The sequence below is a fragment of the Heloderma suspectum genome, chromosome 3 (assembly GCF_057233095.1).
Source record: "Heloderma suspectum isolate Gila_16-S chromosome 3, 16-S_ref, whole genome shotgun sequence".
Lineage (NCBI taxonomy): Eukaryota > Metazoa > Chordata > Lepidosauria > Squamata > Helodermatidae > Heloderma > Heloderma suspectum.
In genome coordinates, this window is record NC_139460.1 from 40116430 (window position 1) to 40188518 (window position 72089).

Sequence of the window (72089 nt, forward strand, 5' to 3'; positions counted from 1 at the left end):
ATCATCCCAGAGTGCAGGACACGGAATAATGGGCTCAAGTTACAGGAAGCCAGATTCCGACTGAACATCAGGAAAAACTTCCTGAGTGTCAGAGCAATACGGCAATGGAACCAATTACCTGGGGAGGTGGTGGGCTCTCCCACACTGGAGGCCTTCAAGACGAGGCTGGACAGCCATTTGTCAGGGATGCTCTGACTTGGATTCCTGCATTGAGCAGGGGGTTGGACTCGATGGCCTTGTAGGCCCCTTCCAACCCTACTATTCTATGATTCTATGATTCTACATGGTGCCATTTTGCCTACATAACCTGAACATTGGAAATAAAGGGAAGCCATTCAACATCACCTTGAAGTTGGCAACTACTCCGCCAGTGCAGTGGGTGGGACCAGGTGTGCTAATGCCAGAGCAAGAGAACCAGCTATCCCCTTGAGCAGGGGTGTGGAACCTCTTTCAGCCCAAGGGCCAAATTCAATTTAGGAGACGCTCTCGAGGGGGGTGGGGGTGGAGAGGCATTCAAGTGGTGGGCAGGGCCAAAGACAAAAGAATGGGGCCAAAATACAGAAATACCAGCACATTTTAGCTTAAAGCTCTTACTGCCAGGAACTAAGCCTTAGGAGAGGCATTTCCACATTTTGGAATGGGGAACAAACTGCACAAAAGCTGGGAAATCTCCAAATGATCCAGGGGGTGGGGGAAAGGCAGGAACCATGTCATGACATGGAGACTGATGGGATGATTTAGTAATGACGCCTCCTGTTAGAAAGGCAGTTTGCAGAGTAAAAAACAAAAGGCAAAACAGAATGAACTTTACCAGTCCCACATGCACACAGGCTATCTTAGAATCGTACAAGGAGACCGCACCCTTCTTCAGTGAAGAAAACAGTTTTACTCGAAAATATTATTGCCTATAAAATGCATGTACTGCGTAGAGTTCCAAAAGAAGTTTGTTCAGTCCTCTTTGTGTTCCGTTACACAGGCAGGAGTGAGAAAACAAGTGTGCCCCCAGCAGTGGTGGAAGTTGGGGGGGCCGAAGGGGAGGAACAAAAGGAACAAAACACAGGAAACCACACTGTAGGCTATAGAGATCCTAAGGCTAGCTGTGGTTAAAATTCCCATGAACTAACCAACTGCAACACTGCCCCCTTCCAGTAACTTGCAGATAAGGTTGCAATATTCCCAGCAGAGACATGGGGAAGAGGGTTGGCTGTTTGGGGACTGGATTTGACTTCCAGTCCTGAGGTTCAACACCACTGCTCTTGAGTCATCACTGGGATGGGATCATAGCACCAATTCTTATGTTCTGTTGCTGTTGCGCAGCAGAATGTAGGATTAGGTTGTTAATATATTCAATCTTGGCCTTATGCAGGGTTTGAAGTTCAAACATAGTCTTTCCCCTTCTGGAAAATTGTTTTAAATCCATTCTGTTTGTTTTTTAGTTTGAATATTTGCATAGCATATGAACAAACAATATAAATTAAATATGTGAAATAGCTTATGTATCACTGTTCCACTGCTGATTTCTTTTTTTAAAAAAACACCCTTGAAAGCATGATGTCCTGCTGTTTTTAAACTTAAAAGCAAATCTGTAAGCTCAAAAAAATTGCATATTATTGCATTTCAGTTTCAAAGGTAGGTTCCCTGTTCCATTTGAAGCGAAGTCGCATTTGCTTTTAATTTTAGTATAAGGAGGAGTGAGCCCACAAACTGTAATAGTGGTGAAGAAAACTCCAGAACATGAAAGAAAAGCAAACTTTTCTCAAACTGTTGTTGCGCTTGAAATGAAACTTTGGTTTGAAAAGGACTCTGTCATGAAGAGGGCTCTCGAAAGGACCCTTAGAAATTCAAAACCTTCTATATGTCAGATGATCCAACAAAAATGTCATCACTTTGCCAGGGAAAAATAAGAAGTTAGAGACATGAAAAGCCAGTGTTAGAGACCCTGCTAAACTAATTAATATGCAGCCAGAAGAGAATATTTAATACAACGATGACTGCGTGGCTATGAATCCCTGCATCTGGAGGGCTGCCTTACAAAATGTATACCTTAATGCAAAGCACACAGATTTCACAAAATGTGTGGTGATTAGAATCAATAAATGCCCATTCATCTTCACCAAATGCACAATATGAATGAAATTGTGCAAATGCATGCATTCCATGAGCCAGTTGGATCCCCCCGGTCCCCAATCCCTGGTCTGCACTTGGCATGCTGCAGAGGCAGGGAGAGAAGAAAGTGTTAACCCCATCAGGCCAGGGAGTGCACTAGTGACCCATGGGGTGAAGGTCTCAATATTTTGCCATCGCACGCAGGACATCTGCTTCCTTGCAGCCTGTCAGGCATGTCTGTCTCCTAGCTTTCAGTCAGGTACCCATCAGAAATACCACCTCCTCTAAGCAAGCACTCACACTTTGGCTACCACCTCTACTCAGTGCCTCTTGAAACCATAGGCAACAATGCAAAGCTCAGAAAGCAGACCATGCCTGAAGACTGCTAGGTAGTAAATAGTGGTGTATGACGCATTTACCTTGGTTCTCTTCCTTGGCCCAAAATGTGGTCCACAGAGACTGGTCCACAGAATGGCTGCCCCTGTAGCAGAAGTAGGCAACCTTTGGGGGCTGTGGACACATTTCAGCAATTTGAGAAACTGTCCTGGGCACCACCACAAAATGGATGCTTTGGGAGGCATGGCAAAGGACAAAAAACATGCCCCAAAGGCTGAGTACAAGGCAGAAGTCGGGTCTGAGCTGCAACACACTTAAACACCAAGTACAAGCAGAGTTGGGGTCTGAGCCCCAACATGCCCCTTTGAACCCCCAGTTTTCAGCATGAATAGAAACCTATTTCACAGCAACCCCAGTTGCTGGTAAGAAAATGTGTTGATTAAAAAAAAGTGGGAGGGAAGGGATATGATTCCTCGGTGGATGCTAAGAAAAGTGTCCAGGGTTGCACTGGTGCCAATGGGCACTACATTTCCTACCCCTGCCAGGTTTGAGGGGGCTGTAGGCAAGGTGCCCTTTGGACCTGCCAACACCACCCTGGTGAGCCTTCCCTTTCTAGGTGGGGGCAGCCTTCGGCAATGGCACCCAAGCTGGTGCTGAGAAGCACCAGGTGAAGTGGTTGCAGTTGCCATCTTCATTTCCCCAGTATGCTTCTGGGTCCTGATGCAGCAGGGCCCAGAGGCATTCTGGGGAAATGAAGATGGTGCCTGCCACCTCACCCAGTGCTTCTCTTCAAGTGCTGGATTGAGCACCGCCACCCTAAAAATGTAAGAAAAGGGGATGCCAACAACTGACATCAGCTGTGCCTCCTCTGTGGCCTCTGTGCCCTGGCATTTGCCCCACCATGCCAGGTGCTGATGCCGGGCCAGAACTTGAGTAGAAGCCTCTTTATTTCCAAGCCACCCAGCTGCCAACTGTTATTGCTGTTACTACTTCGCCCTTCTGTGCTCCCTAGAACCTCATTTCTAGCTTTTAGTCTCCTTTCCAGGGCTCAGATGCCCACTTGCCAGTGGAGGCTAGTGGTTCTGATTTCAGTGGGGCTGTGAATCCACTCTGGGATTCAGTCAGAATGAGCCAGAACTCTAAAAAGGAGCTATTGAACCCTATTATGGGGGTAGGATTCAGCGCCTTGGATAGCTCTTTTAGAGTTCTGACTGGTTCTGACTGAAGCCCGGAGTGGATTCACAGCCCCACTGAAATCAGAGCCACCAGCTTCCATTGCCACTTGCCTGCGTTTCTCACCTATGCCTACCAGTACCTCCTTAGGAATGCAGGAAGCTGCCTTATACCAAGCCCAGAGTTGTCAGTGCTGACTGGAAAGGACTCTCCAGGATTTCTTGCAGCAAGATTTCTAGCCCGACCTGGAGATGCCGGGGATTGAACCTGGGACCTTCTGCAAGCAAAGCAGGTGCAGTACCCTGAGCCACGGCCCCTCCCCCCCCTTAGTCCCTCACCAATTTCACTCCAGCCTTGAGTCCTTACCAGGGCACCGCTTTCACCCCCCCACCCCATTGCAACCATGCAGCACTGCAGCTTCGAATTAGCTTCTGCTGCGATTTCCTGCACGCTTCCCTAACAGACTCCACCATGCCTTTTTTTTGCCACTATACTTTAATGTGCAGCTGTGCAGTCACGTGAGCGTGGGGGTGCAACACTTCAGTGGCAGTTTTGTATTTTAGGGGTTCTGTTGTGTCTTTCCGTCCTTTGTTAGGTAAAAAGAGGGTGTTCTGTGTCCCTTCATTTCCACAACATCTGTTTGTCAGTTCCCCAGCCTGAGACTCTCGCGATGGTTCGTGGTAAGTGGTATGTGCCTACCCACCACTCCAAAATGGTGGCCAGAGCGAAGTTGGTCCTCCCCCAAGACCCCCGGCCCTTGGGCACTGAGTCCAAAACAACCATTGCAAAGATATGAAGCTGCAAAAAGGTGCGAAAGTGTGATTAAATAAATGAACATGCCTCTCTGTGCCTCTGTAACTGCGCAGCTGTGAAGGGACGCGGGAGTAAAGGGGCGTCACAGAGTGATGCAAGCACCATGCATGCCCACAACATGCCCACTGCAAAAAGCAAAGTCAGTTTGGGGAAGGGACTGATGGCTTGCAACTGCGGGGAAACTTGCAGCAAATGAAAAACATCCCAGCAAAACGCCTCCTTGGAAATCCGCATTTTCCGGGAGAAAACCACGGATGGCTGCGAAGCGGCGACTATGTGGTCTGTCCCAAGGGACCTTGACCCGCAGCCACCCCGGAGTAAAAGGCTCATGTAGAAGGGGCCAAGGTCTCATGTGCTTGGACACAGTCCTCTCTTCCTTACAGGCAAACCTGCATTCCCCATTTGGCAACATCTTGAATTTGATCCTCCAGCTTGAATTTCAGACGCTGCTGCTGCTGCTTCCCTCTGGCCTTGTCGTTTGATTCACTTTGCTCCTTTCTCCAATTTGACCCCCTTGGCCAAACATACAGTCTTGTTAACAGTACACCCTCCCAGCTATTTGCCTCATGCACTCTATATGGCTCCTTTGCATATCTGTTTAACCCCAGCCTCTGTGCTTTGCCTTAGTTTTGTAAGCAAGCAACGGTGGGTGCTAACTCCTTGGCACAGTTAAACAGTAGGTGCTGCCTTCCTTGGCCAGAAGTTTGGAGCGTGATATATTAAAATATGGGTCTGCCTCATGCAGTCAGTGTTGCTCCTTTTTACTGTCACATTTCATCAGGGTGACATCCACCCATCAACGCTCTAACCACCTGTCAGTTTATAAGGGTCTATTTTCTCTTGCAATTAGTGGTCTAGCCCCTGGTATGCACATAGGAATTGCACTTGCAGCCATACAGCCATCACGGGGAAGAGAACAATAATTCTAAACCTGAGTGACAGCTGACAGAGACCAAACCATCAAGGAAGGCCCATTTTACTACACTAATATTTGCTCAACCAAATCCCTAAAGAAAAGTGCGGATGCCTTTACAATGAAACTTGCAGATGTACTTGCAGAGGAACCAATTGTGAGTACACAGTTGGTACCCTTGAGATAACAATCTGCTGATATTATTTGTCTGTAATACTTGTATTCTATCTTTTCTCAAATGAGCCATGTCATAACCCTGAAAAAAGAGACAGTGGCAGCAAACTTCGTATCAGGGCAGGATTTACTTGGGTTTGCAAGCTCTACACTCTAGCCTCAGTACTACAGCGTTTCAGGCTCAATTTTCAGCTCAGAAGTGCATAATTGCATTCATAATGCAATTATGACCTGCATATTTGCATGTTAACCATACCTGTGCCAACTGCATTTATTCCTTCTTTTGAAAATTGCCTTTATTAGTTCTCATGTCCTGCTGAATGTAGCAAGTGAAATATTGGTGTGCAGAATTGTAAGAGAACTACAAGGACTTCTATCAACCCTGAAGTGATTTTGGTTAACTAATCACCAGCCTTTTGTAACTTATTAAAATCAATGTAAATATGTTTGCATATTACCACCTCCTAGCCCCCAATATATAGGTCCCTTTTAGATACACTGAAGGATAGGATATCCAGATGCAAAAGAAGACCTTTAACAAGCTACACCTGGTACATAAGAATGTAAGAAGAGCTGGATCAGATCAAGGGTCTATGTAGAGGCCAACCAGCTGCCCATGGGAAACCCACAAGCAGGATGTGAGTGCAATAGCACCCTCCTGCCCATGTTCCCCATCAACTGGTGTACATAGGCATACTGCCTCTGATACTGGAGGTAGCATTTAGACATCAGGACTAGTAGCCATTGATAGCCTTTTCCTGCATTAATTTGTCCAATCCCCTTTTAAAGCCATCCAAATTGGTGGCCATCACTACATCCTATAGTAGTGAATTCCATAGTTTAACTATGTGCTGTGTGAAGAAGTTCTTCCTTTTATCTGTCTGAATCTCCCACCGATCAGCTTCATGGGATGACCCTGGGTTCTAATATTCTGAGAGAGGTAGAAAAATGTCTCCCTATCCACATTCTCCACACCATGCATAATTTTGTACACTTCTGTCATGTCTCCCCTTACTCGCCTATCCTCCAAGCTAAACAATCCCAGCTGTTGTAACTTTTCTTCATAGGGGAGTTGATCAAGATCATTTTAGTTGCCCTTTTCTTCACTTCTTCCAACTCGACAATATCTTTTTTTAGAAGTGGTGACCAGAATTGTACACAGTATTCCAAATGTAGTTGCACCATAGATTTGTACAAAGGCAGTATGATACTGGCAGTTTTATTCTCAATTCCTTTCCTAACATTTGTTGTTATTTATTCGCTCAGTCGCTTCTGACTCTTCGTGACTTCATAGACCAGCCCACGCCAGAGCTTCCTGTCAACCGTCGCCACCCTCAGCTCCCCCAAGGTCGAGTCCGTCACCTCCAGAATATCATCCATCCATCTTGCCCTTGGTCGGCCCCTCTTCCTTTTGCCTTCCACTTTCCCTAGCATCAGCATCTTCTCCAGGGTATCCTGTCTTCTCATTATGTGGCCAAAGTACTTCAGTTTTGCCTGTAATATCCTTCCCTCAAGTGAGCAGTCTGGCTTTATTTCCTGGAGTATGGACTGGTTTGATCTTCTTGCAGTCCAAGGCACTCTCAGAATTTTTCTCCAGCACCACAGTTCAAAAGCATCTATCTTCCTTCGCTCAGCCTTCCTTATGGTCCAGCTCTCGCAGCCATAGGTTACTATGGGGAATACCATTGCTTTAACTGTGCGGACCTTTGTTGTCAGTGTGATGTCTCTGCTCTTAACTATTTTATCAAGGTTTATCATTGCTCTCCTCCCAAGAAGTAAACGTCTTCTGATTTCCTGGCTGCAGTCAGCGTCTGCAGTAATCTTTGCGCCTAGAAAGACAAAGTTTGTCACTGCCTCCACGTTTTCTCCCTCTATTTGCCAGTTCTCAATCAAGCTGGTTGCCATAATCTTGGTTTTTTTGAGGTTTAACGGCAACCCAGCTTTTGCACTTTCTTCTTTCACCTTCATCATAAGGTTCCTCAGCTCCTCCTCACTTTCAGCCATCAAAGTGGTATCATCTGCATATCTGAGATTGTTAATGTTTCTCCCAGCGATTTTAACTCCAGCGTTGGCTTCATCAAGCCCAGCACGTCGCATGATGTGTTCTGTGTACAGGTTGAATAGGTAGGGTGAGAGTATACAACCCTGCTGTACTCCTTTCCCAATCTTAAACCAGTCCGTTGTTCCGTGGTCTGTTTTGCCTTTTTCACAGCAGCTGCAGACTGGGTTGATATTTTCATCGAGCTGTCCTCCACAACCACCAGATTTCTTTCTTGGTCAGTCACCACTAGCTCAGATCCCATCAGGTTATACTTGCAGTTGGGATTTTTTGCCCCAGCGTACATCACTTTACACACTGGACTGCATTTGCCATTTTGATGCCTCTTCTCTCAGTCTGGAGAGATCCTTTTGGAGCTCTTCACAATCCCTTTTTGTTTTAATGTAAATAATTTGGTGTTATCAGCAAACCTGAGCACTTTACTACTCACTCCTAATTCCACATAATTTAGAAATAAGTTGAAAAGCATTGGTCCCAATACAGATCCCTGATGGACATCACTATTTACATCCCTCCAGACTCCCTTCCTGAAAACATCAGTTCAGGCACAGGTATCTGTCCTGTATCTTCTGCAGATGAAAACAATTCATTCAGCTTTTCCACAATCTCCTTATCCTCCTTTAGTATTCCTTTAACTCCATTGTCATCCAGTGGGCCAACTGCCTCCCTAGCTGGTGTCCTGCTTCTGATATATTTAAAGAATTATTTATTGATGGCCTTGATGTTCTTGGTGATATGCTCCTCAAAATGCTTTTTTGCACCTCTTATTGTCTGCTTGCATTTCCTTTGTGCAAGCTTATGCTCCCTTTGTTTTCCTCATTTGTGCAAGACTTACATTTTTTTGAAGGAAGCCTTCTTTTCTCTAACAGCTTCCTTGACACTGCTTATTAACCATGCCAGTGGCCTCTTGGATTTGGTGCTACAAGTCCCTCTTCTGTGCTACACAGTTATTAAAGGTGCAGGAGCCCTGTCCTCTTTTGCATCTGGCCTTCCTAAGAAGGAAATGCAAACATACAACCAGTTAACCAAATAAACAGGGCGCTGTAAAAGCCGGAATGGAGCAGGACATGTTTTGAGAATGTCAGCTATTGCCCAGAACCAGTATCCAAACGTGGTTTCTGTAGAAATTTTGTGGTTTATTGCATCCCTCCCATACAGTCATGTGTGACTAGTGAATTTGGTTGATTTGGCTCACTTGGAAGTGATTGTTTTGGGCCACTCTGTTCTGTTCCAGATGTGTTCTGAGCATTTATTTATTTATTGCATTTATATCCTGCCTTTTTTTTCCTCTTGCAAGGAACCCAAGGCTGCTTACATTATCCTCCTCCTCTCCATTTTATCTTCACAGCAACAACAGCCCTGTGAAGTAGGTTGGGCTAAGAGTCTGTGACTGGCCCAAAGTCACCCAGTGAGCTTCCATGACTGAGTGGGGACTAGAACCCGGATCTCCCGGCTCCCAGTCTAACACTCTTGCCACACTGGCTCTCTAAGGGGTTAAAAATAATTTTTCAAGGGTTTCTGTCTTAAAAATAATTTTTCAAGGGTTTCTGGCCTAAAATATTGTCTTCGGGTGCCTCTAACACATGCCATAGTGTTTAGCATGTTTGTTTGTTTTTAATAAAGGGGCCATTCCATTCTGTTGCGGCTTTTACACTGTCCCAGGTTTGCCTTTGTCTGTCAAAATGGACTCCACAATTAAACATTAATTAAACGTTTAAACAATTTAGGGTGCAATACTTTGTATGTTTAGACAGAAAAGGTCCTACAACTCCCAGCATGCTGGGAGTTTTAGGACTTTTTTTTCCTATCTAAACATGCATAGGAGTGAGCTCTAAGGCAGCAATCCTATCCATGCTTACCTGGAAGTAAGTCTCATTAAGGTCAATGGGGCTTTTTTTTTTTAATAGACACACATAGGATTGCACTGCAAGGCTACAATCCCTATGAAACTTTACATGGGAATAAGTGAACTTATGAGGAGCTTATTTTTGAGTAAACATGCATAGGATCGTGGTGTAAAGCTTATCCTATAAATGTAAATCCCATTAATGGAGTTTATTCCTAGGTTAGTTGGTATAGGATCTCAGTCCTAAAAGCAAGATAAAATACTGATTAATCTGATTAAAGCTTGCAGTCCTCATTATTACTATGTTGCCGCCTCCTACCAGGAAAGTGTTCCTGGTTCTGTAACCCTACAAGTACAAGTGTCGTCGAGACACTACATCGCAGAAGCACCCAAACCAGCATCGCCCCCATCTGTATGAGACACAGGCAAAGTTGTCATTATGGTTGCTTGCCATTCCTCCGACCCGACGGCGTTTTTTTTTAAAATTTTGTTTTATCCCAAGACGGCCACCGTAAGAGACGAAGGCGGGGCCGACGGTGACGCGAACTGGCGGAAGGGAGGGAGCTGGCGAGCTAAAGCTAAAACCCAAACGGAAGAGCGAGCGCGCGGGCGCGCATGCGCGCGGTCGGTTACGCGAACTCCTGGGCGGGAGTTCCGGAGCCGGCGCGCGCGCGCTTTCCTCCCTTGGGTTCTTTCTTTCGGCTCCGGGAGTCGGAACGCGGCCATGAGCCTGTGGGTGGATAAATACCGGCCGAGCTCGCTCAGCAAAGTGGATTACCACCGCGATCAGGCGGCGCAGCTGCGCAACTTGGTGAGAGGCGGCAGTGGCTCTGTGGAGGGAGGGAGCAATAATCTTTCCCCCTGCATTCTGCACATGCTCAGGTGCACTCTCGCTGTTGTTACTTCACGATCCCAGGACTCAGCCCTCGCTGTGAAAACCACGGTGGCTTATCACTGTTCCTGCACTGTTTCCCGGGCGTTTGAGAGTGTTTTACTTCCCGGTATCTCTTTTCCTTCCCTGTTTTAGCGGCAGGCTCGGTGCAGCCGGAGTGCAGTCCCGGAGTCTCGTTTCCAAAGCCAGGACTGAGTCTTGGAATACGTAAAGTTATAAGAAGATGAAGTGCATCTGAGCATGTGCAGGGTGTGTGAGTAAACACCCTCGCTAATGGAGGATGCTCTCCATGCGGCTGAAGAAGCGGGCTCATCTCTTTAAGGTGCCTGCTTACGAAACTAAGGGCGCAGTCCAGTCCGATGTAGGTTTAGACAGAAAAAAGCCCTACAGCTCCCAGCATTTCCCAGCTAGCTGTCTGGGAAATACTGGGAGCTTTAGGAGTTTTTTTTTCTGTCTAAACCTGCCTAGGATTGTGCCCTAAGGTGAAGCACCGAAGCTGGAGTTAAGTAGATACCAGAAGGAACCATACAGAGTGCATGAAGCCATAACTGGGAGAATGTACTGTGCACAAGACTATGTTTGGCCAAGGGGGTCAAACCAAAGAAGCAAAGGAGACAGTCCTATGCCTGTCTAGCTGCTGGTTCCTCCCTCTGGCTTGTCCCATGATTCACTCTGGGTGCAATTGTATAGTATAGGACTTTTTTTTTTGCCAAAACAACTGCTGCTTTGTCTAAACAATTCCCAGCATTCCCCAGCCAGCAGTGTTGGCTGGGGCATGCTGAGAGTTGTAGGACCTTTTTCTGTCTAAACGTGCATAGGATTGCACCCAAAGTGAATCAAGGGACAAGGCCAGGGGAAGGAAGCAGCAGTGTCTGAAGTTCAACGTGGATAAATGCGTATTTGCTCTTGGATAGAGTTGGGAGGGGATAAACTGAGATGGAGGAAACATGTTCTGTACATGCTCAGGTGTACTTTCTTCTGTTACTGCTTCACCTATTCCAGGACTCAACCCTGGCTTTGAAAATAATTGTAGCTCTCCTGCTGCCCTCTATGACGCTATTCAAGAGCAACCACGAAACAAATAGTTATGTCCCTAAGGGTGCAATCCTATGCATGTTTAGACAAAAAAGGTCCTACAACTGTCTGCCTAAACATGCATAGGATTGTGCCCTTATTAGAGTAAGGGATGTGTTGTGACATAAAGTTTTGTAGACCAACTCAATTTATGCAGTGCGTGAGGGCATTCTCAGTTGGCAGGCATATTTATACACCCAAGTGAATAATAATTATCAGATGCATGACGATTATCCTTAGTTGGCGGACACATATATGCATGCACATTATTTTTATGTACACACAAATATAAATAGTGGGGCAGAAAAGCCATGAAACACAGGTTGAAACGTTTCTAATGCAATGTTCTAAATGGTGTACAAGATAAGCATCTCCAGGTTGTGCTGGGAAATGCTCCTGGTAGAAATCCTGGAGAGCTGCTTCCTGTCAGTGTAACCAGGGATGGGGGCCGTGTGGCCCTGTAGATGTTGTTGGACTGCATCTCCCATCAGCCGTAGTCAACTTAGCTAATGGTGAAGAATTATGGCAGCTGCAGTCCAACAACATCTGGAGGACCACACGGTCCTCATCTCTGGTCTAGACAGAATAGGATGGGCTGATGCTCTTACTCGGTAGAAGGCAGCTTCCATGTTCACAACAGCAGTAATTGGTAATACCACTTTGCTTTCAGTGTGTATCATGGCTACTGGGTAAGTGTGCAAAATCCAGTGCAAAGCTAAGTACACCTCCTATCCCAGTAGAGTTTAAACGCTGCTAACTCTGGGTGAACTGTGACCTAAATTAGTAGATAAAGAATTATGTGTAGGAATTATCTTCACTACTGTGGTCCATATTTCCAAAATCCTATAAAGCAAACATCACAATTCCAGAGTGTCTGGATTTTGAAGCGTTTGTCTTTGGTGGCTTAATTTGAGCTAAAGCTCCGTATATGAAATACTTTCTTTAAAAGTGGCATTTCTGAGCATTTGCAGTTATATTCCTTATCAACAGTAACTGTCAATCAGAGATTCAAGATTAGGGCTTCTAGGTTGGAAGATATGCCTTTTAGGCAGGCTTAAGCCGTAGCATCTCTTGTTGTAGAGTAGGCATTAATTACTGGTGATTTCAGTTTCTTTCTTCCAGGCCTTACTCTCTCTCTCTAGATGATTTTGCTCAGGTTGAGGGCTTGTTTATGGAAAACTTATTTATCCCAGGATAACTGTCTGTTTACACCCGACTTAGTGTCACTATTTGTCAGGCCTAAAATGAAATGGCAATACCTTGAGTACTTCTACCATGCAACTGCTCTGTTGCGAATTTAGCTATGAAGTGAGGTTGCTTTGGGTTAAAGTAATTCATCTGATACAGATATCAAGCTTTGGCTTCTGTGATCCAATACAGACCTAGTTCTGGAACGCAAGATCTAGTAACCCTAGATTAAACTCAGCAGGATAAAGGAGCCCAAGTGTGAGAGATGTACATAATCTGGCAGGATGGATCAGAGAACCCCAAAGTACCTCTAGTTGGCTATCCATGAGATTGGCATCTGCATCTGACAGATACAAATCAGATCAAGAATAGTGCCTCTCGAAGACTAGTTGGTTGGTTGAGGCCAAGGTATGAGTTTTACAGCCTGACCCTAATAATTTCACTCTGATGTAAATCTCGTCAGGAACATAGGAAGCTGCTGTACGCTGAATCAGACCGCTGTTTCATCTAGCTTAGTATTGTTGACTCAGCAGCTTTTCACGGTTCCGGTCTTTCCCAGCCCTACCTGGCTGGAGAGGCCAAAGGAGAACCCGGAAGCTTTTGCATGCAAAACTTGTGCTCTGCTACTGAGCTACAGCCCTTCAGTAGGGCTTACATCCAGTTAAGGGTATCTAGGCTTGCAGCCAAATGCGTGAGTTCAAGGTATTGATGTTCCAATGAAGGTATCGCTATACTGTGCTCTTCAAAGTTTTCTTTAACTTTCCCTTATAGTGCTTGTTGATTATTGGTCTCATGCCAGTATTTAACCTTAGATAGAATTTACTGTCTGCTTTGGGCTGTGTTCCCAAACTAGCCAATTCCAAGAAACCTGGTCCTGGTACACTGGTGGCCTCTCAGCCTTGCACCATACATTTGTTGTTGTTGTTCAGTCGTTCAGTCGTGTCCGACTCTTCGTGACCCCATGGACCATAGCACGCCAGGCCTTCCTGTCCTGCGCTCTCTCCCGGAGCGTGCTCAAGTTCATATTCATTGCATTGGTGATGCTATCTAGCCATCTCATCCTCTGCCGTCCCCTTCTCCTTTTGCCTTCAGTCTTTCCCAGCATCAGGGTCTTTTCCAGGGAGTTGTCTCTTCGCATTAGGTGGCCAAAATATTGGAGCTTCAGCTTCAGTATCTGTCCTTCCAATGAGCACTCAGGGTTGATTTCCTTTAGAATGGACTGATTTGACCTCCTTGCAGTCCAGGGGACTCGTAAGAGTCTTCTCCAGCACCACAGTTCGAAAGCATCAATTCTTCGGCGCTCAGCCTTCCTTATAGTCCAGCTCTCACAGCCATACATTACTACTGGGAAAACCATAGCTTTGATTAGACGGACCTTTGTCGGCAAGGTGATGTCTCTGCTTCTTACTATGCTGTCTAGGTTTGCCATAGCTTTCCTCCCAAGGAGCAAGCGTCTTTTAATTTCATGGCTACAGTCACCGTCTGCGGTGATCTTGGAGCCCAAGAAAGTAAAATCTGTCACTGCTTCCATTTCTTCCCCTTCTATATGCCAGGAAGTGATGGGGCCAGATGCCATGATCTTCGTTTTTTTAATGTTGAGTTTCAAACCAGCTTTTGCACTCTCCTCTTTCACCCTCAACAAGAGGCTCTTGAGATCCTCTTCGCTTTCTGCCATTAGGGTGGTATCGTCTGCATATCGGAGGTTGTTGATAATCCTCCCAGCAATCTTAATTCCGACCTCTGATTCATCCAACCCGGCATTTCTCATGATGTACTCTGCATATAAGTTAAATAAGCAGGGTGACAATATGCAGCCTTGTCGTACTCCTTTCCCAATTTTGAACCAATCGGTTGTTCCATGTCTGGTTCTTACTGTTGCTTCTTGACCCTCGTACAGGTTTCTCAGGAGACAGGTAAGGTGGTCTGGTACTCCCATCACTTTAAGAATTTGCCACAGTTTGTTGTGATCCACACAATCAAAGGCTTTAGCGTAGCCAATGAAGCAGAAATAGACGTTTTTCTGGAATTCTCTTGCTTTCTCCATGATGCAGCGAATGTTGGCGATTTGATCTCTAGTTCCTCTGCCTCTTCGAAACCCAGCTTGTACTTCCGGTAGTTCTCGGTTCGCAAACTGCTGAAGCCTAGCTTGTAGGATTTTGAGCATCACCTTGCTGGCATGTGAAATGAGCGCAATGGTGCGGTAGTTTGAACACTCTTTGGCGTTGCCCTTCTTTGGAATTGGAATGTAAACTGACCTTTTCCAGTCTTGTGGCCACTGTTGAGTGTTCCAGATTTGTTGGCATATTGAATGCAGCACTTTAACAGCATCATCTTTTAGGATTTTAAATAGCTCGGCTGGAATACTGTCATCTCCGCTAGCTTTGTTGTTACTAATGCTTCCTAAGGCCCACTTGACTTCACTCTCTAGGATGTCCGGCTCAAGTTCAGTGACCGCACTATCATGGCTATCAGGGACATTCACATCTTTCCTGTATAGTTCTTCTGTGTATTCTTTCCACCTCTTCTTAATCTCATCTGCTTCTGTTAGGTCCCTGCCTTCTTTGTCCTTTATCATGCCCGTCTTTGCACAAAACGTTCCCTTGAGATCTCCAATTTTCTTGAAGAGATCTCTAGTCTTTCCCATTCTGTTGTTTTCCTCGATTTCTTTGCATTGTTCATTTAAGAAGGCCTTCTTGTCTCTCCTTGCTATTCTCTGGAACTCTGCATTCAGTTGGATATATCTTCCCCTTTCTCCCTTGCTTTTCGCTTCCCTTCTTTCCTCAGCTACTTGTAAAGCCTCATCAGAGGCTTTTTCTTGCATTTCTTTTTCTTTGGGATGGATTTCATTGCTGCCTCCTGAACAATGTTACGGACCTCCGTCCATAGTTCCTCAGGCACTCTGTCTATCAGGTCTAATCCCTGCAATCTATTCCTCACCTCCACTGTATATTCATAAGGGATATGATTTAGGTCATACCTGAACGGTTTAGTGGTTTTCCCTACGTTCTTCAATTTAAGCTGAAATTTTGCAAGAAGCAGCTCATGATCTGAGCCACAGTCAGCTCCAGGTCTTGTTTTAACTGACTGTATGGAGCTTCTCCATCTTTGGCTGCAAAGTACATAATCAATCTGATTTCGATATTGACCATCTGGTGATGTCCATGTGTAGAGTCGCCTCTTGTGCTGTTGGAAAAGAGTGTTTGCTATGATCAGCGTGTTCTCCTGGCAAAACTCTATTAGCTTTTGTCCTGCTTCATTTTGTACACCAAGGCCATGCCTGCCTGTTATCCCGGTGATTTCTTGACTTCCTACTTTAGCATTCCAATCCCCTATGATGAAGAGGACATCTTTTTTTGGTGTTAGTTCTAGAAGGTGTTGTAGGTCTTCATAGAACCGATCAACCTCAGCTTCTTCGGCCTCAGTGGTTGGGGCATAGACTTGAATTACTGTGATGTTGAATGGTTTGCCTTGGATTCGTACTGAGATCATTCTATCATTTTTAAGATTGTACCCCAGTACTGCTTTTCCCACCCTTTTGTTGACTATGAGTGCTACTCCATTTCTTCTAAGGGATTCTTGCCCACAATAGTAGATATGATGGTCACCTGAAGTAAATTCGCCCATGCCTGTCCATTTGAGTTCGCTGATTCCCAAGATGTCGATGTTCAATCTTGCCATCTCATGTTTGACCACCTCCAGCTTACCTTGATTCATTGATCTGACATTCCAGGTTCCTAAACAATATTGTTCTTTACAGCATCGGATTTTCTTTTCACCACCAGACACATCCACAGCTGTGTGTCCTTTCGGGTTTGGCCCAGACGCTTCACTCTTTCTGGCGCTACTTGGAAATACCCTCTGCTCTTCCCCAGTAGCATATTGGACACCTTCCGACCTGAGGGGCTCATCTTCCGGCGTCATATCTTTTAGCCTTGTGATACGTTCCATGGTGTTTTCTTGGCAAGAATACTGGAGTGGGTTGCCATTTCCTTCTCCAGTGGACCACATTTTGTCAGAACTCTCTGCCATGACCTGTCCGTCTTGGGTGGCCCTGCACGGCATAGCTTATGGCTTCACTGAGTTACGCAAGCCCCTTCGCCACAACAAGGCAGTGATCCATGAAGGGGACACCATACATGGGCACCTCTTAACAGTATCACATTCCTTTGAACTTTCTCTTTCTCTCTTTGTGTACTCTTAATGAAATATAAATACCAGTGGCCTTGAAAAGGAAACCAGAACAACATGAAGGGCTGTAAAACTATATACCGAGAACTGTATTGTTACCAAGTTTTCTGTAGCTTACAATGGAGCCTTTTCTATACCTGGAACCATTACTATAACTATGACTGTAACTGGGACCATTGGTTCTTTTATAAATACTCTAAAGCAGCCTTCCCCAACCTGGTGCCCTCTAGGAGTTTTGGACTTCAATTCTCATCAGCCTGAGCCAACCTTGCCAGTGGTCACGATTACTAGAATTAAATTTTGGTGTATTCTGTTTTGACAGGTTCAATGTGGTGACTTTCCTCACCTTTTAGTGTATGGCCCATCAGGAGCTGGAAAGAAGACCAGAATAATGTGTCTGCTGAGAGAGCTGTATGGCTCTGGAGTAGAGAAGCTGCGGATTGAACATCAGAGTATAACAGTAAGAATCTCTCATGAACATAACTTTATATTTTAAAAATAAGATTCAGAAGCCGAGTGTGCCTTTTAAAGGTCTATCCAGCTGAGCACTGTCTGCTCCTATATTATTGGATGATTTTCATTTTGTTTGGCCTGAGGATGTGGATTAGGTGCTTGGTAGGATTTGGCCAACCACGTGTTCGCTCGATCCTTGCCCTTCATGGCAGGCCACATCTGGCAAGGAGGGCAAAAAAGGGAATGGGCCTGGCCTCCTTAAAGTAGGCAATAGTGCCACCTTTCCTGAAGAAACCTCCTTCTTGGGGTTAAACATATCCATCCCTTTCACCTGTTCTTCATAAGACCTGGTCTTCAGACCCCTCACCATCCCAGTCACCTTCCTATGGACATGCTCCAGTTCGTCAGTGTCTTTAAAATATGATGCCCAAAAGTGGAAACGGTACTCCAGATGCTGCCTGACCAGTGTAGAATAGAATGGAACTAGTACCTGTCATAATGTGGTTGCTATGCTTCAGTTAATGCAACCTAAAATTTTATTAACCAATGGCTTTTTTGCTCCTCTCAAATATTGGTACTTGATTAGGTTGCAGGGTTTCTGCACTACAGGCTCTCTTGGCAAATCGGTACCAAGGATATGCCGCTTGGGTGATACTGGAAATAATTTAATCTAGCGTTTAGCTTACATTTCCTGTTGTCTCAAACTGAAGCCAGCAGTTAGTGTCAAGAAACTAGATTTAACTTTATTGTGGGCCTTGCTTACGAATTACTACTACTTATTCACATAGCCTTCATAACTTGATAAGGGGTATTTCTGGAGTGATGTTTTCAGAATGGACTCTTTGCATAGTTAGCCACTTGGGGAGTAAAACAGCCACTGGAAAATCTATTATTAAAGCCCTTCTGATCAATTCAATTCAAAATTCCCTTTTGGAAAGTCTTGCGTTTTAATCAGCAAATTGCAAAAAACACTTCAGTGCTTAGTTATTGGCAGAGTTCTTGGAGAACGCTACTTGAGCCTTCCAAAGCATTGTGCAACCCCCCACTTTTTTTCCCCACTCCTCAATAACCGAAGGTTTTCATTGCAATTTCTTAACTTTTCATGTGTGAGTTAACCTTTAAACTTAAGTAATAAGCCATTATGAGAACTTGCGGTGCCTGCTGATCTTTATCAAATAAAGTTGCATAGGATTTGATGGAAACTGGTCTTAATGTTGAGGAGTGCTACCAACAGTTTGAAGTGGAACTTCTCATCCTTTGAAGTACTGGCTGTTGTACTTGCCAGCCGCTTCTACAGCACGGGTGGGGAACCTCTTTCAGCCTGAGGGCCAAATTCAGTTTCAGGAGACTCTCTTGGGGGCCGTATTCTCCAGCACTTCAAAAAAGCCCAACTAAAATAAGGCAGAGCAAGATGATGGATAATTTCGTATTGTTATAAAACAGCTTAATGAGTGATTTGAAGTGGATGAGATCTGTAATCATCATTGTAAGAAGAGGTATACTTGAAAGTCTTGCTGTACCTGTGAAGAATATTTTTAGAATAATGTGTAGCGTTCTAATTATTAGTTTCTATAATTAGGAATGACATGAGAAATCTATTTTCTTGCAGAGAAGCTGGAAGAATTATATTGCAGTCCCTGCTTACAACTTGCTTTCAGTTTGCTGCTGCTCTTTCTTTTTTTGGCCCTTGCATTTGCTATACCTTCATTTATTCCCCTATGTTTGGCCACAGGCCTTGAGGATAAGACCATGGACTATTAACTACTGTATGATACACTAGCTTAGGGTGGCCATGTGTCTTACTTTAGAGGGGGCAATCCTCTATTTAAAGAGCAGCATGGTTTAAAGAACCCTAAGAAGGGAGAGCAGCTACGGCCTTGAAGTTGCTCATCACCAGTTAGCCACTGGATAGCAGACTGAGCAGGTCACCTAGTCATAGTCTCCCCCCCCCCCCCCCCCGGTCAGATGCACTGTATTTCTATTTAAATTATAGTAATCACTTTCAAATATATCTATACATATACATTAGCACATGCACATTTTATGTGAATCTATGTCCTCTTTAAGTGACACATTTCCGCTTTGTTGGCAGTGCATAAGTGGCCACCCTACTATTGCTTCCCTTTCATGTAGTTTAGAATGCAGTTACATTTGGGAGTTCTGAACTATGATATCTTTTTCCTGTTTTGTGGTCCACTTGCTGTCCATTCATGCTGCATCTGTTTAGCCGTTCCCTGGTGTATTATGGCCTGGGTGTCATTAAGTCCTCAGTGGTGCAATCCTATGCATATTTGGAGAAAAAAAGTCCTACAACTCCCAATATGTCCCAGCCAGCATAGCAGGCTGGGGAATAATGGGAGTTGTAGGATTTTTTTCTTCTAAACATACATAGGATTGCCCCCTAAATGACTTCAGATCATTTCATACTGGGCAGGTAGCAGTGTGTAGTTTCTGAAATCTATGTTCTGCCTGTAGGAATATTCAGTTACGTTAGTTCAGTCTGTCCAGCATTAATCACCTAAAATTCATTTCGTTTAGTTTTCTTTTTTTTCAGGCACCTTCTAAAAAGAAAATTGAAATTAGCAGTATTGCAAGCAACTATCATCTTGAAGTTAACCCAAGGTAGGTTTGCAGTCAGCTCACAATATCTAGTAACAGACTCCAGGCATTATGCAGTTTTATAAGTATTTCCAGTTCTTAAGTTGTTAAGAAACCAAAATAGATCTTCAGGGAATCTTTCCTTAGAAAACAAAAGCCTTTTCAAAAGTATAATTTTTTGCATTAATGTGGTGCCTTTGTAACAAGATTTTGCAGACTATATTTGAAAAAGTGATTGTTTTGGTTTCTGGTGTGATTAAAAAATCAGGGTCTTTAATCATTGGTCTGTACATGCTGTATTACAGCTTACCATCTAGCTGTCATATTCTGATTTTGGAGATATGCATACCCCCAGGTTAGCAAATGTACAGGGCAATTCTATGCATGGCAATACAAAGGTTCAATGGGACGTAATCCCTGGTAAGTGTATATATGATTGTAACCTTAGAAATAAAAAGCCAAGCCCCTATTAGTCAAGCCATCTGGCCTGAGTTCCTATTTTTTTAAAAGTCTGGACCTGGAGCCAGCTAAGGCTTCTCCCCTGTTCTTTTCACTGGGAAACCATTTTCTGACTTAGGATAGATGGGGCTTGCTATGGTGGTCCTCTCCCTCACTGCTGGCAGGTTTTTCCTCCATAGATCTGAACCTGGGCGGGCTAAGTCAGTAGTGGCTTTGTGTATTTATTTTTGTATGTATTTATATCCTGCCTTGTTTCCTGCAAGGAACCCAAGGTGGCTTACATAATTCTCCTCTGCTCCATTTTATTCTCACAACAACCCTGTGAGGTAGGTTAGGCTGAGACTCATTGACTGGCACAAAGTCACCCAGTAAGCTTCATGGCTGAGTGGGGACTAGAACCCGGGTCTTCCAGGTCCCAGTCTAACACTCTAAGCATTATGCCACACTAGCTCTCTATATGTGGTCTAATAAGTTACTACTACTAAATACTGCCAAGTATTACATGATTATATTATAATGTTAGAATGTCCTAATTTGGTGATATGCAAACTTATAGAGTCAGCAAATTGAGATATTGGACAATTTAACCACGCATTTCTGTTCTTTATTAAATGTGTCAAATGAACAAAATTGAGGTTTTAAGATTACGTTCTTCTTTATTCTGAGTAAACACCTGTAAACACCTATCTGTATAAATAAATACAAATGAGAAACTATTTGTATTTCATCTGTGGTATCATATTTGATTCTGAGATCTGGTTCTCGAAAATTGTCTAATTTGAAGAGCTAGTCTGGTGCTATGAAGGGAGCAATCCTATGTCCCCTAGACAGCGTCTAGGGGTTTCCTGGTTCTGCGCTTGAAGACAGGGCTCCTAGCTCAGAGCCAGGAAACCACGTTCCCTTCCCCTTTGTAGCCAGTGCAGAGAGAACCATGCCAGCTGCCTCTCCATGCTTGGTAACCGGAGCATGGAAATGGAGGAAAGGAGGTGTTCCTGGGGGAGGAGAGAGGAGGAGACCAGCAAGGCTGGCTTACACCTTTTCCTATTGCCATCTCAGCCTCCTTCCCTTCCCTTTCCTGAAGACTCCACTAGACATTGCCCGTCAAGCTAAAATGCAACATGGTAGGTGCAAGGCATAGGATAATCGTAAGCCACCAAGTTGTGGGGCTTATGAATACCCTGGGCGCAAGCCCATAGGATTGCATCCTAAGAGCGCAGTCCTGTGGGGATTGACGGTCGCCTCCGAACCTGGGGGTAACCACTGCAGGGCGGGAGGAGTGGTGAGGAGGTCATCTCCTCTGTGCTCCTGCCACCCTGCTTTTGTGGCTAGACAGCTGATTTCGGCTGTCTAGCCATGGGACCTTGGGGGTGGGGAGGCTGGATGACACATAGGAAGTGTTGTACCGGCACTTCTGACTGCCCTGCCCCCAGGAACGCCCCATTTCCCCTGCTGCACGCTGCTCTTCCGAGTGTGGAGCGTGGGGCAGATCTGTGCAGCTACGAGGCGGAGCGGGAAGGGGTGCAGATCGGTTCTCCAAGAACCAACCTTGGAGCGGGGCTCTGAGGTTGGTTCCCAGAAACTGACCAATCCTATGGCCGACTAGCGGCCATACGATTGCGCCTTGAGTCATTTTATTCTTACCCTAGACACAGAAATTCAAAACTCATAACTTAAGGGACATAATATGGGCAAGGACAGCCTTAAAACATCTGTAAAGTGTGCTTCAAGTACTCTTGTCTTCCGTATTTATAAATAGTTTTTTGCATAGGTGTTTAACTATGAAACTGCTTGGCAGGACCAGCATCAAAGTTTGGGCACTTGCCAAGGGCCCACACCCCAGCAGGGGCCCACTGAGAAGTGCCCCCTGGACGTGCTCCTCCCCTTCACCATTGCCCCTGCCTCTTGCTCTGGCCCAGACAACAGTGGTGGCAACAAGGAGGAGCAGTCTATGCTTCTGCCTGCTTGCGCACTGTCGCTCTGCCTATCAAGCAAGCACCATTTATGAGAAAGAGGTGACAGTGGCGGTGAGAAGGTAGACTCACAGAGGGAGGGGCTCCATTGAGGGTGTCACTCAAAAACTTGGGGTTGGCCCTGCTGCTTGGTGAAGTAGATACTGTTCTCCATTCCAGTGCTCCTTGCAGTTAAAGGAGATTAGATGTGCATGGCTTGCCCTCGTGAACATGGGTATTCCCTTTGCAACTCAGTGTTGCTACCGGCTCTACACACGTCCCCACTGTGCACGAAACGTTCCTCTGCGTTGAAGTCAATAACGAGCCCATGCTTGGTTGGGAGCTCCAGATATGCATTGGTTCCCCTGTGGAACTGGGATAGTTTTGCACCAGAACTCATAAATAAAGGGTTCACTCCTATGCACAATTTCATAGAAGTAAGACCCACTGATTCCCCGGCACTTGCTTCTGACATTGTGCATAGAAGCAGATAATAATAGTAACAGTAACAACAATATATCATCTTGTAATAGGAAAAAAAATCTCAACTTTTTTCAGTGATGCTGGAAACAGTGACCGGGTGGTAATTCAGGAATTACTGAAGACAGTAGCACAGTCACAACAACTTGAAACAAGCACTCAGCGAGATTTTAAAGGTCTGTAAATGAGCTATAAATCTTGGAGGAAAATATGTCTTAATACTTTGCTCAAGATCAAACATGTATTTTGAATGTAGTCAATTCCTTGTTTCACATTTATTTTCTCAAACTCATTTTGTGTTCTATCCTATTTAGAGAGGTAACATTTCCAGAAATGTTGTAGTCATGGAAAATCTCCTTTTATGTCTCATTTTTTCCCCAAGCAGAAATGTTTGGAAAAATTGAACTACATGTGATACATATATTTTTTAAAATAACCATATAGTTCAAGTGTATTTTTGTAATACAAATAATTACCTGAAAGTTCCAGAGCTGTTTGTTTTCCAAATTTTCCCTCTGAGCATGGTATACAGGAAATGGAAGGTTTGTATGAATTAAACAAGAGTCTCTACTCTGCTCGCATGTTTTGTATATATATTCTCAAGCATTCAGCAGCGCTTTTCACTTGACCCAGAAGATGGGGGGAGTCTGAGGCAAGTGTAATCATAGAGTGTGTTGTATAAAGGCTTTGCCACCATATTGCAGGAGCGATATTCTTAGCAGACTTTCATGCTGACCACAAAAAATGGAAAGTATCCACTGAAATGTCCACCCAGAAGAGAGACCACATTCCAAGATGATTATGACATTCTGAAGAATGTGAACTTCATTAACTCAAGTGCTTTCTTCAGGGGCTAGATGTATCCAGAGGTATTCAAAATACTTGCAGAGATCTCTGAAGAATGTGAACTTCATTAACTCAAGCGCAGCAACAAAATCACTGATAAGCTAGTCCAATAAGCACTTCAGTGTAGTTGCAGAATTTTAGCATCCAAGGGTAGCCTGCAATCAGCACATCCCAAATCTGCCACCCGTATAGGTTTATGTTTACTCACTAACTGTCCAATAACTGATAGTGTTTGTACAGTGGTGGCATAAATGGAATTTGTCCTTGTGGTGTAAATATAAGTGTCCTTGTCAGCTCATCCTTTTGCAGCTTTACATCCATAGTCAAGGCTCTGATGCCCAAGGCAGTCTGTACCAACCTCTTATCTGCCACCTTCTGTTTTCATTGCTGCAGTTGAATTAATGAAATTCACATTCTTCAGAGATCACTGCAAGTATTTTGAATAATAACTTCCAATACATCTAGCCCCTGAAGAAACCCTTTTAGGCTTATAGTAAATAACATATCATCAGCCTCTTGGGATGTGGTCTGTCTTTTGGTGGTCGAATTCCATGTTGCACTCTGGCATCGAATTCCATGTTGCACTCTGGCAACATGTACCTGAGGTACTCTGTATTTTGCAACATTTTGGAACTTTTTCCATTAACAAGCCCTGGAGTAAGCCTATTGAGTAATCCAGTCAAATGCAATGTTTATTTGCTGTTAATAAATGAATACTGTAATTGTATCATTGCTATGATTACTAACTTTGAATCTTGGGTGTAAGAGATTTGCAGCACTGTGAGTTGGCTGTGCAATTATATTATTTTAAATATTTGGCGTCATCTCATTTGAGCCACCAGTTCTGTGTGGCTCTTCCTTTGGCTTAATTGAGCTGCGCTTTTTAAATTATTCTTGGTGGGAAGGAAGGCTAACGTGTGATTTTTAATTTTAGGAAAGTAATGCTAGCTCTTCCTTCCTCTTCATCTGTAACATGCATGCATGCAGAGTGTGTGGAAGCCATTTCCCATACTGCAAGGGAGAACACATAAATATATCCTGGCCCCATGGATGAGGCAAAATGCACAGGTTTTTCCCTACCTTCTGTTCTGGCAGGGTGCCTCTGTCGTTCTAAAGGCCAGCGTGGTTGGTTGTACCCATATGGTTAGAATATTTACACCAGGGGTGTTGAGCCTCTTTCAGCCCTAGGGCCAAATTCAATTTCAGAGAAGCTTTTGGGGGCTGCATTCCAGAGTTGGGCAGAGCTGATGGCCAAATGGGGCAGAGACAAATGAGTGGGGCCAAAGTACTAGCAATATATGCATATCTGAACTTAAAGCTTTTACTGCCAGTAAATAAGCCTTAGGCGAGGCATTTCAGCCTTTTAGAAAACCATGCAGAAGTCAAGATCACTACCACATGATCAAAGAAAAGGAGACATGGCAATCTGGGGAACCTCAGAGGGCCAGATTTGGCCTGCGGACCTGAGGTTCAACACCCCTGATTTATATGAACTGCCATTACCCATCACGTTCCTTCGTCCTCCCTCTTCGCAATCAACACACTCCAGGAAACAAGGCTTCAGGTTCACTACTTTATTAGTTAATGACTCGCTTCTTTAGAAATACAGAATCTAGGAAACTCTCAGATGGCAATGAAACAGCTAATCTAGGCATCTACAAATATCAATAGAGGAGCCAAAGTGGATGTTGGAGAAGTTGCCGGCAGTCTGGGCAAGAACTTCTCAGCCAGACTAGTTTTGCAGGGATGCCCCTCCCTTAGGGTGGCTCCCTCCTACGTTGGCTTCCGCAAGTGGCCAACCTGGCACAGCGTCTGAGCTCCACCTCTAATTTTTCCCGCTTCGCTCTGCAACGCACACTAGCATCCCTCAAGTTACGCCCCTCGCTTTCCTTTTCCTCCGAAACCTGGGTTCTCATGGTGCAGGAAAGTGGGGGCCATTCAGGTTGGGCCATCTGTGTGTCAAGGTCTTGGAAAGCCTTGCTGTATCTGAACTCACTAGGAAGGGGGCCTCCCGCTGTTCTGGCTGTTGCCATTCTGAATCCGAGCTGCTAGACATCTCCGTTTGCTAAGATTCATTCCTGGCATCACTGTAGGATTGCACCATGGAGAAACAGCCCCCAGACCTCTGGCTGCATGTAGGGAGGAGATCTCTGTGGAAGAGTCACAAGTAGGAAGGTTTTCACTCATTCTGGCCCACTGCATTTGCCTGAAACTAAAAGCCAAGTTAAGATTTACTTGGAGAGTGTGATTGAGTGACCTTTTGTTTGTGTATTTATTTGTTTCTAGTGGTGCTGTTGACCGAGGTGGACAAACTTACAAAAGATGCCCAGCATGCACTGCGGCGAACCATGGAGAAGTATATGGCCACCTGCAGATTAATTCTTTGTTGCAATTCTACATCGAAAGTCATTGCACCTATCAGAAGTAGGTGCCTCGCAGTGCGAGTGCCTGCGCCCAGCATTGGTGATGTAGGTTCGAGAAAAGGCAAACAATTGCCCAGTGCACGGTTCTTAAGCGGTTTTGTTTTACTCTGTGTAATGTTGCCTGTAACAATACTTGACTTAGGATTCCCTGGCTTAATGCCTCTTCAGGTAGTCACTGGGCCAGTTTGCACAATTGAACAGCCCACCATGGCTTATTCAACCCTCGCATAGCCCTTGGTCCGTGGGTTTGGATGACACGACAAGCTGTGGCCACGGCTTGAGTATTCAAAATGGCTGCTGGCACACACCACAGCCCGCCGTGGCTTAAAGAAGCCCCAGTGGGCTGTTCGATTGTGCAAACTGGCCCAGTGACTACCTGAAGAGGCATTTATAGAATCATAGAATAATAGGGTTGGAAGGGGCCTGCAAGACCATCAAGTCCAACTCCCTGCTCAATGCAGGAATCCAAGTCAGAGCATCCCTGACAAGCAAATGTCCAGCTTCATCTTGAATGCCTCCACTGTGGGAGAGCCCACCACCTCCCTAGGTCATTGGTTCCATTGTCGTATTGCTGTAACAGTCAGGAAGTTCTTCCTGATGTTCAGCTGGAATCTGGCTTCCTGTCACTTGAGTCCATCATTCCATGTCTTGCACTCTGGGATGATCGAGAAGAGATCCTGGCCTTCCTCTCTGTGACAACCTTTCAAGTACTTGAAGAGTGCTATCATATCTCCCCTCAGTCTTCTCTTCTCAAGGCTAAACATGCCCAGTTCTTTCAGTCTCTCCTCACAGGGCTTTGTTTCCTGTCCCCTGATCATCTTCTTTGCTCTCTGAACCCTCTCCAGTTTGTCTGCATCCTTCTTAAAGTATGGTGCCCAGAACTGGACACAGTACTCCTGATGAGTCCTAACCAGTGCTGAGTGGAGGGGAACTAGTACTTCACGTGATTTGAAAGCTATACTTCTATTAATGCAGCCCAAAATAGCATTGGTCTTTTTTGCAGCCATGTCACATTGTTGGCTCCTATTCAGCTTGTGATCTACAACGATTCCAAGATCCTTCTCGCTTGTAGTATTGTTGAGCCAACTATCCCCTATCTTGTAACTGTGCATTTGGTTTCTTTTTCCTAGGTGCAGGACTTGGCATTTATCCTTATTAAATTAAAGTCAGGCAAGCCGTGGTGGGCAGCAATGATTGTGCAAGCTGGGTCACTGTGTTCAGTGCGTGTTCTCTGTGCATGCACACAATTCTTCCAAATTTGGTTGGCATTTACTTTGTTTCTTCAAAGATGTGGGTTATAAAGAATTTGATATTTATTTAGCACGGTTTGGAATGGATGGGAAGGATTGGGGACCATGAAATTAGCTGGCCACAAGTGTCAGGAAATAATAATTGTAGGGAAGATGTAAGGACCTTTGAAACTCCATCCTTTGCCACTGGCGGTTCTTTTCAAGCCTAGTCCATGCTTGTCCAAGTTTATCTCTTAAAGTAAGAGGGTCAGAATATCTACAACTTAGAATCTGTTCAGGAGATGCTGAATCCACTTCAGTATGTATTTGTACTTCTTACAATCCTATAAGGTAGTCTAGTAGTATGTCTTAATTACAGCAGAGTTATTTGTCAGATATCACCCAGTGAATTCATATCCAGAGTAAGATTTGAACCCAGGGCTTGGGGATAATAGCATGAACTGCTCTGTGGGCTGGTTCACACAAAATAAGCCATCACAGCTTATTTAAATTGCAACACATGGGGGGCAGAGTTTGAATAAACATCACCTGAGTACAGCTTACGTCATCTGTACCTGGGGCATGGCTTGTTGTAGAGTTATTGGAGAGTTGTTTTCCTCTCCAACAGCCTATGGGTTGTCCATGCGGTGATTATGGAAATCATACCCTGCATGTGCCCAGCATGTGTTGTGATTTAAATAAGCCAACGTGGTTAATTTTGATCCTGCGAACCAGGTCTGTGATACGCTAACTGTTCGTTCCTTCTAGTGAAACTAACTCTTTCTTCCATGTGTAAAAACTACGCTCCTTGGGATGTTAAATTCTGTGCCAGAGTGTGCAGTGACCCCTGAATAGGTCCTGTATCTAGCGCTTACTGGCTTTGAAAGGGTCAGTTGATGGTGGCAAATAAGAATTGCCCCAGGACTGATAGATCCAGAAATGCGGAGCATTGCCATGCTGGTTGCATGTGAAGTTCTGCCTCTGTTCTTTTTTAAAGGATTGGGGAACAAGCACAGATGCTGTTTGTCTCTGATCCAGGAGGCAGTAGGAAGGAATGGATTCCTGTGTGGAAAAAATGCACATAGGAAGTGATCATATTGCTGCGATCTGTTTACCAGGGCTGCTGGTACAAGGCATTTGGGGCTCGTGGCAGCCAGAGGGGAGGGGACAGGTGACTGGAGCTGAAGGTGGGTACTGGGCACCTGCAACCATCGCTTTTCAATCTGACCCTTGTGTGCCTCCAAATTTACATCCTTTTCTAATAGGGACCTCCTGCATTGCTAACTCCTGCAACCATTCTGATTAGTTCAGAGATGCCTAAGTCATTGAAAAGTGAGCTGTAATGCATATCCATGACCTGTCCTATTGAATTTTCAGATCTGCCATGTATTGTCCAGTGTTTGCAAGAAGGAGGGTCTGTCTCTTCCTCAAGAACTGGCTCAGAGGATTGCAGAGAAGTCTGGCAGGAATCTCCGAAAGGCGCTTCTGATGTGTGAGGCATGCAGAGTACAACAGTAAGTCAAGAAGGCTGAATGGCTCCAGTGGATGCTGGTGGTTCCAATGTCAGTGGGGCAGTGAATCTGCTCCCGTTTTCAGTCAGAACCAGTCAGAACTCTAAAGGAGATATCCAAGGTGCGCCCTGGATATTCCTTTAGAATTCTGACTGAAACCTGGAGTGGATTTACTGCCCCACTGACATCGGAGCCACCAGCCTCTGCTGGATGGATTGAGGTGGCTGTTTCACAAGTTGTTTTTAGCAACTCTTTTACTGCTTGTCTTTCAGGCTTCCCTTCACCCCTGATCAAGACATTTCTGAAACTGACTGGGAGGTATATGTTAGAGAGACAGCAAATGCCATTGTTAGCCAGCAGACCCCCCAGAGGTAAGTGAACATGCTGGGCTGCAACTGGTCAGCATCGTGATTTAAAATATATAGCACTTACATGTTTTCTGACATTAAAAAAGCATGTCAGCATTTTAATACCGAGTGTCTTAAAATAGCATTTCTAGGCACTGGATTTAGTCTGTAGGTGGGGATTGACAGGGCCAGCCTTCTCATTGTGCAAAGCGAGGCAAATGATTTGGGCGGTGCCTTGTGGAAGGGCGGAGGATTGTGGCCAGCGCCGCCCCCCCATCCTTCTTTCGCTGTCTCCCTCGCTGCTTCAGCTTGTGTCGGCATGGTGCCACCGCTGCCTCTTTCTTGCCTTTGTTTTGTGTCAGGTCGAGGGCCTCTGCTTGCTGCCTTTCCACCATCACACAATTTGCCATGAGGCAAGGTGAGCCCCAAAGCTCAGGCAGTGGATTGGGGGAAGGAGAGAACAGAACGGGCATTGGAATTGTTGTTGCTCACAAGCTGAATATGAGCCAACAACGTGATGTGGCTGCAAAAAAGGCCAACGCTATTTTGGGTTGCATTAATAGAAGCATAGCTTCCAAATCCCGGGAAGTACTAGTTCCCCTCTACTCAGCACTGGTTAGGCCTCATCTGGAGTACTGTGTCCAGTTCTGGGCACCACACTTTAGGAAGGATGCAGACAAGCTGGAGAGGGTTCAGAGGAGGGCAACAAAGATGATCAGGGGACTGGAAACAAAGCCCTATGAGGAGAGACTTAAAGAACTGGGCATGTCTAGCCTTGAGAAGAGAAGACAGAGGGGAGATATGATAGCGCTCTTCAAGTACTTGAAAGGTTGTCACTAGGGGTGAACGAAAGTCACTTACCTTTTCTCGCAGCTTTTTCGCGGTGGGGGGGAGCGCTTCGCTGCTCCCCCCACGAAGTTCAGGCCAGGGGGGGAGGCTTCCCGCCTCGTCTGGCCGAAATTCAGGCCGGGGAGGAGGCTTCCCGCCTCGCCCGGCCGCGAACACGAAAGTAAAAAAAAAAAAAAAAAAGTCCCCTGATAGGCTACGTGACGATTCACGTAGCCTATCACGGCTAGATCTGGAAAGTCAGCCGTGATAGGCTACGTGAATCGTCACGTAGCCTATCACGGGTGACTTTAAAAAAAAAAAAAAAAAAGCGCGTACGCGAATGGCGGCCCCCATAGGGAGCCGCCATTCGCGTTCCTTATTTAGTTGCTGTAGTCTACGTCAATGTTTACGAAGACTACGGCGAAAATAAGGGCAACGCAAATAGCGTTGCCCTTATTTTTGCCGTAGTCTATGTAAACGTTGACGTAGACTACAGCGACCAAATAAGGAACGGGAATGGCGGCTCCCCATGGGGGCCGCCATTATCCGTACACACTTTTTTTTTTTTTAAGTCACCCGTGATAGGCTACGTGACGATTCACGTAGCCTATCACGGCTGACTTTGCAAATCTTGCCGTGATAGGCTACGTGAATCGTCACGTAGCCTATCAGGGGACGTTTTTTTTTTTTTTCTTTCATTGCAATGGCGGGGGCGGCAGCCGGTCGAAAGACCGGCTGCCGCTCCTGCCCCGCTCGAACACCGGACGAACCGCCAGCCGGACCCGCCGCCGGGAGGGACATTCAGGGAAGGTAAGTCCCGTCCCGGGGGGTGCGGGGGGCGGGGGGGGCGGAGGATTTCTCCCCGAAACTTGTTCGGGGGGCCGAACCCGTTGGCGCTCGGCCCCCCGAAGTTTCGGGGAGAAATTCTCCGCCATCCCTAGTTGTCACAGAGAGGAAGGCTAGGATCTCTTCTTGATCATCCCAGAGTGCAGGACACGGAATAATGGGCTCAAGTGACAGGAAGCCAGATTCCAGCTGAACATCAGGAAAAACTTCCTGACTGTTAGAGCAATACGACAATGGAACCAATTACCCAGGGAGGTGGTGGACTCTCCCAGACTGGAGGCGTTCAAGACGAGGCTGGACAGCCATCTGTCAGGGATGCTCTGACTTGGATACCTGCATTGAGCAGGGGGTTGGACTCGATGGCCTTGTAGACCCCTTCCAACCCTACTATTCTATGATCCCCTGCCCATGGCAGCTGCTTCAATGCAAGAGGACAGAAAAGCCACCTGCTTTGCCAGCCTGGGTGAGAGTTGCTGAATTGCCTCAGGAAGAGTAGAGGGGGAGGTGGGGGGAGCAAAAGCTGCCCCTTGCTAGCCAGGCTCGTTTGTTTCTCTCCAGTGCCCATCACCCAGCAGAGGGGAGGTGGAGTAGAAGGTGGAGGCAGCGCATAGGAGTTCCCATGAAGCTTCTCCCGCTCTTAGGGCACAATCCAGTGCATGTTTAGACAGAAGAAAGGCCTCCGACTCGCAGCATGCCCTGGCCAGCCAGAATCCCATGGTTTTGATCAAGTCTGCTTCCGGGGGTATACAGCTGCTTGTACGTTCAAAATGGAGCAACTCTACCTGTGTGGGGAGCAGGTGTCTATAGTTTACAGTTTTGTGATGTAGTGCATCCCCCCCCCCCTTTTGTTTTTATTTATTTGTGAGGGTGCGGTGAAATTCATTTTACCAGATAGCTGAGCTAAGTAGAGCCCTGCTATTTTTCAACAAGGAGGTTGTGATGGGATATAGCGGATGAAACAACTTGCTGGGATATTAACAGTTCTTATCTCCAATATTCCCAGAACTGCTGAATTGACTCGAGCTATTGTAAAACAAACTTGCTTGCTCAGGGCGATGCAGCATTTCCAGCTGGAAGTGATGAGGGCAGCTTTTTTTGTTTGTTTGTGCTATAAAACTTTCCCCCCTTTTGGCTATGGAGTGCAGTGGCATTGCCACCAATTCATTGCTGTCCTCATGTCGTTGCAGCTGCCAAACGTCTGTGGCTGTAGATACATTGCATTGGCAGACATAGAATGACAGCCTGTTGTGGCACATTTGGAGCATTTAATCTTTACTGCTCTGGATGGATGACATTGTTAGTCACATCTTTTGCTGTTGATCGCATTAAAACTTTGTAACAGCTTTCACTATTTTCCAGTATGGTTGCCATTATAAATGTCCTGCTCTAGAGGTATGCAACATGGGACTAAGGGCGCAATCCTATCAGGATAGGTGTCCTCCTCTGAACTTGGAGGCGACTGCCTATCCAATGCAGGGCAGGAGCAGTGTGGAGGGCATCATCCCCTCCACGCTTCAGCCACCCTGCATTCATGAAGTCAGAGCAGGGGGTGGGGGCGGACGCTGGATGACTTATAGGAAGCATCGGAACAGCACTTATGCCCACCCTGTCCTGCCCCCAGGAACGCCCCATTTTTGCTGCTTTGTGCTCTTATGAGTGCAGAGTGTAGGGCCGATCCTCGCTGCCTACGAGGCAGTGTGGGGGGTGGTGGTGAAGGTTGGTTCTCAGGGAACCGACCTCAGCGTGCGGGCTCTGAGGTCGGTTTCCGGGAACTGACCTATCCTATGGCTGTTTAGCCACTGACTAGCGGCCATAGGAATGCGCCCTAAGTTTCAAACATGCATTTTCTTCTGTGTGATCCTGTTAAATGTGAACTGTTTTTGTGTATGTACCTTTAGGTACAGGAAAAATAGGTGACTGTCTAGGAATTCATGGGTTGTATCTGATGGGGCAATTCTGTCCGCAGAAGGGAATCACTACCAGAATGGATTTCCCCTTCCCCTTGCATGCCCCGAAATCTGGTTCCGAGGGTTGGGGGACACTCTGGAGCAGATTTGGGGCGCACACAGGGGAGCTGCATGGGGAAGAGAGGGATGGGGAAGTCTAGTCACATGAGGGTTGGATCCAACCCATAAACTGCTCTTAATAAAAATGTTTTTTAAAGGTACAGAGTTTTTTCAATGAAGTGTGGGTTCTTTTTTGGTTCAGATTTTGTATGTTATATGCTGAGATGGAGGAACATTGCCTTGGAGACAAAGGGCTGTATCCACCTGTGTCCAACTCCCAACAGTGCAAGGGTGGGCAACTTGTGGCCCTCCAGATGTTTTGGCCTATAACTCCCATCATTCCTAGCCAATATAGTCAGTGGTGAGGGATGATGGGAACTGTAGATCAAAACACCTGTAGGACTACAGGATGCCCATCCCGTTCTACTGCTTGCAAACCCCACTTTCATCTTTGCATAAGTGTCAAGTTCAAAACATTGATTCTACAAGTAGTTTTGCAACTTGGATGCAACCCCAAGTGTAAGCAGCTACTGGAGCTGAACAGTTTTAAAATATTAGCAACATATTTTCATGTTCCGGTTACATCCAGGGCTAGGAAAAATGTTTTTATTTCCAAGGCACTTATATTTACGTCATTAAAATTTAGACTGCTCTTCAAAAAATAGCTATCAGGACAGTATAAAAAGGAGATCACAATAGTCATACATGATAAATTGCAAAAATAAAAATACAATCCTAATTTTTCTTTTTTAAACCAGTAACATACAGGCCAAACTAACCATGCCCGCACAAGCAGTATTTTTACCTGACACCAAAGATGAGCTGATGCCAGTCACACTTCTATGGGGAAGGCGTTCCACAATTGAGGCGCCACAACAGAGAAGGCTCTTTTCTTCGTTCACATATAAAATGGAGTGGGCGCTATGCGCAGAGGTTCCTCAGCAGATCTTAAAACGCAGGCAGGCTGATAAAGGGAGAGATTCTCCTTTGGGCCTCGGGTCCCAAGCTGTTTGGGGCATTAAAGGTTGAAAGCAGCACCTTTAGTTGGGTCCAGAAGCACGTAGGCAACGAGTGCTGTTCTTTAAACAAAGGCATCGTCATGTCCTGATAGGCAGGTTGGTGAAGCAAAACTTAGGAAAGATACACTGTGTAAAAGAGTGGGTTCCACGTGCAACATCAGTAGTGTTCCTCAGAGCTCTGTGCCAATATTAACTGTGTTTGGGCTGCAATCCTCCACCAAATTACCTGGGACTATTTATTTACTTATTTCATTTCTATACTGCCCAATAGCTGAAGCTCACTGGGCAGTTCACAAAAATTAAAACCAAATGGCACACAATAAAACAATTTAAAATGTTGTTGTTGTTCAGTCGTTAAATCGTGTCTGACTCTTCGTGACCCCGTGGACCATTGCATGCCAGGCCTTCCTGTCCTCCGCTCTTTCCTGGAGTGTGCTCAAATTCATATTCATTGCATCGATTATGCTATCTAGCCATCTCATCCTCTGCCGTCTCCTTCTCCTTTTGCCTTCAATCTTTCCCAGCATCAGGGTCTTTCCCAGGGAGTTTTCTCTTCGCATTACGTGGCCAAAATATTTGAGCTTCAGCTTCAGTATCTGTCCTTCCAATGAGCAGTCAGGGTTGATTTCCTTTAGGATTGATTGATTTGACCTCCTTGCAGTCCAGGGGACTCATAGGAGTCTTCTCCAGCACCATAGTTCGAAGGCATCAATTCTTCGGCACTCAGCCTTCCTTATAGTCCAGCTCTCACAGCCATACGTTGCTACTGGGAAAACCATAGCTTTGATTATATGAACCTTTGTCGGCAAGGTGATGTCTCTACTGTCTAGGTTTGCCATAGCTTTCCTCCCAAGGAGCAAGCGTCTTTTAATTTCATGGCTACAGTCACCGTCTGCGGTGATCTTGGAGCCCAAGAAAATAAAATCTGTCACTGCTTCCATTTCTTCCCCTTCTATATGCCAGGAAGTGATGGAGCCATATGCCATGATCTTAGTATGTTTAATGTTGAGTTTCAAACCAGCTTTTGCACTCTCCACTTTCACCCTCAACAAGAGGCTCTTTAGATCCTCTTCACTTTCTGCCATCAGGGTGGTATCGTCTGCGTATCGGAGGTAGGGATGGACGAAAGGGACTTACCTTGTCCCGCAGCTTGCTTCGCGGTGGGGGGGAGGTGCTTCCGTTCTCCCCCCGAAGTTCAGGCGAGGGGGGAGGCGCCCCGCCTTGCCCAGCCGAAATTCAGGCCGGGGGGGGGAGGCGCCCCATCCCTCACCGGCGAAATTCAGGCCGGGGAGGAGCGCCCCGTCTCCCCGGCCGCGAAAACAAAAGTAAACAAAAACAAAAAACCACACACCCGTGATAGGCTACGTAACGATTTGCGTAGTCTATCATGGCTAGATTTCCAAAGTCAGCCGTGATAGGCTACGTAAATCGTCACGTAGCCTATCACGGGTGACTTTGGGGAAAAAAAAAAAAGTGCGTATGCAAATAGCGGCGCCCCATGGGCGCCGCCATTTGCGTTCCTTATTTTGGCACGTCTAGTCTACGTAAAGATTTACGTAGACTATGGCGAAAATAAGGGCAACGCAAACAGCGTTCCCTTATTTTCGCCGTAGTCTACGTAAATCTTTACGTAGACTGCCCCTGTCCAAATAAGGGACACATATGGCGGCGCCCCATTTGCGTACGCGTTTTTTTTCCCAAAGTCACCCGTGATAGGCTACGTGACGATTTACGTAGCCTATCACGGCTGACTTTGGAAATCTAGCCGTGATAGGCTACGTAAATCGTCACGTAGCCTATCACAGGTGTGTGTTGTTTTTTTTTACTGTACTTTTTTATTTTGTAGCGGCGGCGGCAGCCGGTCGAGAGACCGGCCCCCACCCCCGCCGGAACGCCGCCGGAACCCGCCGCCGAGAGGGACATTCCCATCCCGGGGGGGGGGGCGGGGGGCAGGCGGAGAATTTCCCCAACACTTTCGGGGGGCCGAATGCGTCGGCACTCGGCCTCCCGAAGATTCGTGGAGAAATTCTCCGCCATCCCTAATCGGAGGTTGTTGATAATTCTCCTGGCAATCTTAATTCCGACCTGTGATTCATCCAACCCGGCATTTCTCATGATGTACTCTGCATATAAATTAAATAAGCAGGGCGACAATATACAGCCTTGTCGTACTCCTTTCCCAATTTTGAACCAATTGGTTGTTCCATGTCCGGTTCTTACTGTTGCTTCTTGACCCTCGTACAGGTTTCTCAGGAGACAGGTAAGGTGGTCTGGTACTCCCATCTCTTTCAGAATTTGCCACAGTTTGTTGTGATCCACATAATCAAAGGCTTTAGCATAGTCAATGAAGCAGAAATAGACATTTTTCTGGAATTCTCTTGCTTTCTCCATGATGCAGCGAATGTTGGCGATTTGATCTCTAGTTCCCCTGCCTCTTCGAAACCCCGCTTGTAATTCCGGTAGTTCTCGGTTCACATGCTGCTGAAGCCTAGCTTGTAGGATTTTGAGCATCACCTTGCTGGCATGTGAAATGAGTGCAATTGTACGGTGGTTTGAATACTCTTTGGCATTGCCCTTCTTTGGGATTGGAATGTAAACTGACCTTTTCCAGTCTTGTGGCCACTGTTGAGTGTTCCAAATGTGTTGGCATATTGAGTGCAGCACTTTAACAGCATCATCTTTTAGGATTTTAAATAGCTCAGCTGGAAGACTGTCATCTCCGCTAGCTTTGTTGTTACTAACGCTTCCTAAGGCCCACTTGACTTCACTCTCTAGGATGTCCGGCTCAAGTTCAGTGCCCGCACTATCATGTCTATCAGGGACATTAAGATCTTTCTTGTATAGTTCTTCTGTGTATTCTTTCCACCTCTTCTTAATCTCATCTGCTTCTGTGAGGTCCCTGCCTTCTTTGTCCTTTATCATGCCCGTCTTTGCACAAAACGTTCCCTTGAGATCTCCGATTGTCTTGAAGAGATCTCTAGTCTTTCCCATTCTGTTGTTTTCCTCGATTTCTTTGCATTGTTCATTTAAGAAGGCTTTCTTGTCTCTCCTTGCTATTCTCTGGAACTCTGCATTCAGTTGGATATATCTTCCCCTTTCTCCCTTGCTTTTCGCTTCCCTTCTTTCCTCAGCTACTTGTAAAGCCTCATCAGACAGCCACTTGGCTTTCTTGCATTTCTTTTTCTTTGGGATGGATTTCGTTGCTGCCTCCTGAACAATGTTACGGACCTCCGCCCATAGTTCCTCAGGCACTCTGTCTATCAGGTCTAATCCCTGCAATCTATTCCTCGCCTCCACTGTATATTCATCAGGGATATGATTTAGGTCATACCTGAATGGTTTAGTGGTTTTCCCTACGTTCTTCAATTTAAGCCGGAATTTTGCAAGAAGCAGCTCATGATCTGAGCCACAGTCAGCTCCAGGTCTTGTTTTAACTGACTGTATGGAGCTTCTCCATCTTTGGCTGCAAAGTACATAATCAATCTGATTTCGATATTGACCATCTGGTGATGTCCATGTGTAGAGTCGCCTCTTGTGCTGTTGGAAAAGAGTGTTTGCTATGATCAGCGTGTTCTCTTGGCAGAACTCTAGTAGCCTTTGTCCTGCTTCATTTTGTACACCAAGGCCATGCTTGCCTGTTATCTTGGTGATTTCTTGACTTCCTGCTTTAGCATTCCAATCCCCTATGATGAAGAGGACATCTTTTTTTGGTGTTAGTTCTAGAAGGTGTTGTAGGTCTTCATAGAACCGATCAACCTCAGCTCCTTCGGCCTCAGTGATTGGGGCATAGACTTGAATTACTGTGATGTTGAATGGTTTGCCTTGGATTCGTACTGAGATCATTCTGTTGTTTTTGAGATTGTACCCCAGTACTGCTTTTCCCACCCTTTTGTTGACTATGAGTGCTACTCCATTTCTTCTAAGGGATTCTTGCCCACAGTAGTAGATATAATGGTCACCTGAATTAAATTCACCCATGCTTGTCCATTTTAGTTCGCTGATTCCCAAGATGTCGATGTTCAATCTTGCCATCTCATGTTTGACCACCTCCAGCTTACCTTGATTCATTGATCTGACATTCCAGGTTCCTAAACAATATTGTTCTTTACAGCATCGGATTTTCTTTTCACCACCAGACACATCCACAGCTGAGTGTCCTTTCGGCTTTGGCCCAGCCGCTTCACTCTTTCTGGCGCTACTTGGAAATTCCCTCTGCTCTTCCCCAGTAGTATATTGGACACCTTCCGACCTGAGGGTCTCATCTTCCGGCATCATATCTTTTAGCCTTGTGATACGTTCCATGGGCAATGTATTCTTCTTGGTAAGAATACTGGAGTGGGTTGCCATTTCCTTCTCCAGTGGATTACATTTTGTCAGAACTCTCTGCCATGACCTGTCCGTCTTGGGTGGCTCTGCACGGCATAGCTTATGGCTTCACTGAATTACACAGGCCCCTTTGCCACAACAAGGCAATGATCCATGAAGGGGAATTTAAAATATATAGAACATTAAAACCACAATATAACAATACAACCACAATAAAACCTAGCAGCAGTGCAGGAATTTAAAATACAGATTTAAAACAGCAAAGCTAAAAGTCTAGAAAGCTAAAACGCTAAAATGCCTGGGAAAATAAAAAGGTCTTCACTTGGCACCGAAAGAAATACAATGTAGGTGCCAGGCGAACCTCACTAGGGAGCTCATTCCACAGCCGGGGTGCCACAGCAGAAAAAGACTAAACCCCACTGAACTCAGCAGGACTTATTTCTCAGTTCATAGGACTTCGCTGTGGCTCTCTTCTAGCTGGTTGGTAACATCTAGCTTGGATCCCAAGGCGCTTTTAGTGTGAACAGAAGAGGGGGGCAGTTTTCATCAATTCCTGCTGCTCTCCACACCTCATGCCATTATGTTCTGGAGGGTCCTCCGATACTGTGGGGGTGGGGGCACAGGTGGCTGCTGGAGAAGAGGAGTTCCCCATTTCAGAGTTTAGGTTTTTTTAGATTTTATGGCTGTTTGAATATGTCTTATTCCGTGTCAGCTGTTTTGTTCTGTATTTTGTTTTTTTGTTCTTTATTCTTTAAGCTTTTGCAAACTGCCCAGATAGTGGTTGTTGTTGGGCAGATCAAAAACCTCGTCCCCTCCAGATGCTTTGGACTTCAACTCCCATCATCCTTAGCATGGTCAATGCTCAGGAATGCTGGGAGTTGCAGTCCAAAACATCTGGAGGGCACCACGTTGGGGAAGGCTGACATAAGTGTTCTTTGCCTTACCCTGAAGTTCAGTCAGTCGCTGAAGCAACCTACTTTTCACCACAGTATTGTCTTCCAATGTGAATGAATTATGCATATTGAGAGCCAGTGTGGTGTAGTGGCAAGAGTGTTGGACTGGGAGCTGGGAAAACTGGGTTCTAGTCCCCGCTCGGCCATGGAAACTCACTGGGTGACTTTGGGCCAGTCACAGACTCTCAGCCCAACCTACCTCACAGGGCTGTTGTGAGGATAAAATGGAGGATAATGTAAGCCACCTTGAGTTCCTTGCAAGAGGAAAAAAGGCAGGATAGAAATACAATAAATAAATAAATATTTAGAGGAAATCATAAGATAAGGTTACACGAACAGAGGAACAACATAGAATTCAAGCCATAGTGTAGACAAAAATATACTACATATAAGCCACTTCAGATAAGAAAGGGCAATTGAGATGTTAAGAGTGAATATATTTATCAGTGATGTTTCTGCTGCAAATGTCTAAAAGTGCATATGAAAATGATAGAAAGATGCAGGACATCGTAAGTCATTTCTGTAGCCATGAAAATTTTCTGGAAGTTGTCATATTTGACAAAAGGTTTAAAAACAACGGGGGAATAAGCATCTACAACTGGAGCTTAGTATTCCGAAAACTGAAATGTTCTGACTTGGTAATTTAACTGGCATTATCAGAGCTGTTGCTTTTTTTTTATTAATACCTATTTAAGTAGAGTGCAAGTAAAAGAAATACTTTTAAAAGGCTGTTACAAAAAATTAACTTCCAGTGACTAGAGTTAAAACTTTGTAATTAAAAGATATTTTAAATGTGGCCTACTTGTGCTGTAATGTTTTAATGATTTTCTTCTAATAGGCTTCTTGAAGTTCGTGGGCGACTTTATGAGCTCTTAACCCATTGCATTCCTCCAGAGATTATAATAAAGGTAACAGATGTAATGGTTCTTAATTTGTTTAGTAACTGAGGCTAGGGTTAAAGGGAACTGTGGGTGGTGATATAGGTGGAGAAGAGTTAATACCCTTTTTAAAAATTTATTTTACCATTCATGGCACTCTGCATGGTGGTGACCCCATTCATAATTACTTGGTGGGGGTGGGTGGGGAAGAATTCTAGGTAATATTGACTATCTCTTTAAATATAACAACTATTTTTTTATGTGCCAATATGCTCCTCCTCTGAAATCGGAAATCGTAGTTTGAATTACCAAATCCTCATGAAGTGTTTTTTTATAGATTGTTGAGAGTCTATATTACTTATAACAGGGATGTTGAACCTCTTTCAGCCTGAGGTTTCAGTTCACTTTCAGAGAAGGGGAACATGTTCTAGTAGTGGGCAAGGCTGGGGTAGATTAAAGACACAGGTAGGTCAAAAATACCAGCATATTTTAGCATAAAGCTCTTACTGCTAGTAACTAAGCTTTAGGAGAGGCGTTTTAACCATTTAGACAGGGAAAAACACACAAGCTGGGAAACTACCAAGCAACCAGCAGTTGGGGGGAAGGAGGTGGGCCAGTGGAAGGGGGGTGGCAATCTGGAGAACTCCAGAGGGCTGGATTGACCCAGGTCAGGGGTGCAGAACCTCAGGACTGGGGCCAAATTTGGCCCTCAGGGATGCCCCAGAAGGCCCTCCCCCTTCCCCTCCCCCGGCATCGGCCCCTCCCCCGGCATCGGCCCCTCCCCCGGCATCGGCCCCTCCCCTGGCATCGGCCCCTCCCCCTCCCCTCCCCCGGCATCGCCCCCTCCCCCTCCCCTCCCCTCCCCTCCCCTCCCCCGGCATCGCCCCCTCCCCCTCCCCTCGCCTCCCCTTCCCTGGCATCGCCCCCTCCCCCTCCCCTCCCCTCCCCCGGCATCGCCCCCTCCCCTTCCCCTCCCCTCCCCTCCCCTCCCCTCCCCTCCCCCCCCCCTCCCCCGGCATCGCCCCCTTTCCCTCAATCACTGATCATTTGGTGGTTTTCTAGTTTTTGTACAGTCTTTCCCCCATTCTAAAAGGTTAAAATGCTTTTCTTAAAGCTTAGTTACTCGCAGTAAGAGCTTTACGCTACAGTATGGCGGCCTTCTGGGAGGTTTGGCCCTTTCCCTTTAGCGTTTGGCACTGCTCAGCCCCAGAATGCAGCCCCAGAGGGCTTCTCTGAAATGGTATTCAACCCTTGGGCTGGAAGCGTTTCTGCACCCCTGTCCCAGGTGGACCGGATTTGGTTTGCAGTCCCAACGTTCAGTGCCCAGACCTTGGCTGCAGCTTGCAGAAGAACATAATTCTCTGATGGTTAAATATTGTTGCATGTTGCTTACTTTAGGGCCTTCTGTCCGAACTTCTGAACAACTGCGATGGGCAGCTGAAAGGAGAGGTTGTGGAGATGGCAGCTTTCTATGAGCACCGACTGCAGCTGGGCAACAAAGCCATTTATCACCTGGAAGCGTTTGTGGCTAAGTTCATGGCCCTCTACAAGAAGTTTATGGAAGATGGACTGGAAGCTATGGTGTTCTGATGTGTAGCTTTGAGCATCCAAATGGTTTGTGATGCTGCACAAGCAGCAGCCCACCAGTGTATCACTGCATTTGACAATAAAATAGTGAATGTCGAGTTTCAATTATTCTGAAACCATCATGTGTGACGCGCAAAGCCATTTCTAGGAAACAAGAACTTGCGTTTATTTTGGAAATGCTATCTTGGCATTCGGGCAGGATCCAGGTATGTCTTTTGGGAAATAGTCCATGTGGTTATTTCCAGTGTCTCATGCGGTGCTCCCATTTAGCTTGAATCTGAAACACGACTGTAAGGTTGAATCTCTGAAGTTCCCAAATGTGCTCTGTTGAATAAGTTTCACAGTGCGGGGAAGACTGGTGTCTCACTTAGGCTGAGCTGAAGCATGTTTACTTAGAAGTAATTCCTTAATTTCAGTAGCACTTATTTCCTCAAAAGTCTGAGTCATAAGTGCGCATAATAGGGAGTAAGTCATACTAAGCACTGCAAAACTTACTTCTGAGTAAACAGAAGGGTTGTGCCATTTGTCATCTTTTTGAATTTAATGTGATATCTAAAAATTAGTTTAACTCTTCTGCAGTTTCCAGTGGACCATGGAAGGCTTGCTGCGGTGTCTCTACATCTCTTACAAGCAAAATCCAAAGGCTCTTGAAAATAAATAGTTGTGTGATGACTTGTGTGAGGAGAAAATGGCTTGACTTTGATGTTCACAACTGAAGGAGCTGACATGAGGATCTGATTTGAAAATGGATGTGAACAATTTCAAGTGCTTGCAGAAAAACTTTAAGAATATCTTGTAAGTTCTACTTTCATGTAGACTGTATTGAACTGGTCATCAATCTGTACATCATACAGATCTTGTTTATCGTTAGACCAGGCATCTTTAACCTAACCTTATTGTCTGTTCAGCAACTATAGTGCTCTCTTGGAGATCATGTCCGTAAGAGGGCAACCCAGATAATGAGGGGTCTGGAAACCAAGTCCTATAAAGAATGGTTGAAAGAGCTGGTATGTTTAATCTGGGGAAGAGAAAATTAAGGGGAGATATGATAACAGTCTTAAAATATCTAAAGGGCTCTCATACAGAAGATGGAGCAGACGTTCTCTCTTGCTTCAGAGGGCGGGACTAGAATGAATAGATAGAAATTTCAAGAAGCAAATTTCAGCTCATTATTGGGAGAAACCTCCTAATCCTAAGAACATAAGAAGAGCTGTACTGGATCAGACCAAGGGTCCATCTAGTCCAGCATTCTGTTCACACAGTGGCCAACAAGCAGGACGTGAGTGCAACAGCACCCTTGTGCCCATGTTCCCCAGCAACTGGTGTACATAGGTATACTGCCTCTGATATTAGAAGTAGCATATAGCCATCAGGACTAGTAGCTCTTGATACATGGCTTTCTCTTCCACAAATTTGTCTAACCCCTTTTTAAAGCCATCCAAATCGGTGGCTATCACTGTATCTTGTGGAAGTGAATTCCATAGTTCAACTATGCGCTGTGTGAAGAAGTACTTCCTTTTATCTATCCTGAATCTCCCACCAATCAGCTTCATGGGATGACCCCGGGTTCTATTATGAGAGAGAGAGAGAGAGAGAGAGAGAAATGTTTCCCTATTCACATTTTATTTTTATTTTATTTATTTATTAAATGTATTAATCGCCCATCTGGCTGGTCACCCAGCCATTCTGGGCGATGTACAGCATATAATAAAACAGTTTAAAACAATAAAATTCTACAATAAAAACATTTTCTAAAATACCCTAACCCACCCCAAATGCCTGCCTGAACAACCATGTTTTTATTGCATGGTGGAAGCTCATTAAAGAGGGGGCATGACAGAGTTCCTTAGGGAGGGAGTTCCACAGAGTGGGGGCCACATTCTCCGCACCATGCTTAATTTTGTAGACCTCTATTATCTCTTCCCCTTCCCCTCCTTTTTTCCAAGCAAAGCAATCCCAACTGTTGTAAGCTTCCCTCACTGGGGAGTTGCTCCATCCCCTCGGTCATTTCATTTGCCCTTTTCTGCACTTCTTCCAGCTCTACAATATCTCTTTTTAAGTGTGGTGACCAGAACTGTACACAGTATTCCAAGTGTAGATGCACCATAGATTTGTATAAGATAGTTTTATTCTCAGTTCCTTTCCTAATGATGCCTAAAGTGGAGTTTGCCTTTTTTCACAGCAGCTGCTGGGAACAGTTGTTTGGCAACAGTTGTTTGTTGATGGGACAGACTGCCGTGAGAGGTAGTGGGCTCTCCTTTGCTGAGAGCACTATTCTGCTTGCGCCTTGTTTTCTTGCAAAATTGCAAGAACTGCTGCAGCAGCATACTTGGCAATTTGGGCAATGGCAATGTTGGTAGTGAGGTTGGTGGGTTCCCTAATGTGGCCCCCCCAATCTCCGCAAGTAGAACACCCTTGCACTAAGGCATGGTAAGCCATTTGGAAGTCTGGCCTTGTCTTTTTTTTTTTTCTTGGTTTCAGGCCTATATGTAGCTTAAAATACTGGGTATGTAGTACAGAACCTGAGATCGCAGGCTACAATGACATATTTTCATGCTGCAATGAAAGTATATTTTGTGTTTGCAGGTTTTTTTAACAGGAAAAAGCCATAAGAGATGCTATTTACGGATTGTTGACATTTCTGTGTGATTAAAGGGTTATCTGAGCAACATTCTAGCTTAAGGTTCAATAGTTAAACCTTACATTCAAGTTTAGACCCTCTCTGATCTCTGGCACGAGGGGGTGGAATTAGCCCTGTAATACATATATATTTTAAATTCCCTAAAGGCAAAATGAGTCACTTCTAAAAAATGGAATTTGATGTAAGTCTGTTGCTGTTTGTTCAATTGATACGCCTTATGCAACCTGCTGCACAGCATGTTTATTCAGAAGGATGTACCACTATCAATGGTACTTACTCCCAGGTGCTTAGGATTACAGCCTTAATTTCATAAAGCAATTCTAAAATGTACAATTGGTAGATGATAGGTAGGAAGACAACACAATAGTGAGATGGTTGTGCTTATGATGCCCTCTGAGCAAGATTTTATTTAACTTCTTGTTAAATAGTTTCATTTCTCTCAGGATAAATAGAATGCACACTGAGAACTACCATTTTATCAGCCAAGTCTGAAATGTATGAGTGGGTACAGTGAAAATGAATGTTCAGATGGTTTCTTACTTTAGGGAGATCGAGAATAGGAATGAAAACAATTCAAGACAATTAAAGTTGATGCGAACTACCTCTCTTTCCAGTGGTAAATCAGTTCAGCTGTGCAGTCTGGAAAAAATCTTGGAACAGAGTGATGGGCTTAAGGTTTTCCAAAGAAGTCTGTTCACAGGCGCGATTATATTTTATCAAAGCAGTAGCTTTTTCTACTTACAATCTAGTCTTTCAAGCTAGATTTTGTTAATGCTGGGTAGGTACAATGATCTACGCACAAGTGCCTTGATCCAGCTATAGGGTGATTCTACATTTGCAGCAGAATCGTGGACTCTATAGCTATCATGGACTGGACAATTTAAGGCTGTAGGTGGAAAAACACATTATTTTTACTATTCCGTTAAACACATTTCTGCAAGTAGAAATCGAGCACATCAGATATGTGGATGAGGCTGGAGCCTTTGTCCATCATGTGCAAGTTTTCTTCTTACAGAGAAGTGTTGTATGGAGAGGAGAATTAAAAAATGTCATTCCCCCTACAGTCCGAAATGGTTTGGCCCATTTTATCATCTGTAGATTCTGCCACCTCCTCCTGCTAAGCCAGCCTTTCCTCAACCTGGGTCCCTCCAGCTGTTTTGGACTATGACTCCCATCAGTCTCAGTTGCCATGGCTAATCATGGGTGATGGTGATTGTAGTCTAGAACATATGGAGGGAGCCAAGTTGGGGAAGGCTGGGCTGAGCTAGAGGCATGCAACAAAGTGTACGACATGATGTGCTGAGAGAGCGCGTGTGGCTGTGCAGTCCCAGGGATGGGAGGCCTTTCTCGGCCTGGGACCATAAGTCTAGACTGGGCAAGGTCAAAGCAAAAGGGGACAGGGTGATGCACACGATATTTCATTTCATTTATTTCTACACCGTCCAATAGCTGAAGCACTCTGGGTGGTTTACAAAGATTAAAAGCTAAAAAATTAGGGAAAGCCTAATTAAAATGATCCGGGGGAGATCATTTCATAATTGGGGGGCCACCACCTAGAAGGCCCTCTCCCTTGTTGCCGCCTTCCAAGCCTGTCTCAGGGAAGGCACCTGGAGAAGGGTCTTAGATGATGAATGTAGCGTATAGGTAGGTTCATGCCAGGAGAGGCGCTCCATCAGGTGTTGCAGTCCTGAGCCGTGTAAGGCTTTATAGGTCAAAACCAGCACCGAGAATCAGGCTTGGAAACATGTACGCATGCATTTGTACACATCTGTGCATGTGTATATATGCACATACTGCATACTCATGTTACCTCATAACAGCCCCACGCAACTAGATTGGAATAAAAGCCTTCTGGTGCACCAGTAGGAGGCTTTTTACTAAGCAGGGGGATATTTGGGTCGGGGGGAACACAGTGTCTATGAAAGGGAGGGTTAACCTTTCCTTCCCTTCCCCAGCTGTGATGCGCGCGCACGCACACACCTCTCACCCTTGCGTGAAAATTTACACTTGACAAGAACCTCCCTTTGGTGGCAATATAAGGCTTTTCCCCCAAGCCTAGTTGTAGAAGGGAGGGATGAGGAGTTGAGGCCATGGTGTATCTCCATAGAAATTAAGTGGGATGGGAATCCCATTGATAGACTCTTTGCCTCTAATCTGCTGCACACCTGTTCCTAATCCAGCAAGGGGGTTCCTGGTCAGTCCTGCATAAGGATTTCCCTGGCTCTGTTGGTGCAATGAACTCTAAATAATACAGGTTTGAGAGTGCTCATGGCTTTTATTAATCTTCTATATTTCTACTTATTTAACAGCATATGCTCTGAGTCTATTACTTGCTCTTCTACTCTCATTGAAATAATTGTTTTAAATTTGGCAAGAATTGTTTTAAAGGGATGTTCGTTTCCTCAAATGCCCAAGAATGGTGTGCGAAAAACCAAAAACCATATACAACAAAGAGCCCCACTTGTCTAAGAACAGATCATTTCGGTACTTGAATACAGACAGACAGACAATACTTGAAAAGGCCAAGAACATACTTAATATGTTAATATTAATAAATATTTATTAATAAAAATTAATGAATATTATTTAAAAGTCTGCCAGGCTAACATTTTAAATGATAGATAGGATAATAGCAGACATACATACATGAACTAATTCTATATAGAACTTTATCTGAAGGGACATTGAATTATGTTCATTGTGTAAATAACAGAAAATGGAAGATAGAAAGCAGCTTAAAGTTTTGCACAACTTACTACATTCTTAAAATTCAATTGGACATAACTGGAGAATTAAAATGGATGGCTAATGTGTGTGTCTGCTCTCTGTGAACAGCCAGCTCAAGTGCTAAGTAATTTAAACTGCCTTCATACTCTTCTGAGCCTGTGACTATGAACTGTGAAATGCCACGTAATAAAGGCATTTGTTTATTGTTGAAAACAAAATGGAAAAAGAAAGTTTTGAGTTGGAGAGGCAAACAGGATGAGGGTTTTGCTCACATTCTTGGTTGGCTTATAGAGTCAACCGCTCTTCCTTGCAATTCCTCCACAAAGTGTGAAGTGGAAATGGGTCTGGTGGAGAGCCTAGAATGCATCTGGCTTCTGTCCATCTATTAAATCTTGTCAGTTATTGAAGAGGTGTATTGGGCAGGTGCAGGGGCGTTGCTAGGTTCTTAAAAGTTCCAGGGCACAGGCCCATAACACAAATTTGCGTGTGTGTGTGTGTGTGTGTATAATATATCCGAGTCTAAGCGCACCTCTAACGTGTGTGTGTGGTGTGTGCATGTGGTGTGCTTGCGTGTGTGTATAGATTACATACAAGTACAAAAAAGGGCCACAGTTGTAGAAACTGATAATAATAATTTGTATATACCTGTGATACAGATGCTTCTGTTATCCACCAGTATATGTACAATTGTATTCATATGTACAATTATAATGTTCTAACAACAACCCTATTCTGAATAGATTACCAACACTCACTATGTTATTGTATGTGTTTCCATATTGTTACAATATATTAGTTTAACCTGACCCACTTACAGTTGTGTGTTTGTTCGCTAATTTCCTATAGATTACATACATACATAAGAAGTATGCACCCCCACCCCACTTCAACTCACACCCCGATTCTGCGTTTTGGAAAACATCCTGCTTCTGCTCTGGCCAATTTATAGTCGGACCATTTCAGCTCAGCATCAAACCTGAGTCAAGGTTTGGAAAAATGAGTCTTTATGTTTCCTGCTGTCTACCATGGGAAATTAGAGAAAAACTGTTAACTTTTTTCTCTTGGCCAGAACTGGATGATAATTTCAGGCATAGTAGCCCCCTAGAAGAGGATTATACCTGCCCAATGTCAGAAAAATAGGTGCCGGGTTTATATTTTGATTTTCTTTTAAAGGGAACTGCCAATAACATCTTTATTACTTGGAAGAATTGGATAAAATTTTCAGGATTCATTGCCCCATCAGAGAAGACCATGTCTGCCAAATTTCAGAATGATAGCCACAGGGATTTTTGTGCAAGGGTAGCCTTGACATTTTGAGGTCTCCAAAAGAGGACATACTTATCTCCCTATTTTCTTTGTGGACCATTGTTTTGAAAATTACAGACAGCCTAGAGTTGTCCCTAAGTCAGAAACAGCAAAGTTTCAGAAGGATGGGTGCAGCAGTTCATGTGGAAGGAGAGTTCTCCAAATTGGGGGAGGGAGTGATTTGCTTTCCCTTCCCTTCCCCCTTCCCCAATAGCTTTTGAGTAAGTTTGTATGAAAATGCACAGGTCATTAGAGGTGTCCCCCAGGCAAGAAACCTGCATGAAGGATATACATGCATGCAAATTTAGAAATACTAGAATTTATTTACATTTCACCAATGTTAGCAGCAGGGGAACATGGGTGGGAATGTGCTATTGCACTCATGTCCTGCTTGTGGGTTACCTGTGGACATCTGGTTGGCCACTGTGTGAACAGAATGCTGGACTAGATGGACCATGATCTGATGCAGCATGGCTCTTCTTATGTTCTTAGAGAGTGCCTCTGAGCATATGCAGAATGCTATTCTTTCACCACTGTGCACTTACATTCTCCCCCTACCAATTCTATTCCCCTCTGTACAACCATCCCTCCTCATCCTACCATCCTCCAGCGTCTCTTCTTAAAAACAGATGTTTTGTGAAACTCTCTTCTACCTCCTCATCATCATGCTCAAGCTGTCATTGTATCTTCCTCTGCATAACTTCATTTGTGCCAAGACTTCACCAGAATTCAGCCAATGAGTCTGTTTTCAAAATTAAGGTTAAGTTATGGAGAAGCTCTGAGCATGTACTAAGTGCCTTTCCCTCACCACTGAAACTAGAGTTCATGCAAAAAAACCCACAAAAAACAATGCACACAAATGACAAAACATGCATAGGATCGAGCTGAAAGGGTAGTCAATTCATTAGACGGAATTGGGTTGGCACTGTATTAAGCCTGCAGTACCATGTTCACAACTCAGGACTTATTTCTGAGTAAACATGCAGAACATCAAGGTGCAATGTTGTTCAGTCGTTCAGTCGTGTCCGACTCTTCGTGACCCCATGGACCATAGCACGCCAGGCCTTCCTGTCCTGCGCTCTCTCCCGGAGCGTGCTCAAGTTCATATTCAATGCATTGGTGATGCTATCTAGCCATCTCATCCTCTGTCGTCCCCTTCTCCTTTTGCCTTCAGTCTTTCCCAGCATCAGGGTCTTTTCCAGAGAGTTTTCTCTTCACATTAGGTGGCTAAAATATTTGAGCTTCAGCTTCAGTATCTGTCCTTCCAATGAGCACTCAGGGTTGATTTCCTTTAGGATTGACTGATTTGACCTTCTTGCAGTCCAGGGGACTCGTAAGAGTCTTTTCCAGCACCACAGCTCGAAATCATCAATTCTTCGGCGCTCAGCCTTCCTTATAGTCCAGCTCTAATAGCCATACATTACTACTGGGAAAACCATAGCTTTGATTAGACGGACCTTTGTCGGCAAGGTGATGTCTCTGCTTCTTACTATGCTGTCTAGGTTTGCCATAGCTTTCCTCCCAAGGAGCAAGCGTCTTTTAATTTCATGGCTACAGTCACCGTTAGGGATGGACGAAAGTCACCTGTCCTCGAAGCTTTTCGCGGTGGGGTGGAGGGGCTTCGCTGCTCCCCCCGCGAAGTTCAGGCCGGGGGGGAGGCTTCCTGCCTCGCCCGGCCGAAATTCAGGCCGGGGGGGAGGCTTCCCTCCTCGCCTGGCCGAAATTCAGGCCGGGGAGGAGGCGCCTCACCTCGCCCGTCCGCGAACTAAAAAGTTTAAAAAAAAAACAAAACACGCCCCCATGATAGGCTACGTGATGATTAACGTAGCCTATCACGGCTAGATCTGCAAAGTCAGCCGTGATAGGCTATGTTAATCGTCACGTAGCCTATCATGGGTGACTTAAAAAAAAAAAAAGCGCATACGCAAATGGCGGCCCCCATAGGGAGCCGCCATTCGCGTTCCTTATTTGGTCGCTGTAGTCTATGTAAATCTTTACGTAGACTACAGCGACCAAATAAGGAACGGGAATGGCGGCTCCCTATGGGGGCCGCCATTATCCGTACGTGCTTTTTTTTTTTTTTAAAGTCACCCGTGATAGGCTACGTGACGATTTACGTAGCCTATCACGGCTCACTTTGCAAATCTAGCCGTGATAGGCTACATGACGATTAACGTAGCCTATCACGGGGGCGTTTTTTTTTTCTTTGATTGGAATGGCGGCGGCGGCAGCCGGTCGAAAGACTGGCTGCTGCTCCCGCCCCGGACGAAGACCCGATGAACCGCCGGCCGGACCTGCCGCCGGGAGGGACATTCGCCAAAGGTAAGTCCCGTCCTGGGGGGGGTGCGGGGTGCGGGGGGTGCGGAGAATTTCTCCCCGAAACTTGTTCGGGGGCCGAACACGTTGGCGCTCGGCCCCCTGAAGTTTCGGGGAGAAATTCTCCGCCAACCCTAGTCACCGTCTGTGGTGATCTTGGAGCCCAAGAAAATAAAATCTGTCACTGCTTCCATTTCTTCCCCTTCTATATGTCAGGAAGTGATTGGGCCAGATGCCATGATCTTAGTTTTTTTAATGTTGAGTTTCAAACCAGCTTTTGCACTCTCCTCTTTCACCCTCAACAAGAGGCTCTTTAGATCCTCTTCGCTTTCTGCCATTAGGGTGGTATCGTCTGCATATCGGAGGTTGTTGATAATTCTCCCGGCAATCTTAATCATCCAACCCGGCGTTTCTCATGATGTACTCTGCATATAAGTTAAATAAGCAGGGTGACAATATACAGCCTTGTCGTACTCCTTTCCCAATTTTGAACCAATCGGTTGTTCCATGTCCGGTTCTTACTGTTGCTTCTTGACCCTCGTACAGGTTTCTCAGGAGACAGGTAAGGTTGTCTGGTACTCCCATCACTTTAAGAATTTGCCACAGTTTGTTGTGATCCACGTAATCAAAGGCTTTAGCGTAGCCAATGAAGCAGAAATAGACGTTTTTCTGGAATTCTCTTGCTTTCTCCATGATCCAGCGAATGTTGGCAATTTGATCTCTAGTTCCTCTGCCTCTTTGAAACTCTGCTTATACTTCCTGTAGTTCTCGATTCGCATACTGTTGAAGCCTAGCTTGTAGGATTTTGAGTATCACCTTGCTGGCATGTGAAATGAGCACAATTGTGCGGTAGCTTGAACACTCTTTGGCATTGCCCTTCTTTGGAATTGGAATGTAAACTGACCTTTTCCAGTCTTGTGGCCACTGTTGAGTGTTCCAAATTTGTTGGCATATTGAGTGCAGCGCTTTAACAGCATCATCTTTTAGGATTTTAAATAGCTCAGTTGGAAGACTGTCATCTCCGCTAGCTTTGTGTTTAGTAATGCTTCCTAAGGCCCACTTGACTTCACTGTCTAGGTTGTCCGGCTCAAGTTCAGTGACCGCACTATCATGGCTACCAGGGACATTCAGATCTTTCCTGTATAGTTCTTCTGTGTATTCTTTCCACCTCTTCTTAATCTCATCTGCTTCTGTTAGGACCCTGCCTTCTTTGTCCTTTATCATGCCCGTCTTGGCACAAAATGTTCCCTTGAGATCTCCGATTGTCTTGAAGAGATCTCTAGTCTTATCCATTCTGTTGCTTTCCTCGATTTCTTTGCATTGTTCATTTAAGAAGGCCTTCTTGTCTCTCCTTGCTATTCTCTGGAACTCTGCATTCAGTTGGATATATCTTCCCCTTTCTCCCTTGCTTTTTGCTTCCCTTCTTTCCTCAGCTACTTGTAAAGCCTCATCAGACAGCCACTTGGCTTTCTTGCATTTCTTGCATCAGGTCTAATCCCTTAAATCTATTCCTCACCTCCACTGTATATTCATAAGGGATATGATTTAGGTCATATCTGAATGGTTTAGTGGTTTTCCCTACGTTCTTCAATTTAAGCCGAAATTTTGCAACAAGAAGCTCATGATCTGAGCCACAGTCAGCTCCAGGTCTTGTTTTAACTGACTGTATAGAGCTTCTCCATCTTTGGCTGCAAAGTACATAATCAATCTGATTTCGATATTGACCATCTGGTGACGTCCATGTGTAGAGTCGCCTCTTGTGCTGTTGGAAAAGAGTGTTTGCTATGATCAGCGTGTTCTCTTGGCGAAACTCTATTAGCCTTTGTCCTGCTTCATTTTGTACACCAAGGTTGCCTGTTATCCTGGTGATTTCTTGACTTCCTACTTTAGCATTCCAATCCCCTATGATGAAGAGGACATCTTTTTTTGGTGTTAGTTTTAGAAGGTGTTGTAGGTCTTCATAGAACCGATCAACCTCAGCTTCTTTGGCCTCAATGGTTGGGGCATAGACTTGAATTACTGTGATGTTGAATGGTTTGCCTTGGATTCGTACTGAGATCATTCTGTTGTTTTTGAGATTGTACCCCAGTACTGCTTTTCCCACCCTTTTGTTGACTATGAGTGCTACTCCATTTCTTCTAAGGGATTCTTGCCCACAGTAGTAGATATGATGGTCACCTGAAGTAAATTTGCCCATGCCTGTCCATTTTAGTTCGCTGATTCCCAAGATGTCGATGTTCAATCTTGCCATCTCATGTTTGACCACCTCCAGCTTACCTTGATTCATTGATCTGACATTCCAGGTTCCTAAACAATATTGTTCTTTACAGCATCGGATTTTCTTTTCACCACCAGACACATCCACAGCTGAGTGTCCTTTCGGGTTTGGCCCAGCCGCTTCACTCTTTCTGGTGCTACTTGGAAATACCCTCTGCTCTTCCCCAGTAGTATATTGGACACCTTCTGACCTGAGGGGCTCATCTTCCGGCGTCATCTCTTTTAGCCTTGTGATACGTTCCATGGGGTTTTCTTGGCAAGAATACTGGGTTGCCATTTCCTTCTCCAGTGGACCACATTTTGTCAGAACTCTCTGCCATGACCTGTCCGTCTTGGGTGGCCCTGCATGGCATAGCTTATGGCTTCACTGAGTTACGCAAGCCCCTTCGCCACAACAAGGCAGTGATCCATGAAGGGGTGCAAGGTGCAAATCTCCCTACAAAAGTAATTTGTGCTAGAATCCCATGCACACTTGTCTTGAGGCAAAGCCTCTTTGAACATAATGGGGCTTCTGAGTAGGCATACAAAGGATTATATAAATGAGCAGTATTTCTCTTCCCTCCACTTAAAAAGCAAAGCCCAAACTCCTATTTTTATTAAAGCTTTCCGTTCATAATAACGTAGGAAGCGACCTTATCCTGTGTCTGACCCTGGGTCCATCTAGCGCAGAACTGTTGACACTGACTGGCAGCAGCGGCTCTCCACGGTTTCAGGCCAGATTTTTTCCTGGCCCTACCTGGAGATGCTGGGGATTGAACCTGGGACCTTCTACATGCCAAGCGTGTGCTCTGCCACTGAGCTACAGCCCTTCCTATTGCTGGATAATGGCAACTGACAAACAAAACAGCCCCAGATTTGTTTCTCTGCAACCACGTGAACTAGGGATGGCGGAGAATTTCTCCCTGAATCTTCAGGAGGCCGAGCGCCGACACATTCGGCCCCCCAAAGTTGGTTGGGAAATTCTCCGCCGGCCCTTATTTATAATAAGCATGCCCTTATTTTTGCTGTAGTCTACGTAAATCTTTACGTAGACTAGACATGCCAAAATAAGGAACACAAATGGCGGTGCCCCATGGGTGCCGCCATTTGCATACGCGCCTTTTTTTTCCCCCCAAAGTCACACATGATAGGCTACGTGACGATTTACGTAGCCTATCACAGCTGACTTTGGAAATCTAGCCGTGATAGGCTACGTAAATCGTCACGTAGCCTATCATGGGGTCTTTTTTTTTTTTTTTTACTATTTGTTTCGCGGCCGGGGAGACGGGGCGCTTCTCCCCGGCCTGAATTTTGGCCAGGCGAGGCGGGACACCTCCCCCCCTCGCCTGAACTTCGGGGGGAGAAGCGAAGCGCCTCCCCCCCACCACGAAGCCAAGCTGCGAAAAGGTAAGTGACTTTCGTACATCCCTAACGTGAACCCACTTTCCTCAAAGGCTTGATTGAGGAGGAGAAAAACCAGCCCTCTTGTCTGTTTGTATAAAGTCAAATACAGTTCAGAACTTCTCTTGCCCACTGAAGAGAATTCTCTTTAAGAATTCCCCAAGATATGCTCTGGGTGGAATAAAGAAGAGAAAAAAAGAAAGAACAGGATAGGGGAGGGAAGAAGAAAAGAAGAATGGTGATTGGAAATGTGCATGGGGGTGGGGGGTAGAGAGAATTCACTAAGCTAAGTGGCTCCTTTCAGAGATGTAGTACTTCAGAGGAATTTGGGAGGCTGTGGAGGGTTTGTAAGGATTACATGCACTTAAATTAACTTTGTGAGGTGAGGTGGCTAAGGGCTTTTTCTAGCTTTTTTAAAACTGTAGAACCTATTTAAAAGCCTCAGCAGTTCTTCGATCATGGAGCCACATATTTCTAACCCTTGTTTTGGAATAATTTGAGTCCTACAGCTATTTAGGAGAAATTAAAGTGGAAGGAGAGAAAGAAGTTTGTGGAGGCTGATTGGATCCTTTGCTGTACTGAAGCCACTAAACTTCTGCAGAAGCCAAAGTTTCCAATTTGGGGTAGTAAAATGAGATGCAGTGTGAAATACCAGTATTTTACATGGATCTTTTTCTTCCCTTCCTTCTCCCTCTTCAAAATTTCATTGCCAGCAAGCTCCCAACAGTGGGCATAGAAGAGCAGAAAAGTAGGGGGAGAGAGGTTTTTTTGCACCTCAAAAAAAAACCCTACACCAGAGATTAGGGATCGTGACCTCCTAATGGTCACCTTAAACACTTTCTGATTAGGATCTCTAATCCCCCGTGTGGCTTGACAGTTCTTTACTTTTTGTTTTAGTCTTTGAGAAAAGGAAAATTTATGCATGGCTACCACAAAAGCCACTGGACCTAATGGTCTGAAATTTAGCAGGTTCAGTCAGCTCCATAGGGGCTGCCAGGTCCCCAAATTCCATAAACTTATGTGGAAGCATGCACACAAAAATTATAGCTCTTTACTTTGACAGATTTTCTTGAAAAAAGCAGATTTTACCTGTGGCTAGCACAAAAGCCACTGGACCTAATTGCCTGAACTTTGTCAGGCTCAGCCACCTCCATAGGGGCTGCCAGGTCCCCCAATTCCATGCATGTATGTGGAAGCATAAAAAAATATAGCTTTTTGCTTTGACAAATTTTCTTGAAAGTAGCAAATTTTACCTGTGACTAGCACAAAAGCCACTGGACCTAACTGCCTAAAATTGGGCAGGTTCAATAAGCTCCATGGGGGCTACCAGTTCTCCAAATGTCATGTATTTATCATACAAACTAAAAACGTTATGGCCATTTCTGTTTTCCAATGCAAGTCAATGGGAAAATGTTAAAAATGGCAATTAGGATGGCTCAAAACATCTGGGGCACAGCTCAAAAGATCCGGGGCCCGTGCCCAGGTGTGCCTTCCCCTAACGATGCCCCTGGGCAGGTGGATGCATGTTGGACCTTTCTGAAATTTAATTCCAAGTCATTTTTGCAAGAAGCAATTTAAGACCAAAAACAGTCATAGTATAAGAAGAATATATGAAGGTGCATATGAAGATATGAACATATGAAGGCACTATCCTATGCATGTAATGTAATAAATGCATTAAAAATAATGTAATAAATAAGGGTGCACTCCTATGTATGTTCAGATAGAAAAAGTTCTACAACTCCCAGCTGCTGGGATTGTAGGACTTCTTTTCTGTCTAAACGTACATAGTATTGCACCCTTACATTGTCAGACTGTGGGCCTGTCTAGCCAAGTGCTCTGATTGGTTGTATCAGCCATAGGTATTAGGCCAAAAGTTTTGGCCAACCTGCAGCCCCTCGGCCTATTATCATGTGGCCCTTGGAATAATTTCAAAAGGCTTTTGCAAGCAATTAGTTCAGATGCCTGGCAAGAACAAACTGTCCCTTCTCCAACAGCCCATTTGGGGAAGACGACAGAGAAGAGAGGCATACAGAAAACTGGCAGAAAGAGAAAAGGGGCGGATCTGCCTGCTTTTGGCTCTAACCCTGCCCACCACTGGATTCCGCCCGCACCTGGCAGATTACCCCTAAGTGAATGTGAGCCTCAAAAGGAAATAGGTTGCTCACCCCTGTCTTGTGGGTAGTGGTCTTTCCCAGCCTTGTTTCCTGATCTTTTAACAGAAGGTGTCCAGGATTGAAGCTTCTGCATTTGAAAAAATAGTTCTGTAATTATAAGTTGGAAAGCATCATTGATAGACAGACAGCTCACACACACACACACACACACACAGACAGAGCAGGAAACACAAGGTTATTACAGCTCATTGAGACAAAGTAATAGGTGTAATTCATCTTGTTGGGGAAAGGATTCCAATATGCTCAGGCAACCCTTAATGCTTCGTGTTGAAACCATTTCTTGACTATGTTAGCAATTAGTGCTGCACAAAATTATGGCCATAATTTTCAATCAGCGACCTATAAAGTAAAGCCCAGAGCTACAGTTCACTAAATAAAAGCTCTGTGAGAGGACAACGAAATGTGCTCATGGTTCCAGAGAGTCTAAACCTTTCACCCTTGATCTCTTAATGTTTTTGATGAGCTTTAAGGTTGGAAGCATGTAAGCACACAACAAAAGAAGTCATATGGAACATGCCAAACAGGAGATGGCTATCAGCGCTATATATTAAACATTTATTCAGTCACGGATTTTAGGTTGGTCATGCAGCACTAAAAATAATCAGGACAGCCTTTTCTGTCCTGTCAATTTAATTGGAAAGATTTTTTCTCCAAATTAGCCAGGTCACTTGGGGCCAATATACGTCTAAGCATTCTGGCTGCTCTCCATGGTGGAAGAATTACTCTGTTAGCAATTATCAGAGTGGCTTTATCAGAGGGTGTTTTTGTGTGTGTGTGTGGGGTGGTGGTCTGCTAATAATAAGCAGTGTGTGTGTGTGTGTTTCCTTCCCTCCCTAAAGTGCAGTATTCAACTATTTCAGCCATCATCATTATCACTTTTAATTGTAAGCCGCTTTTCCACACAATGTGCCCAGAGCCACTAACAACACAAGGACAGCAATACGAAAACAAAGATAGCAACCCAAACAATCCATTTCACTAATACCAACATAACATTTTAAATTAATTACAAACTAGGTAAAATCAATGACTAAGGTACACTATTAATTTTTATTAATCAGTAATGAGTAAGCCAAAGTCAAATATACCAAAACTTTCCAGTGCAGTGCAGCATTAACCAACCTTCAACCAATAACCATGTCCCTCAAAAGTGCCAGATTTAAGAAATAGTAACCAGGTTTTTTACAACCTGCAGCAGCTGATATCTCCCATGCCCCACTCATTCTGTGCAGTTCTTAGAACTCAATGAGAAACAGGCGTGGAGGATGATGTTTAGTCTCCTCCTCTGTGCTCCAGATGTTCCTACTCTTCTGGAGAGTCTGTAGAGGCTGTAGGGATATACTCAGCCACTCAGGAGACCAGGTGTATTTCAGTTCTCACAAGCCTTGACCAACCTGCTGCTCTCCATATGTGTTGGATTACAGCTCCATCATCCCTGCCCTTTGGCTGTGCTGGCTGGGACTGATGAGAATTGTAGTCCAAAACATCTGGGCAGTGGTTGTCTAGCCCTGAGCTAGAGATTCAGAAAAGTTGGTGCAATAATATGAACGGCTTTCCAATAAGGGCCAGTGGTCTTCTGGTAAATGAAAGTTGGAGTAGTTTTCCCTGGCTGGAAAAGCTGTAAGATTCCCAGAGCTTACAGGAGAAGTTGTAAGCTCTGGGAAACTGTATCTTGCTTGACGTGGTTAGGTTACAGCTTTGACTGTATCTGTTTTGTCCCGCTGCAGTTAAAACATTTATAAGCTCAGCTTGGCAGAAGCTTGGAAAATCATGAGTCAGTTTGGAAGGAAATCTTTTTATTAATGGCAAAGCCATAGGCCATTATTGCATAAAGATCTAAATTAGAGCATCCTGGCATATCTGGAATACAATAGATGAGAAATCTAACAAATCTTACAAAACCTTTAAAGCCAAATCCTAAGTATACCTCCTAGGGACCAAATGACATGTTATATGGGAGATGCATGATTGGATCGACTGATGTATTTTGTTAAAAGCAGCCCCCTGGGGCCCTGGTTTGTATTGGGTTGATGTGTGATGTAGGCTTGGGATTAAAACAAGCTACCAAGGCTTATTTTGATTGTGTGAACTGGATCAATGTTTAGTTTGGCACTTGGAAGAAACTAATGGGTGTCATGTCAGAATAAACATGCAGAGGATCAAGCAATAAAAGTAAACAAGAAAATAAAAGATGAAACATAAAATGCACCAACTACTCATCAGTTTGGAAGCAAAACTAAATGGGTTCCTATAATGCTGACCATAAGTTACAGATATGGATAGTTAAGAGTTTCAAGCTGTATAAACTAATACCAGCGGAGAGCTATCTGTAGGGAAAAAACTTAGTTCTGATTATTTTCTGCCTGAAAGGAAGAAAATAAAATTGCAACTCAGTGGAGAAAGAGAAAATGCTTTAAGGTTTTGATGAGGGCACATTCTTGTGGCAGGCAGAGTATACTCATGAATTTTATTTACATTTCAAAGACTACTTAATTCCAAATCATACCCCAGAACTGGATTTCCCATCACAGTTTATGAATAATGCACATGGAAGAAAAGAGCTGATAACCCATACTGTCTCTTCCATAATCTAAATTTATTGGTGTTCTTAATGGTAGATGAGAAATCTGGGAAGTAAAGCCAGAACTGGCGAATGTTGAGAATAGTGGCTAATGCACTGTCAACCTACAGGCAATCTTGCAGAAACTGATTAATGCTACTTGTACAGTTATCAGCACTTCAGGCGATTTCCCAGAATAATTTTGATTGGAGAGTGAAAGGTGATATAAAAAGTTTTGAAGTGAAATTACCTGGCTGTTGCCTTGTGGGTATTTAATGAAGGGAAAGGAATGGAGTCTAGTTATCCTAATTAGTTTATCTGTCTGTCCACTTGTATCTTCCCCCCAAGGATCTCATTCTATTACGCCACTCCATGCAGGATAAAAAAATTTAATTGTCCCATTGGTATAAAAATATTTTTGGCCAAATATTGTGAAGCCATAATCTCTGTTATAGGCAGATTCCTGCTTTGTATGGTTAGTTGGCTGGCATGCTGGTAGTATATGTGCCTTTTACTTGCAGTAGCCTCCATTGTCCAGGATATGGGTCGATAGGTGATCTGGACCTCATAGTAAGTTGGACTTGATGGCCTTTTGATCACTTCCAATTTTTTGGTTCTGTGATGCAGGCCCACTACTGGGGTCAACAGCTCAATAAAGCACCACATATGTGCATGGACCCAGAGGGCAACTAGTTTTCCCTGGGGGTGTGGGGAGGGGACTTTGAGGAAAAGATGGAAGCCACTGCGTCAGTGTTTCATTCACTTGTCACAGTGGACTGCCAGCAAGTCGCATGCCATAACTCTCCTTCAAACACATTAGTTGCTTGCTTCTGTGATGTCAACTGGTTGGCCATTTGTATTCTTTAAGGCACGGATTTACCATGGGGCTTCCAAGTTGCTGACCCCTGTCGTATGAGGTCCCAGGTTTGATTTCACTTCTGTTAAGAGATCTAAGTAAGAAGACTGAGAAAGACCTAACTGAAGTCAGTTGAATTCCAATGGAGGGTTTTTACTTGCCTTCTCAGATCCTGACTGCCATTTTTGTGCTTAGCAAGGTTAGTTCTCCATCCCCAATTAGGCAGTATTTCTAGTTTGGAATATATAACAGACATCATGTGTTTGAGCCAGTGGCATAGCCGGATTAACCACAGGGCTGAGGGGACTATGGGCCCTGTCCAACATCTTAGCAGGCCCACTAGGGAGCCCAGATTCCCAGCTTTCCAGGGATGTCAGAGAATTCCCAGATTCCCAGGGATGTCAGAGAATTCCGCCACGGATCTCGGTGAGGCCAAATGCCAGAGCATTCGGCCCCCCAAAATCTGTGGCGGAACGGCCTTCCCCCCCTGCCCCCCCACGGATCCCCCCCAGGACGAGACTTACCTGGGGTGGATCTTCCGGGTGGCGGTGGCTCCGGCGGCAGCTTTGGCGGCGGCGGCTGCAGCAGCTGGTCTTCTGACCAGCCGCCACCATTTGTCTTGTAAAAAAAAACACACACAAAACGACGTGATAGGCTACGTAAAGATTTACGTAGCCTATCATGGCTGGGTTAAAAAAAAACCACACAACATGATAGGCTACGTAAAGATTTAAAGAAAAGAAAAGAGCCTGTGTGGTGTAGTGGCAAGAATGTTGGACTGGGAGCTGGGAGATCCAGGTTCTAGTCCCCACTCGGCCATGGAAGCTCACTGGGTGACTTTGGGCCAGTCACAGACTCTCAGCCCAACCTACCTCACAGGGTTGTTGTTGTGAGGATAAAATGGAGAGGAGGAGGATCATGTAAGCTGCCTTGAGTGCCTTGCAAGAGGAAAAAAGGCGGGATATAAATGCAATAATAATAAATAAATAAATAAATAAATAAATCATGGCTGGGTTAAAAAAAAACACCCCCCCCCCACGTACACAAATGGCGGCAGCTACGGCTGCCACCATTTGCGTTCCTTATTTTTGGCCATCTGAATCTACGTAAATATTTACGTAGACTATTACGGCGCAAATAAAGGGGAATGCAAATAGCGTAGCGGGCGCTATTTGTGTCCCTTTTTGATTCGCCGTTTTAGCCTACGTAAAGATTTACGTAGGCTAAAACGGTGAATCAAAAAGGGACGCAAATAGCGCCCGCTACGCTATTTGCATTCCCCTTTATTTGCGCCGTCATAGTCTACGTAAATATTTATGTAGATTCAGATGGCCAAAAATAAGGAACGCAAATGCGTACATTTGCGTACACCATTTGTTTGTTTGTTTTTACCCAGAGCCCTCCGCGGCCGGAAATCCAGCTGCGGACAGCTCTGGGCTGGGCTGGGCCTGGCCAGCTGCTCCGTGAAGCTGCCGCAGAGCACAGCTGGCCATCGAGGATTCCGGGGGGGAGGAACAGATCGCCTTCCCCCCGTCGAGGATTCCGGGGGGAGGGACGGAATACCCCCCCGCCCATCAACATAAGCCGCGAAAGGTAAGTGACTTTCGTACATCCCTAGTTATTATCTTGTCTTAGGGATGTTGCGGGCACCCGACTGGGTCCGGGAATTCATCGGGCTCCCCCTGCCCGCGACCCCCAGACTGTGCCCACCGAGATGCTGTCCTTGCTCGCCCCCCGCTTGTGCCCACTCACGCTCTCCAGGACTCACCGTAATCCCGTTTGGTGAGTGCCCACCACTTTCACACCTTTGATTGCTACGTAAAACAGGAAGTTTTTAAAAATGCGCATATTTAAATATGCGCATATTTATATATGCGCAGTTTGGAGCTGGGAAAGCTAAATAAGCACAATATTAGAGGGATTATACCTCTAACACTGTGCTTATTTAGCTTTCCCAGCTCCAAACTGAGCATATTTAAATATGCACATTTTTTTTAACTTCCTGTTTTACGTTAACTGCATTAATCATGGTGTCCAATTCATGGCGAATCTGAGCGACTTCATCTTCAAAGTGCCGTGCAAATTCGTCACAGCATGCAACTGAGGGTTCCACAGCCTCTCTCCCTGGCCCAGAATGTAACAAGCTGCAAACCACTTGGAAAATCTCTGCTGGGCGACACTGAGAAGATGCAATGCTGGTGGAAAAGAACTGTCTCTTTGCCACCCTCAGAGTAGGCTCGATAGTGAGCTCTTACCTGTGTTCAGTCAGACTCAGCACGAGTTTTCCTCCACCTGCGTTCTAGCCGTCTCACCTCTTGCTTCATTGCCCTCAGCTCAGGTGTATACCAAGGAGCTGGCCGGGCTCTGCTCAGAGGGAGAGGGTGCTTGGGCATGATTGTGTCAACCGCCCGAGTCATCTCTGCATTCTACAGAGTGACCTGGGCTTCGAAAGGAGCACCAGCCATACAAGCAAGAAAATCCCGCCGAGCCCTCTGGAATCCATTGGAATCCATTAGCATCTGGGAGCAGACCATTTTAATAGGTCCCCCACCCTTGCAGAGGGGGAAGGCTGCCAGGAGTCTAAACCTCAACAGGAAGTGATCTGACCATGACAAAGAGACAGATGTTAATTCCTCCACTTTCAGATCACCATCCCCCTGCCCAGTTGAGAAAACCAGATCAAGCATGTGTCCTTTTATATGTGTTGGGCCAATGACAATGCTGGGACAGCCCGATGGTTGTCATGGTGGCCATGAAGTCCTGAGCCACCCTGGATATAGTGGCCTCGGCATGAAAGTTGAGATCCCCCAGGACCATCATCCTAGTGGTCCTCAACACTAGGGGTGGACGAAAGTCACTTACCTGTTGTCGAAGGCCGTTAGCGGTGGGGGGGAGGCACTTAGCTGCTCCCCCCGCGAAGTTCAGGCCGGGGGGGGGAGGCTTCCCGCCTCGCCCGGCCGAAATTCAGACCAGGGGGGAGGCTTCCCGCCTCGCCCGGCTGAAATTCAGGCCGGGGAGGAGGCGCCTCACCTCGCCCGGCCGCGAACGCGAAAGTAAAAAAACAACAAAAACAATGCCCCCTGATAGGCTACGTGACGATTAACGTAGCCTATCACGGCTAGATCTGCAAAGTCAGCCGTGATAGGCTACGTCAATCGTCACGTAGCCTATCACGGGTGACTTAAAAAAAAAAAAGCGCGTACGCGAATGGCGGCCCCCATAGGGAGCCGCCATTCGCGTTCCTTATTTGGTCGCTGTAGTCTACGTAAATGTTTACGTAGACTACGGCGAAAATAAGGGCAACGCAAATAGCGTTGCCCTTATTTTCGCCGTAGTCTACGTAAACATTTACGTAGACTACAGCGACCAAATAAGGCAGGGGAATGGCGGCTCCCTATGGGGGCCGCCATTATCCGTACACTCTTTTTTTTTTTTTTAAGTCACCCGTGATAGGCTATGTGACGATTCACGTAGCCTATCATGGCTGACTTTGCAAATCTAGCCGTGATAGGCTACGTGAATCGTCACGTAGCCTATCAGGGGGCGTTTTTTTTTTTCTTTTATTGCAATTCCGGCGGCGGCAGCCGGTCAAAAGACCGGCTGCCGCTCCCGCCTCGCTCGAACACCCGCCGAACCGCTGGCCGGACCAGCCACCGGGAGGGACATTCCGTGAAGGTAAGTCCCGTCCCGGGGGGGGTGCGGGGGGCGGGGGGGGTGCGGAGGATTTCTCCCCGAAACTTGTTCGGGGGGCCGAACACGTTGGCGCTCGGCCCCCCGAAGTTTCGGGGAGAAATTCTCCGCCATCCCTACACCAAGTCTGAGACCGCCTCCGTCAGCTCAGGCAGGGAATGTGATGGGCAGCATGGTGGGCGGTACACCAACAGAATCCCTAATCTGTCCCAGGTACCCAACACAAGGTACAAGCACTCAAGATCTGCACTTGAATGAGCAGGAAGCCTGGAGAGAGGGATTGAATTCCTTTAGACCATGGCAATCCCCCCTCTCTGACCCTCGAGTCGGTGTTGGTGCTGCACTGAGTACCCAGGAGGGCACAGCTGGGAGAGAGTAACCCCTCCCAGTTCCCCCACCCAGGTCTCAGTAATACATACCAGGTCAGCCCCCTCATCCACAATCAAATCATGGATGAGGGAGATTTTATTTTATTCAGCAGCACCACCACCAGACCCAAGGGCAAGCTGGTAAGCCTGCCAGGAACCGTCTCGTTGGGGGAAGAACCAGAAGAGGGGATAGCCATAAGGTGTCTAGCCCCTCTTCTCCTCAGCTGGCCTGTTAATCCCCCAACACCATACCTCCCCCTACCCATGACCACAGTTATGGTGGCACTTCCCCAACCCCCTGAGTTGCTCAATGGACTTCCCAGGCACATATTAAAATGTTAGGATGTAAAATATAAAAGAGTATAAAAGAATATAAAAGAGAGCAGCAGCTAAAAAGGAGCAGGTAAAATCGGTGTTTGCCCTTTTCTTTCTGGTCTTTAAAGCTGCTGCCCTCTGCTGCTGCTATTTGCTGCTGGTATCTCTAGCTGCTGATGTCTCCGGAGAGGCGGTGGGTAGATCTTCATATGCTCCTCCATGTGTCTCCAAGTGTGATGCTAATATACATTAAAATACTATTAAAATACTTAAAATAGCTAAAACATTTATATAAAACATTAATAAAAATATTGCAATCAATTAAAATCATTTTTTTTAAACCCACTGTAATTACAAACAGACTGAGCAGCACATTCACTCAGGGAAGGCCTGGGTAAAAAAATCGGTCTTTAATTGGGGCCTAAAGCATGATACAGCTGCCACTTTGTTGTTTTTGCTGTTAGTGGGAGACTCCTTGCTGCGTGGGATCGAAACCCAAGAATGTCATGAAGACCCATGGACTTGTCAGGTATGCTGTCTTCCAGGAGGATGGATTAGAGACATGACTGAAGGGTTACCTGCACTCATAAAGCCCACTGACAGGTATCCCTTTCTTCTCATACATGTGGGAACAAATGATACCGCCAAGCGGAGCTACGAAGAAATCACGTCAGACTTGAAGCTTTGGGAAGGAAACTCAAGAACTTTGGGGCCCAGATAGTTTTCTCATCCATCCTTCCAGTAGTTAGAAGAGGGATAGAAAGGGAATGAAAAATACTCTGGGTGAATGACTGGCTACAAAGGTGGTGCCGATGAGAGAGATTTGGATTCTAGGCCACGGGCTATACTTCCTGGAAGATGGACTGTTGGCAAGAGACAGGATGCACCTCACAAAGGCTGGGAAGAATGTGTTTGGCCACAGCATGAAGAACTTCATCAGGAGGGCTGTAAACTGAATCCTACAGGGGAGGGAGACGTAAAGTTGGTGGTAAGAATGGATGAAGGCTCATGCACCACAATGGAGAGAACAGCTCTAATAGCGCCCAATAATAGTCTTCAGAAACATGTAGGAAGAAAGCCAGACTATGAAGCACATAGTCTAATGCCCAGAGTACGGGAAACAAACAGAATGAACTTGAACTCTTAATACGGGAGGGAAAGTATGACTTGATAGGTATAACTGAAACTTGGTGGGATGATTCCCATGACTGGAATTCAGCAATTGAAGGCTATAACTAGTTCAAAAAGAACAGGAGGAACAGAAAGGGAGGTGAACTTGCACTATATGTTAAAAATACATATCTCTGCACAGAAATACAGGAGGAGGATCTTGGTAGCCCCATCGAAAGCATCTGGGTTAAAATAAATGGAGCAAAGAATAAAAGGAACCTGGTGGTTGGAGTCTACTACCGGCCACCCAATCAAGGAGAGGATGAGGATGAAACTTTTGAAAAGCAAATTGCCAAGGTTTCAAGGAAGCATGATGTAGTAGTAATGGGGGACTTCAATTTCCCCGATATTTGTTGGGAGACAAATTCTGCAAAACATGGCCCCACCAAGAGATTCCGGACTTGTATTGCCAATAATTTCCTCCTACAGAAAGTAGAGAAAGGAACTAGAGGACTGGCTATCCTTGACTTGATCCTAACCAACAGAGATGACTTAGTGGATCAAGTAGCAGTTATGGGAACGCTGGGGGAAACTGACCATGTTATACTTGAGTTCTTGGTTCTAAAGGAAGCAAAAGCTGAGGGTAGCCAAACATGTACCCTGGATTTTAGGAAAGCCAATTTTAATAAACTCAGAACAATGATCAGTAAGGTCCCATGGCAAGCGACTCATATGAGAAAAGGAGTCCAAGATGGGTGGGAGCTTTTAAAAAAGGAAATTCTAAAGGCACAATTACAAACAATTCCAACAAGAAAAAAAGGTGGAAGACAACAGAAGAAGCCAATGTGGCTTCACAAAAAGCTTAGGGATGACCTGGCAACAAAAAAGGACACATACAGGAAGTGGAAAGAAGGCCAAACTACAAAGGAAGAGTACAGGCAGGTAGCACAGAATTGCAGGGATGGCATCAGGAAGGCTAAAGCTGAGAACGAGCTGAGGTTAGCGAGGGATGCTAAAAGCAACAAAAAGGCTTTCTTCAGCTACGTGCATAGTAAAAGGCAGAGGAAAGAAATGGTTGTTCAGCTATTAAATAAGGATGGCAAAATGATAACAGATGACAAAGAAAAGGCAGAGGTGCTCAGTTCCTACGCTGGCTCAGTCTTCTCCCAAAAGAGGGTCTAAGACTCCCCTGGCAAAGGCAAAGTACAGGCTGAAGGGGCAGGATTGCAGGTCGAGATTGATAGGCATATGGTCAAGGAACACCTAATTACTTTGAATGAGATCAAATCTCCAGGTTGAGATGAACTGCATTCTACAGTAATAAAGGAGCTGGCAGAAGAACTCTCAAAACCACTGTCTCTTTGAGAAATCATGAAGGATGGGTGAAGTGCCAGATGACTGGAGGAGGGCTAATGTTGTCCCTAGGGTTGGCGGAGAATTTCTCCCCGAAACTTCGGGGGGCCGAGCGCCAACGTGTTCGGCCCCCCGAACAAGTTTCGGGGAGAAATCCTTCGAACCCCCCCGCCCCCCGCACCCCCCCCCCGGGACGGGACTTACCTTCGCCGAATGTCCCTCCCGGCGGCGGGTCCGGCCGGCGGTTCGGCGGGTGATCGAGCGGGGCGGGAGCGGCAGCCAGTCTTTCGACCGGCTGCCGCCGCCGCCATTGCAATCAAAGAAAAAAAAAACACACGCCCCCTGATAGGCTACGTGACGATTAACGTAGCCTATCACGGCTAGATTTGCAAAGTCAGCCATGATAGGCTACGTCAATCGTCACGTAGCCTATCACGGGTGACTTAAAAAAAAAAAGTGTGTACGGATAATGGCGGCCCCCATAGGGAGCCGCCATTCCCGTTCCTTATTTCGTCGCTGTAGTCTACATAAATGTTTACGTAGACTACGACGAAAATAAGAGCAACGCTATTTGCGTTGCCCTTATTTTCGCCGTAGTCTACGTAAACATTTACGTAGACTACAGCGACTAAATAAGGAACGCGAATGGCGGCTCCCTATGGGGGCCACCATTAGCGTACGCGCTTTTTTTTTTTAAAGTCACCCGTGATAGGCTACGTGACGATTGACGTAGCCTATCACGGCTGACTTTGCAGATCTAGCCGTGATAGGCTACGTGAATCGTCACGTAGCCTATCAGGGGGCGTTTTTTTTTTAACTTTCGCGTTCGCGGCCGGGCGAGGCGGCAAGCCTCCTCCCCGGCCTGAATTTCGGCCGGCCGAGGCGGGAAGCCTCCCCCCCGGCCTGAATTTCGGCCGGGCCGAGGCGGGAAGCCTCCCCCCCCGGCCGGAACTTCACGGGGGGAGCAACGAAGCGCCTCCCCCCACCTCGAACGTCCTTCGAGGACAGGTAAGGGACTTTCGTCCACCCCTAGTTGTCCCTATCTTCAAAAAGGGCAAAAAGGAAGAACCTACGAACTACAGACCAGTCAGTCTGACATCAATCCCTGGGAAAATGCTGGAGCAGATGATAAAGCAGTCAGTCTGTAAGCACCTTGAAAACAATGCAGTGATTACTCGAAGCCAACATGGATTTATCAAGCACAAATTCTGCCAGATGAATCTGATCTCATTTTTGGATCAGGGAACCTCCCTTGTGGGTGGACATAATATACCTCGACTTCAGCAAAGCTTTCAACAAAGTGCCCCATGATATCCTGATGAGCTCAAAGTGGGCTAGACGAAACAACGATCAGGTGGATCCACAGTTGGCTACAGGATCAGACTCAGAGTGCTTATCAATGGGATCTTCTCAAACTGGGGAGAGGTAATAAGTGGGGTACCGCAGGGCTCAGTCCTGGGCCCAGTGCTCTTCAACCTTTTTATTAATGACTTGAAGGAGGAGATGCAGGGAATGCTGATCAAATTTGCAGATGACACAAAATTGGGCGGGGTAGCTAATACCCTGGAAGACAGAAACAAAATTCAAAGTGATCTTGATAGGCTGGAGTGCTGGGCAGAAAACAACAGAATGACATTTAATAGGGACAAATGCCAAGTTCTGCACCTAGGAAAAAGAAACCAAATGCACAGTTACAAGATGGGGAATACTTGGCTCATAAATACTACAAGCAAGAAGGATCTTGGAGTTGTTGTCGATCACAAGCTGAATATGAGCCAACAATATGATGTGGCTGCAAAAAAGGCAAATGCTCTTTTGGGCTGCATTAACAGAAGTATAGCTTCAAAATCCCAGGAAGTACTAGTTCCCCTCTACTCAGCACTGGTTAGGCCTCATCTGGTGTACTGTGTCCAGTTCTGGGAAGCACACTTTAAGAAGGATGCAGACAAGCTGGAGAGGGTTCAGAGGAGGGCAACAAAGATGATCCGGGGACTGGAAACAAAGCCCTATGAGGAGAGGCTGAAAGAAGACTGAGGGGAGATATGATAATGCTCTTCAAGTACTTGAAAGGTTGTCACAGAGAGGAAGGCCAGGATCTCTTCCTGATCATCCTTGAGTGCAGGACATGGAAGTGACAGGAAGCCAGATTCCGGCTGAACATCAAGAAAAACTTCCTGACTGTTAGAGCAACACGACAATGGAACCAATTGCCTATGGAGGTAGAGGGCTCTCCCACACTGGAGGCATTCAAGACGAGGCTGGACAGCTGCTTGTCAGGGATGCTCTGACTTGGATTCCTGCATTGAACAGGGGGTTGGACCCGATGGTCTTGCAGGCCCCTTCCAACCCTATTATTCTATGATTCTATGACTTAATGCCTCTTCAGGTAGTCATCAGGCCAGTTTGCACAATTGAACAGCCCACTGGGGCTTCTTTAAGCCACGGCGGGTTGTGGTGTGTGCCAGAGGCCATTTTGAATACTCAAGCCGTGGCCACAGCTTATCGTGTCATCTGAACGAATGGACCAAGGTCTATGCGAGGGTTGAATAAGCCATGGTGGGCTGTTCAATTGTGCAGACTGGCCCAGTGACTACCTGAAGAGGCATTAAGCCAGGGAATCCTAAGTCAAGTATTGTTACAGGCAACATTACACAGAGTAAAACAAAACCGCTTAAGAACCGTGCACTGGGCAATTGTTTGCCTTTTCTAGAACCTACAACCAGGGGGTTGGACTTGACGGTCTTATAGGCCCCTTCCAACCCTACTATTCTATTATTTATGATTTTATAAAAAGTTTTCTTTGAATTGATGTTCATGCAGAAGATGGACGCGTATGGCTGGGACATATGAGAAGCAGAAGGATGTTTTTCAAAATTTGAATGATTAATATGACTTAAAAGAGTTGGTGTCGGTCTTCAGGCTCCCTCCCCAGGTTCTAATCTCTTTAAGATAAATTTCCAATCTTTTAGAAACCTGGGGATTCATCTTGTCTCTTGTCTCATGTAAGTAAGTGCACAAAGTAATGGAATGCACAAGATGGCCATTTTATTATTTATTTATTTATTTATTTACTACATTTCTTTTTTTATAATACTTTTTATTCTACTTTTATCTTTATAAATGAAATAAGGAACCCCAACAACATAATCATTTTCTACAGTTTCCAACATTGCAGTATTCTTAAGAGGACCCAACAATAATAAAATAGAGGGGTGGGGGGAGAGAAAAGGAAAAGAAAAAAGAGAGAGAAGGACAAAGGGGAAAGAAACAGAAAACAAAAACAAAAGAATACAAAGCAAAATATAAACAAAAGATTACATAATAAACTTAAATTTAAACTACATTACACATAAACTTCAAAAATCACTCTACTTAGAAATTATACCTATAATATTACCAATCTTATAAATCAACAACATAAGTAATCAATTTCAATATTGTATCTTCAGGCTTATAACAAGGATACAAGCTTACAACTCATTTCCATTGGCCATATAATGCCTTTTAGCTACTATATAATAATAAAACTTAAAATCAACCAGCCAGAAATATTACTAATCCTAGTATTATAATACTGAAAATATTAATAATAATTAAAAAGGAAAGAAAGAGATTATAAAGGATAAAAAATACAACATTCACTAATGTATTTTGTACTATCTATATTTTAGATAGTATCCTTTCTAAATATATAAATGAGTGTCCACATTTCTATACACCCTCACACAAGAGATTTAAGTACAATATATCATATCCATTTAAAAAAAAGAAAAAATGAAAGTAAAGAGACAGATATATATATATATAAACAGTTATCTCTAGTCTAGCTTGGATCTTACAGACTAAACATACCCAACTGACAAAACATGTTTATAAATTCCAGTTCATGAAGCTGGAACAGAAGTCTCACATGTTTTTCCAATTAGCCATGCCTCCGCCATTTCGTGATTTAGAAACTTCTTCATCTGACCTTCGGAAAAAATGCAAAATGTAGCAGGATATTTTAAATGATATTGTAAGTTCACTTGTCTTGTCAGGTTTCTCGCCTTGGTAAATTGCCTTCTCTTATCAGCACCTTCTTTGGTGTATTCTGGAAATAACATTACTCTATCTTGTTTTGGTCCCCCAAAAAGATTTCCCCCCTCTCTTGCCAAACGCAGGATATGATTTTTTATGGAGATTCTTGCAAATTGAACTATGATCATATGATCAGTCCCTTTAGCATTTGGCACATGAAATGTATGCTCAATGTTAAGTAAATAATCAGATGACAAAGGAATTATCTCATGCAGGAACTTATCTACAAAAGTAAACAAATTCACATCAGTAGGTAGATCTTTGATACCAATAATACACACATTTGCTCTATGAGTGAAAGCCTCAAGTTGGGAGATTCTAACAGACAAATTGCTGTAAAAAGCTTGCGATGCAATCTCCTGCGCTGCCACCCGATCTTGCAGCTCGTTAACCTTCGCCTCCATCTTTTGCCAAGAAGTGTTAATTAAGTCCACAGCCCCTTGCAGGGCGGTGATGGAGTTTTGAATTGTATCCAGCCTCTTAGCCTGTTCAGCAAATTGTGAAGACAAAGTTTTTATTAGAGCAATCAACTCCCCTGTATTTCCATTGCTTCTCGGAGCCTTTGCCAAGGAAGGTGTGTGGGTGTGTGTGTGTGTGGGGGGGGGGGGTCGGTGGTGATCCTGCTCCTTTTCTCCTCTTTGATGTTGCCATCCTTCTCTTCAAACAGATCTTGCAGGTCCTCAAATATTGTTGGTATTTCTTAGTCCATAAACACTAATAACTACAAATGGAACTTGTCAGCCCTGTGTTCTCCTAATTAGATAGGAGTTTCAAAACAACTTTGAGCAATGTCTAAGCTCTGGCAGACTAACCCTGGAGCCCAGCCCTTCTGCCGCTTTGCAAAAGGAGCTACTCTTCCAAGATTTCATCTAGATGCTGCTCTTGCTTCCCCTTTTAATTCCAGGGGAAGATAAAAGGGTTTTTCAACCTTTTAAAAGCTGTTTGAGGTAGCGTCCCATGGAGCCTCCGCAAAACGCTGCCAGGGCGACATGGCTCCAGACCGGAAGTCCCTATTTATTACATTTCTATACAGTCCCATAGCCAAACCTCTCTGGGCAGTTTACAATCCCTAGCATTTTACATGCTAGGGATTCCTATTATGAACATAGTGAAAACAAGTATGTTTTTCTAGAATAGAATTATTTACCTCATTTTACTATATTTACTTTCTGCCTTTCCTCCCTATTTTTACCCTCACAACAATCCTCTGAGGTAGGTTAGGCTGAGAGGTAGTGAGTAGCCCAGATCATCCTATGAGGCATTTGCTGTTCCTCCTCTGTCAGCAAAATCTTCTGGGCTGGGCCAGAACTGGCTGCATATGTGTGTGTCCTATTTGGCTGTTGTGTCCGAATAAGGCAGTGAGTCCATCTATGTCTCTTTGAGTGTGTGTGTGTGTGTGTGCACGTGCAAGAGAGAGAGAGCACTTCATTGTGTGTT

General features: G+C 45.1%; 1 protein-coding gene across 1 annotated transcript; it reads left to right on the top strand.

Annotated features, from left to right (window-relative positions):
• Positions 1-10019: 10019 nt before the first annotated feature.
• RFC3 (replication factor C subunit 3) lies at positions 10020-41605 on the top strand. Its single transcript, XM_084843012.1, has 9 exons — positions 10020-10231; positions 17085-17222; positions 19770-19837; positions 22780-22877; positions 25834-26015; positions 28577-28713; positions 28983-29081; positions 39874-39943; positions 41312-41605. Exons 1-9 carry the CDS (start codon positions 10145-10147, stop codon positions 41501-41503), a joined length of 1071 nt encoding a protein of 356 aa, XP_084699138.1. The 5' UTR covers positions 10020-10144; the 3' UTR covers positions 41504-41605.
• Positions 41606-72089: the final 30484 nt, after the last annotated feature.

Coding starts and splice junctions, on each gene's coding strand:
- RFC3 (XM_084843012.1), top strand. CDS start 10,145: ATGAGCCTGTGGGTGGATAAATACCGGCCGAGCTCGCTCAGCAAAGTG. Junction 19,838..22,779: donor CATCTTGAAGTTAACCCAAG/GTAGGTTTGCAG, acceptor AACTTTTTTCAG/TGATGCTGGAAACAGTGACC. Junction 29,082..39,873: donor AGCCAGCAGACCCCCCAGAG/GTAAGTGAACAT, acceptor TTCTTCTAATAG/GCTTCTTGAAGTTCGTGGGC.